Source organism: Rhinoderma darwinii, chromosome 12 (genome assembly GCF_050947455.1).
Source record: "Rhinoderma darwinii isolate aRhiDar2 chromosome 12, aRhiDar2.hap1, whole genome shotgun sequence".
Taxonomy (NCBI): domain Eukaryota; kingdom Metazoa; phylum Chordata; class Amphibia; order Anura; family Rhinodermatidae; genus Rhinoderma; species Rhinoderma darwinii.
The window spans coordinates 9017844-9089932 of NC_134698.1; the positions used below are offsets into that span (position 1 = coordinate 9017844).

At 46.6% G+C, this 72089-nt stretch overlaps 1 protein-coding gene across 2 annotated transcripts; it reads right to left on the reverse strand.

The window, feature by feature from the left end:
- Positions 1 to 5747: 5747 nt before the first annotated feature.
- Positions 5748 to 44819, reverse strand: LOC142665240 (uncharacterized). Of its 2 annotated transcripts, none has more exons than XM_075844869.1 (6): positions 44643 to 44815; positions 21880 to 22206; positions 14257 to 14499; positions 13088 to 13234; positions 8503 to 8591; positions 5748 to 6822 (listed from the first exon to the last, which is right to left on the reverse strand). In XM_075844869.1, exons 1-6 carry the CDS (start codon positions 44671 to 44673, stop codon positions 6745 to 6747), a joined length of 915 nt encoding a protein of 304 aa, XP_075700984.1. In that variant the 5' UTR covers positions 44674 to 44815; the 3' UTR covers positions 5748 to 6744. The 2 variants fall into 2 exon arrangements, with proteins under 2 accessions (XP_075700984.1, XP_075700985.1); XM_075844870.1 differs by lacking the exon at positions 5748 to 6822 and adding an exon at positions 9466 to 9487 and having other exon boundaries at positions 8506 to 8591; positions 44643 to 44819.
- Between the last annotated feature and the right edge of the window lie 27270 nt (positions 44820 to 72089).

The following is a 72089-nucleotide window of genomic DNA, read 5'->3' on the forward strand; positions in this document are numbered from 1 at the left end:
GCATTGTGCATCTTTGATGTGTTTGATAGAAAGTATAACCATAGAGCTCCCTCAGAAATCAGTTGGTGAGTTGGGTCGTGCTTGCTCTCAGCAGAGGACGTGTTTCTAGGGTTACACCTTCCAGGAGGCGCTAGGCCTCGGCCCTGTTGGCGGAGCCGTCCACAGCCTTAATGCAGACAAGAGACTGAGAATTATCCCCCGGCACCCCGGCCCTCACCACAACTCCACAGTAATATTCCCTCATCTCCTCAGAAGCCGCGTGTCCTGCCTCTGAGGAGAAGTGTAACCGTTACCGGGCGCCAGAGCACGGCCGGCGTCGTCTGGGGTTCTGCCCCGCGCCCCAACACCATCTAAGTGTCTGTCAGGTCACGCCATTTACCCAAAATCACTGCAAAACTGAATTCATGTAACTATACGACTGCGGCTGGAAATTGTGGCATCTCTGCCCGGGTATTGCTGGATAAGAGAAACCGTAACCAACTAGTCCCCGTCACTTCCCTATTGGCTGCAGTCGGCTGGGCCTCCATCTTGGACGTTTTGGACATGTTTGGATACTTCAGTAAACATGAGTTGTACCATCCGTGTCCTCTGGTCCCTGCACTACATCATCACAGGCGCCCACAGCATCGGCCAGAGACACTATATAGCATCGGGTGTTGCCCCGGGGAAAGACCACTACCACCATCATCATCAGTGCAGCGCCCCTATCACTGTACCAGCCCAAGAGGAGTGGGGGAGGAGATGTTAGAGTTTCTAGGAACCACCGGCTACACCGTAGACTACAGCTAGCCGTATACTACGACTCCCATCCTCTCAACACACGCTCCTCTGGGTTGCTGCGAATTCATTCTGTAGATGATGCCACACAGACTCCCTGTAGATACTGCCTCCCCAGATAGAGCCATTGTGGCTCCCTCTATGAGCAGAATCGCCAGCCAGGCCTCGGCAATGTTTTGGCCGGTGATTCCGACGCTCCAGGAGGAGCCCCTGACTTCATTGTCCATATATGGACAGTGACATCGTCAGGGGCTCCCTCTATGTGCGGAATCCACAGCCAGACGTCGGCAATGCTCTGGCCGGTGATTCCGTGCAGGAGGTGCCCCTGACTTCACTGCCCTTATATGGACACTGAATTCATGGGCTATTCCCGCAGCCCCGGAATCCCCGGCCAAAGCGTTGCTGACGCCCTGGCTGGGAATTCCATTCATAGAGGCAGCCCTCACTTTACTGTCCATATAAGGGCAGTGACGTCAATGGCACCGCCTGCATCAGAATCCCCGGCAAGGTGTCGGCAATACCCTGGCTGGTGGTTCCGCTGCAGGAGATGCCCCTGACGTCACTGCCCTTATATGGACAGGGAAGTCATGGGCTACTCCTGGAGCCCCAGCCAAAGCGTTGCTAACGCCCTGGCCAGGAATGCCGCTCATAGAGAGAGCCGGTGATTTCTCTCCAGGAGGAGTGAATGGCAGAGCAGGAAGCGGATAGTTTCCTGCTCTGCCATAGTATTCAATTGTATCTGTGTCCTGAGGGCACAGATACAATTAAATGTAGAAGTTGCCGGGACAAGTAATTTGCCTGGACTGTCTCTGTAAATTCGGGACAGTCCCGGCAAATTTGGGACAGTTGGCAAGTCTGCAGAAATGGTATGGGCTTTAGCTGGTCATGTGATGCTGTGCTGAAGCATCATGGGATTGATAGCAAAGCAGAGAGGAAGAGAAAGCTGGGGAAATCTAAGAATTAAGATGGAGCAAGGCAGCAGTTCATGAAGTGAGTACAGGATACATAAAAGTGTAGCGTGTGGTATATAGTCAGGTGGGGGGTGTAGACATGGAAAGTTGGGTTTCCATATTTACAATGTCACAGAGGGCTCCAAATAAAATAGCAGGTAAAGAAAACTAATGTCCCCTTTAAGCTTAGGGATTTATCCTCCACACTTTGCAAATGACTCTTACAAGAAATGGGCCATGGAGCTGATCAGATGATCCCTGTGGTCCAAACATCAAGAGGGACGTGCTTCAGTAAGGCCCCGAGTTTGGGGGCGTTTGCACCCTCGTGCTTTATGTTATTCTAGTAAGTCTGTCGATATGGCTAAGGTCATTACTTCCTATGGATTGCTTTCTGCTGCGAAAACCAACGGAAAACGGCAACTCTCATACAAACACTACCTGCGGCTGCCACTAGGGGGACTTAGCTGCATATGTATTCTTTATTGGCTCCCGTTTCTTCATAAAGATCTTTTTAGAAGCTGGATAAACAGTCTGGTTTCCAGGCTGATTTTGGATGCAAAGTTATCGCTGTTTTTGGTGCCTGTTATACGCAAGGAGTCCCTGCCTCTCCGTGGAACTACTGTCCCGTACTGAAAACATGATTACAGTACGGGACAGTTGTCCGGCAGCGAGGCAGGGACTCCTAGCGTCGTACATAACTATGATGCTAGGAGCCCGGCTCCCTGCACTGTGCTCAGTCCGGGACTTGCGGCCGAAATACGTTCCGTCCATTATGGACGTAACATGCTCGTGTGAATCCAGCCTAACTAATATACTATCATTAGCAAAGATGCCCAGGAGCTGTATTCTGAACTGCCGTCACGTGATGCATCGGCCCTTGTGTTCCGAAAATCGTGGCACAATGCAATTTTACAGCGACATGTGAAACCAGCCTCAGCGATTCTGTTGCTAGACCGGATGTGTTCAAAAGCGGCTGAGTGATAGTGACTGTAGGAGGGAGGGCTGGACTTGGAAGCAGGGATTCATGGGAAATGTAGTTTCTCCGATCCGGAGTCAGCTGATCGGTGTGGGGTCAGGATATTGTACCTCCACCCATCATATACTGATGACCTATCCTGTGAATAGTTCATTGGTTGTCCAATTGTGGAGAACCCCTTGGTGACATTCCACGTACTATTACATAGTTGTCGCCAAGGGGTAGTATGGAGCGCGCTCACAGGCTGAGAGCGCTCCATACTCGGCGGTGGACGGCTGTGTTACAGAGCCGACAACTCACTCCAGTGGGCGGAGTCAAAGTTCACTTTGATTCGCCCGTTTAACACCTTAAATGCCACGGTCAATCATGACCACGGCATTTAAAGTGAAAAAAAACCTGAAATTGGCCGTGTCTCTAAGGGGTTATGGACACGGCCAATTTTGGCCTTGGGGACAGAACGATTTTTTTATATTTCCCTTTTTGCATCCCGGCGCTCATAACTTTTTGTCCGACGTAGCTGTATGAGACAGTTTTTCAGTTAGGGATTCCCTGTGACGCGATCAAGGGGGGGCTCCCCTGCTCATTTTCCTTTTGAATGCCACAGTCCTGATCGCGCCAGAACTCTGTGTCGCACAGGACGATAATGCTTGTCCTAATGCAGCAAGCACCCACCGCTCAGGACGAATATTCTCGTCCTTTGTCAGCACCCAGTTAAGCCCATCATTCGGCAGTGGCACATGTAAATACCAGCGTCTCTGCCAACAATCAAAACACAGGAAACAAAAAAAATAAAATAAAAAAAGTGAAATTTAGGTGCATACAGATTTTAACCCCTTTATGAGTAAACCATTGGAGCGGTTGTCCGGTTCCCTCAAATTAATGTTATTTTTTGTAAAATGAAAAATAAAATTTTCCAACATACTTTCTGTATTAATTCCTCACAGTTTCTAAGATCTCTGCTTGTTGTCATTCAGTAGGAGCCTTTATGGTTTACTCCCAGTAAATAAAATTCTGTCCATGGTCATGTGGTGGGCACACAGGTGCCGGGATTGTTGCATGGTCATGTGATGGGCACACAGGTGCCGGGATTGTTACATGGTCATGTGATTTACACACAGGTGCCGGGATCGTTACATGGTCATGTGATGGACACACAGGTGCCTGATAGTACACAGGCATATATCTATATCCCAGTACATTAGCCCGAGTACTGATAGTACACAGGCAGTTGTTAGGACATACCTAGGTATGCCCTAACAGGAAATATGGTCAGACAGCCCTGGGGTCCTTCAATGGACCCTGGGCTGTCTGCCCATATATGGTATGTCCCTCAATCGCGTCAGAGGAATTCCCTGTGACGCAATCCAAGGGGCATCCCCTCTTCTCACTTTCCTCTTGAATGCTGCAGTCCGCTTTGATCGCAGCATTCACGGGAATAGCGGCGGAGATGAAAGGTTTCTCTGATCTCCGCCATTATAGAGCGGGGCTGCGGCTGTGTAATACAGTCATTGCCCCGCTCCTGACAGGAAGTGCGCGCGTGGTCAACATGAGGGGATGCGGCCGCGCGGCATTAATGAGCGGCGGTTCGGGCACTGAGGACAGAACATGGGGGTGTTTTGCAGTGCGCCCGCCATGTTGTCTTCAGTGTCGCCGCTCATTAGTGTAGCGCTGGCCGCATCACCTCATGCTGACGGCGCGCGCACTTGTTGTCTGGAGCGGGGCAATGACTGTATTACACAGCCGCAGCCCCGCTCCCATACATTCATGTGTTACTATACTGAGCTGTGCGGCCGCGCAGCGAAGTATCGAAATACAGGAAATAACAGTATCGAACCGTTTGGGGATGAACAGTATCGAAACAGTATCGCAGTTTTGATGCATCCCTACATCTAAATGGATTCTTAGTGTTGCCGACCTTTTAAATGTCATTTTAGTTTCGTTTTTTTTCTCAGAAATCAAGGAGAGGATGGATCTTTTTTTTTTGGCGGCACTTCTTTCTGAAGACTTCCGGGAGGTCAAAATATTTTATTTGATACAAGTAGATATACGCATGAGTGGCGCTAACTGTCTCGCCATAAGTATAGTAACACATCGAAGTAACAGGCAAATATTAACACTTAAATGGCACCAAAAGCCATGGAGTTAGTGGATCAACGAGGAAGCGGCTGTCACATTAAAAACTCAATCTAAATAAATACAAATACATTGCTGTATATAGATATATATAGAAGCAGCAGCAACTTGGAGGAGATTATACAGCAGTAATGATTAGTGTAGCTGAGAATCCAGCACTGGGGTGAGATAGTTGCAGGTTTGCAGCAGAATTCGCTGTGGACAGACCATAGTGGAAATCCGTAGCAGACATTATTTTCTATAGCTTTTTAGTTAACTTACTGCAGGCGTTGTGGGAAAACAACCGTGTGCAAACTGCATTCCACAGTCTGTAGCAAAGAAGAAGCAGCAGGTTTACACGGCAAGTCCGCTGCTAAATCTGCCTCATCTGGACAAACCCTTAGGCTATGTTCACACGGTTAACAAAAAACAGCTGAAAACACTGAGCTGTTGTCAAAGGAAAACCGCTCCTGATTTTCAGCCGTTTTTTTAATCAAACAAGCGTTTTTCACTGCGTTTTTTAGGGCCGTTTTTCTATTGAGTAGATTAAAAACGTCTCAAGAAGTGACATGCACTTCTTTTTACGTGCCATGTTTTGAAAATGTGGCGTAAAAAAACACCCCGTTGGAACAGAACGCCGTATTTCCCATTGAAATCAATGGTCAGATGTTTGTAGGCTTTCTGCTTCCGATTTTCCAGCCGTTTTTCGCGACGTTTACGGCCACGAAAAGACAGCTGAAACTAGCCCGTGTGAACATACCCTCAAATGTGCAAATTTTGCTACAGATTTGTTGCATGATTGAAGCAAATTAAACTACATAAAACATCCACATATTTGACATCATCATACATTACATTTTGAACATAATGGGGCAGATTTCCCTTTAAATTAAAGAAAAAAAAATTCATATAATTTAAATTCAATAGTTTATTTGAGTTTTCCATAAAAACAACATGATTGTAAAGATCTGACAGATCGACATGTTTAAAGTTACATGTAAATACAAACAGAGAATTAAAAACATTGCCTATGAATAAAGAGAACCCCTAAAGAGAATGATCGTGCTACATCACTTGAAATATTTAGACTGTAACCAAAATTCAGATAATTTAATTCACAGGAATAGTGTATAGAGATATTACATGCTAGCTTCCTGATGCCACCACCAGAGGGAGCTGACTGTATACAGCGTTAAAGGGGTTTTCCAGTAAGAAGAAATTGATGCAAATTCGGCAAAGAAACACAAAAGTCCATTCACTGAATATCTATGGAAGCCTTAGTCAAACAAGTCATACAAATACATAAAGTGCAAAGATACAAATAGTGTATAAGAAGCAATTGGACTAATTTGGAAAGGAACGGAGGCCAATAAAAAAAAAAATATACACACACACACACACTTGTTATCGCTTGCTCTAAAATATTGTTCTAAGATACTATTTGGAATGAAAAATAAAAATATTTAAATCAAAAAATTCAAGTGTTCCTGGAGTGCTTTAGGTTTATTTTATAAATCTATTTTAAAGTAAAACGATATTATCATAAAGAAAAAATGAGCTGAAAAAAAAAAAGTAAAGACTTGGACACATTTATTAAGAGGCAAAAGCTTCTTAATAAATGTGTTGCATCTTTTGACCTCAGCCGTGCGCCATTCATTCCCCCCACATCACCTATAAAATAATTATCTAACTGTCCAATGGCGGGAGGGGGACGGGGACTAGGTGTTAGGGCTTATTCACACAAACGTATAATACGGCTGTAATCCATCCGTTTTCAGAGCAATGAATTTCTATGGGTGTATTCATGCGGCCGTTTTTCTAGTGGCCGGTGCATACGGATATGGAGTTGCCTTTTTGGAAAAATCGGAGGCTTTTCACACGCTTTAAACCAAGTGTCCATTATTGCATATCAGGTCAAACCAGTCACTGCTATGAAGGTCTCCTTGTAGCCACAGATTCTCGGATGTTCTGCCTCTTCATCCGCTTTTGTCTGTACGTTATGACCATCTAATAATAAAAAAATAAAAAAAGAGACAATCATGATAACGTAAAACTAGTTTACGATGATATCCGGCAGCATCTTCAAGTGATAAAATAATATAAAGAGACGTAGCAAAGGAGCAATTACACAGAATGAGCTCCCATATCACCTTATACACAAGGACTAGGGGACAATATCAGATTTAGCCTATAATTATAAAATAAACGTTGTGTTTTAATTTCTCATTTCTTTAAAATCTCTGATTGCTGTCAATGAATGGAAACAATCCTGTCTGAAAAAGGATAAAACCCCATACAGATTGAATACTAAGGGGTCTGCAACAATGGAATCTAGTCTGGACGATCCTCTATAAGTGAAATATGACTGCGCAAATCTGATATTTTGTTACAACGTATCAGTGTAGGAAATACATTCTAGCCCAGTGTGCAGTGGATTGTCTAGACTTGATATAATTGTAACAAACCCTCGGATGTAAGTAGTATGAAGGTGGCCGGTAATGGCCGATCATCTAATGGGTATTTTTTTAGTCCCACTATTGGACTTTACAATGAGATTATTTTTTTTTATTATGGCTTATATAATGCTTTGGTACACTGGCCTAATAGGAATACAGTCATGGCAGGCCTGGGGGCTTTGTTAGGGCCCCAGGTGCCATGGCAACCCGTCAATGAGCCCCCTCCCTTTGTCAAACCACTTCAATGCCGCAGTCGCTATTGATCGCAGTATTTAAAGGGTTAAACGGCTGTTGCGGCGAGCGGCCTGCTATCAGTCACAGCCAGGCTCCCGCAGCGATCGCGCAGGCCCAGCTCGTCTGTGCCCACGCAATCAAATGCAAGGCGGTTTCTGACCTTTTTTGACGCGGATTCCAACACGGTTTCCTAGTGTGAACAGGGCCGAATTATTATACTGCAAAGGACAGATGTATTACGTCATGACTTGAAACGCTTGCCGATGCTACAATGTTAAAGGGGTTAAATGGAGACTTAAAAATGATTAGCGGTGTAGTCCCTGCAGTATGTGGTTCACTCGCTAATATGCAGTCCGGTCCCCCGTCGCACTGATTCTGAGATTTTCATAGGTTTATATAGCACTGCCGGGGGACCGGAAGTCTAGTGGCACAGCCTTCATTGAGGGCGATACGACCCTTCGTCATGTGACTGGCCCCGCTGTAGCCGTGTATAAGCAGTAATACAGGGAGTACATAAGAGTACAGCGGGGCCAGTCACATGACGAAGAGCCGTATCTTTATCAAAGAAGGCTGTGCCACTAGACTTCCGGTCCCCCGGCAGCGCTATAAAAATCCCAAATCAGCGCGACGGGGGACCGGGCTGCATATTAGCGACAGTCCTCACATACTGCAGGGACTACACTGAATTTTTAGTTTACACATAAATAACCCTAGAGCCTAAATCTTTGCAGTGCATTAAATTTTCCAAATAAAGTCTCTTTATCCTAGGTGCAATTTTGGGGCGCAGCACTCGTTTGGGGAGGGAAACGGTAACCAACATCAGGAAAAAGATGACTGCCGGTTACTGTACAGCCTCCAGTGACCTGAGGGGCTGACACAGTGTGACGGAATACTAGATTGGAATAAATTAATTCTATTTCATTGCAATTGTGGGTACTTTACAGAAGCCGAAACCATTACAAGACTAGAACCTAAAAGTTGTAGCAGATCAACTTACCACAAGTGCCACAATCATACAAAGAACCAATATGCCCCCGAGAACGCCAAAGTATATACGACTTCCAAACGGAGGTTCATCTGTTATTTCTGTAAAACAAAGATAAGTTCATTCACATCCCATCGTACGGATAAAATAACCAGCGTGACCGGAGAAGAGCACAAACCAATAAACATAAAATACACCAACCCGCTTCATGCATCTACTACTCATTTAAAAAGACAGCGCATAATAGACTCCGATATGTGGCACAATTAAAGGGGTATTCCGGTTGCAACAAGTTACCCCCTATCCGTAGGTTAAGTGGTAAATTGGGTGTCAGAGGGCTCGTTTACTAGAATGGGGACCCCAAACACCTCGTTTGAACCGAGCGGCAGGTCGTTCATCCGCAGTCATTCTCTATGGCAGCGCCGGAAAAAGCAGAACACTGCACTCGGCCATCTCCGGCGCTCCCATAGAGAATGAATGCGGATGAGCGACCTGCCGCTCGGTTCAAACGAGTGGTTCGGGGTCCCCGTTCTCAAATGGTGGGGAACCGAGCTGTCAGAAAGTTACCCTTTACCCTACAGATAGGGGGCAACTTGTAACCGGAATACCCCTTTAAGAGTGAATGTTAGCGAATGTATTGGGGATCGGTCACCAGGCATCTTCAAGGTCACAATTTCTGAACAGCAGCAATAATACGGAGCTAGATATCACGAGATTGTTATATATCATGACATAAGAAAAATACAGACAAGGTGCAAAACCTAGACCTGCTCCCAAAGTGATATGTTCTGCAGACAGGTGGCACATGTCAGGTAAACCACAGAATATTGTAATAGGAGAGAGGTATATGTGCAGATTTAGGCCAAAGAAGTGCATTTTACATACATATATTTTAGTGACAAAAGAAACAAAGACAAAAAAAAACACACACCAAGTGCACAAAACAGCACAAAATGTAATGTAAAAATATCTTACGTGATCATCAGTGAAGGAACAGCTGCGGCAGAGAGAAAACTACTATTATTGACAGCAGCAAAGCAAGTAATAGACGATACAATCATGACGTCATATCAATGTAATATCATAATATATCCTGCGTCTCACATCCGTCCTCCGCACACACAGATAATACAACAAAATGTCACAATTATGTCTGTCTATTATTGGTTGTTTGGAGAGGATTTCTCCCCATATTTAGAGTGTACTGATCGCATTGATCTAAAATTCTGTATAAATGAATTTTGGAATATACATTATATGGAGAAAAGTATTTGCCCCCTCCTCATCATTGAGTTCAGGTGTTTCCTTCAGTCCCATCCCCCCAGGTGTATAACATCTGGCACTCGCCCTGCAGTCACTTTACAGACATTAGTGATAGGACGGGTCGTTGTAAAGAGATCACTGGATTCCAGCGCAGTCCTGTAATAGGACGCCACCGTTGTAACAAGTCCGTCCCGGAAATGTCTTCCCACCTAGATTTTCCACCATCACCTGTGAGTGATATTATTGTAAGTGGAAGGAACCGCCGCAACTCAGCCACGAAGTGCAGACCACGTAAAGTTACAGAGCGGGGGGGCCGAGTGCTGAGGAGCAAGTGCAGAAAAGTCGCCAACGCTCTGCTGACTCCATAACTGCAGAGTACAGACCTCCACTGGTATGAACAACCGCACAAAACTGTGATATGTGACTGCAGCTGGTGACACAGGCCCTGCACCTCTGATAATGTGTGACTGCAGCTGGTGACATAGACCTGCACCTCTGATAATATGTGACTGCAGCTGGTGACACATACCCTGCACCTCTGATAATGTATGACTGCAGCTGGTGATATAGACCCTGCACCACTGATAATATGTGACTGCAGCTGGTGACACAGGCCCTGCACCTCTGATAATGTATGACTGCAGCTGGTGACACAGACCCTGCACCTCTAATAATATGTGACTGCAGCTGGTGATATAGACCTGCACCTCTGATAATATGTGACTGCAGCTGGTGACATAGACCTGCACCTCTGATAATGTATGACTGCAGCTGGTGACATAGACCTGCACCTCTGATAATATGTGACTGCAGCTGGTGACATAGACCTGCACCTCTGATAATATGTGACTGCAGCTGGTGACATAGACCTGCACCTCTGATAATATGTGACTGCAGCTGGTGACAGACCTGCACCTCTGATAATATGTGACTGCAGCTGGTGACATAGACCCTGCACCTCTGATAATATGTGACTGCAGCTGGTGATATAGACCTGCACCACTGATAATGTGTGACTGCAGCTGGTGACACATACCCTGCACCTCTGATAATGTATGACTGCAGCTGGTGACATAGACCCTGCACCTCTGATAATGTATGACTGCAGCTGGTGACATAGACCCTGCACCTCTGATAATATGTGACTGCAGCTGGTGATATAGACCTGCACCACTGATAATGTGTGACTGCAGCTGGTGACACATACCCTGCACCTCTGATAATGTATGACTGCAGCTGGTGACATAGACCCTGCACCTCTGATAATGTGTGACTGCAGCTGGTGATATAGACCTGCACCACTGATAATGTGTGACTGCAGCTGGTGATATAGACCTGCACCTCTGATAATATGTGACTGCAGCTGGTGATATAGACCTGCACCTCTGATAATATGTGACTGCAGCTGGTGACATAGACCCTGCACCTCTGATAATGTGTGACTGCAGCTGGTGACATAGACCCTGCACCTCTAATAATATGTGACTGCAGCTGGTGACATAGACCTGCACCTCTGATAATATGTGACTGCAGCTGGTGACATAGACCCTGCACCTCTGATAATGTGTGACTGCAGCTGGTGATATAGACCTGCACTACTGATAATGTGTGACTGCAGCTGGTGACAGACCATAGCTGGTAATCTGCATTTTCATACCCAAGTGTGAAGGAGGCCTAAGGCTGCATTCTTTGAACAAGAAACCCCTCAGAAGCTCGATTGAGTCAAGTCAACTCTGAGGCACAGACAGCCACTGTTTCCTCACAAGGCACCTTCACAAATACGTATGAAAAGACAAATCAAAATATGGATATGCAATACGGGTCTGTTTTATTTTCCAATTTGTTCCTGTATTGTATCTTTTTTTGGTTCCATATTTTCTGAGTCGTCCATTTTTCATCCTTATTTGTTACTTTTTTTGTTGAGGGATTAACCATTTTTTTGGAAAGCAGGAACAAATAAGAACACGTAAACTATGCAAAAAGGAACATGCATTTTAAAAAAATAAACCCATTGACCTCTATTGGCTAAAACCAGTATCAATACATTCAATCCATTTTAACATGCTGGGTATTGAAAAAATAAATAAATCTGCATTCGCAGAAAAAAAAAATGGAAGACTAACAACTTTTTGACCCCCAACACCACTAGATAGGTGTAATTAAAACAGAAAGATAAAGGATGGATCCAGCGCTGAGACCAATGTGTCTGTTAAAATCGGGAACTTCTTCCAAGTTTTATTCCAAAAGAAAAGGTAGTTTAAAATTGACAATAGGCGTTTTCCAAAGTACAATGGCTAATTGAAGATATAGGCGGTGCCTACGCGTTTCAGACGCGAACTGCGTCCTTAGTTATGGCTTTTAGTTTCACAAGTGGTGAGACAAGAAAATTGGCGCAAATTTTAGCGCAACTATAGTTTACGCCAAAATCTGCGACTTTCCTTTGCCAGAAAACCGTCACAAATCGATTGATGAAATCCCCCCACTGTAGGTTGCTAAAAAGAAAAAGGGGCCCAATGGAGTGTAACACACTGCAGGATCAGACTACACGCAGGATTTGTTTGTAGTCTGTAACCATGGAGACACATAGGTTTGCATAAGAGCTGTATACACAAAATGGTAAGATATTTAAAGAGTCTCTGTCACCAGATTATAAGCGCCCTATCTCCTACATAATCTGATCGGCGCTGTAATATAGATAACAGCAGTGGTTTTTATTTTGAAAAACGATCAATTTTGAGCAAGTTATGAGCTAGTTTAGATTTATGCTAATGAGTTTCTCAATGGACAACTGGGCGTGTTTTACTTTTTACCAACTGGGTGTTGTACAGAGGAGTGTATGATGCTGACCAATCATTGACCAATCAGCGTCATACACTTCTCATTGTTCCAGCCCAGCATCTTTCACTGCACAATCACACTGTGAATGAAGAGAAGTGCAGGACACTGATTGGTCACTGATTGGTCAGCGTCATACACGCCTCTGTACAACACCCAGTTGGTAAAAAGTAAAACACGCCCAGTTGTCCATTGAGAAACTCATTAGCATAAATCTAAAATTGCTCATAACTTGCTAAAAAAATTATCGTTTTTGAAAATAAAAACCACTGCTGTTATCTACATTCCAGCGCCGATCAGACTATGTAGGTGATAGAGCACTTATAATCTGGTGACAGAGCCTCTTTAAAGGCTCAATTAAAAAAACAAAAAAATGGTTGCAAAAGTAGCGTAATTCTTACAGCCCACCATTAGTCAGGCGTCATGCTCCCAGTAATACCTTGAACTAAAAAAAGTCTGACACCGATGACCAGGAATATCACATACATCACATTGTTACCTGAGAAGTTCATGAGAAATATGCTAGTGATGTTTCTCGGGAGACTGAGCGTCTGATTACCGGGCCGTCCTCCACCTGGGCCCCATATCACTCTGGTCATATTCCGAAACATTGTGCGACCCAAATGACCAGATTTTCCATTGAGATCTAGGGAGGAAACCGAAACGGACATGTCAGAAAGACCTTTAAAGGGAACCACTCATAGACTTTCTATTGAGCCCATACACCGATACATTGATTTCCGGAAAAAACAGAACAGACCCGAAACAGCTGAGCGCTCACACGTATGCTTCTGTCGCTTCATTTTAGCGATCAGTGGGGTCTCAGTGCTCGGACCCCCACCAATCAAAACGTCTGACGTGTCACTAGTTTGTCAAGCGTTTAGTTACCCTTTAATAATAAGATGCATAGCCAAAAATCTTAATGCCATTTTTATATTTCAGGGCCATGGATACTTTTAACATTCAGAAAAGTTTTTATGTCAACATAGAGGGGTTTTCATAAATGTGTGATAGGTGGGGATTCCATGTCCACAGCGCTCTCCATTCTAGTCTATGGGAGCTGGCTCGCTATGATGAAGGCCAGTTGACTAAAAGATCCTGGCTGGAGAAGTAGAAAAGACCATACACAACCTCCAGGCCGCGGCAGGGTCCGAAAGGAAGAAGCGGAGGAAGCCTGAAATGTCAGCTGGCCAATAAAAAGTGTTACAGGCAATTGTGATCAGTTAACAATTGTTAGTTGCTGATAATTGCCCCATGTAAACACATCAGATGAAGGAGAACTCGTTCAATCACAATTTGTCGTCGGCTCACAATAATTGCACCATATAAATGTGGTAATCTGATCGACGTGCTATATCGTCGATCGGCAAGTGTTCAGGTCCTTTTAGATTGCCCGTTAGTCGCTAAACAGAGAGACAGACATTGAGTCACAACAGCACACACAAATCAGGGGTCATTGAGATTTTTGGGTTCAACATTCGATACAATGGATAGGCTGGGACAGGGGTGATCGTTGCTGATCATTATTTTTTTGTATTTTGGCCTTGCTGAAAGGTCTTACGTTGGATAATCCAAAACATCTGCAAATTCAGCATTACGTTACATTTATGACCGAGGATTTTTATGGCACCGTTGTTTACACTGTATTGATTTAATCCGGGGCCTTACCTTTTATTAGGGTAATATTCTTACTGTCCGTACTGACTCGATTAGAGACGTGAACCGTGATCATCCCGGTGACATCATCAGGGACTGTGATTGACCGATTATCACCACTCAGCCAATTCCAGTCAGGCAGGTCTCCTCCACCCCATCTCCAGATGATGGTGTCCGGTTCTCCAGGACAGACCACAGTGAGGGATATAGTCCTATTAGTGACGTTACGGAATAGTTCATGGATCCAGACTTGTTCTAGAGGGAGGAGAACGTTTTTTTAGTTTTATTTCATTGATGGATCGACATCTGAAATCATTCATGGACAAACCTGAGACAAGGTTAAGAGGCAGCAACAACCCGCTGTAGAGTCCAAACCACCCAGTTAAAGGAAATGTATCACCTATAATGTTTTTACTAATTAAAACCAGATAGTGAAACACTTTTTCTACCAGTTTTTTTTATTGTGATTTTTTTAAATTATATTTTCTGTACATGAATATGGGGGCACCCATCTTACATGAACAGCTGTTAACAGCATTTAGAAATGTGCTTTACAGCAGTCAAATGGACCATAGGATCCGGTGAACAGGAGGTGACCCATTGACTTCTAAGGAAGACTGTTATGGGCATGCTCTGTGCAGAGGTCATTGCGCACGGAGGGGAGCGGTGTCCATCGCCTATTGACAATAGTGGATCCTGTGTTCTCTATATAGAGGTATTACCGGATGTTGTAATCCTGCCTAGTAGATACTACTAGGCAACTCTTTTAGGAGATTACGTAAGGGATGGGTGCCAGACCCCGAGGTAAAACCCCTTACCGCATAAAAATTGTAGATAAAGAGATAAGTCAGAACTCCATATAGAAGGTGTAAAAAAAATATTATTTTTGTTACTTTTTATCCATATCAAACACAAAACTGTGTGATAAGTAATCGTGCCTGTAAAGGATCTGCCAGGCACAGCTTCGGGGTTAACTCCCAGAACTAATCAGTCAGCACCTGAGAATACATCCCTGAGACTGACTCCTGCTTCCACCATTCAGGCTGGCAGGCTTAGGAGTGGGAGAGCCTATCGTAACCTGGCCAGACTCAGCTAGCTCCCGCCCTCGGTCTATTTAAGCCTGCACTTCCTGTCCCTCGGTGCTTGTTATTGCTTGTGTTTCTTTCCTTGTGGTTTCCTGGCCCAGCTACAGCTCCTGCTATTTTTGATCCTGCTCCATACAGACCCTGGCTTACCGACTACTCTTCTGCTTTTCGTTTTGTACCTCGCACACTCCTGGCTTGACTCGGCTCGTTCACCACTCTGGTTGCTCACGGTGTTGCCGTGGGCAACGGTCCCTTTTCCTTGCTTGTGTTCCTTTGTATGTTTGTCGTGTTTGTCGTGCACTTACTGAGCGCAGGGACCGCCGCCCAGTTGTACCCCGTCGCCTAGGGCGGGTCGTTGCAAGTAGGCAGGGACAGAGTGGCGGGTAGATTAGGGCTCACTTGTCCGTCTCCCTACCCCCTGCCATTACATAATAACAAGCCCATACCTAGTCTACCCCTGGTCCCCGTCACCACTATGGATCCCCGTGAGACCCTGGCTCAGCAAATGCAGGGTCTCTCCCTACAGGTCCAGGCCCTGGCTCAGAGGGTCAACCAGCCTGATGCTACCCTGGTAGTTCCCCTCACCGCACCTCTTGAACCCCACCTCAAGTTGCCCGACCGGTTCTCAGGGGACCGGAGGGCTTTTCTCTCCTTTCGGGAGAGTTGTAGGCTTTACTTTCGTTTAAAGCCTCATTCCTCAGGTTCTGAGAGCCAGCGGGTGGGTATAATTATGTCCCGGCTCCAGGAAGGGCCCCAAGAGTGGGCCTTCTCCTTGGCTCCTGACGCCCCTGAACTTTCCTCCGTTGATGGTTTCTTTTCTGCTCTCGGACTTATTTATGACGAGACTGACAGGACTGCCTTTGCCGAGAGTCAGCTGGTGACCTTAGGTCAGGGTAAGAGACCTGTTGAGGAGTATTGCTCTGACTTTCGGAAGTGGTGCGTAGCTTCTCGGTGGAATGACCCTGCCTTAAGGTGCCAGTTTAGGTTGGGTCTGTCGAATGCCCTGAAAGACCTGCTAGTTAGCTATCCCTCTTCTGACTCCCTAGACCAGGTTATGGCTTTAGCGATACGACTTGACCGACGTCTCAGGGAACGACAACGTGAACGTTTGTGTTTTCTCCTCCGACTCCCCCATGATGCCTCCCGAAGCTCCGTTGCTTCGTTCCTCCCCGAAAGATTCAGAGATACCTATGCAACTCGGGGCCTCCGTGTCCCCCCAACAACGTAGAGAATTCCGCAGGAAGAATGGTCTCTGCTTCTACTGTGGGGATGACAAGCATCAAGTGAACAACTGTCCTAAGCGTAAGATTGCAGCCAGAGAACTTCCGCGTCTAAGTGATCATCGGGGAGGTCACTTGGGCGCACAGGTATTTCCCGTAAATATGAAACGTACTAAGATCTTGCTTCCCTTTCAGGTCTCTTTTGGTGGTAGGTCTGCTACCGGCAGTGCCTTCGTGGATTCAGGGTCCTCTACTAATATCATGTCTGTGGAATTTGCTTTGTCCCTTGCTATGCCTCTGATTGATTTGCCTAAACCTGTCCCGGTAGTGGGTATCGACTCCACTCCTCTTGCTAATGGTTATTTTACACAGCATACCCCTGTTTTTGAACTCCTTGTTGGCTCCATGCATTTGGAGCAATGCTCTGTACCGTTGATGCAGGGATTATCGTACGATTTTGTTCTAGGTCTTCCCTGGTTGCAGTTGCATAATCCTACGTTTGACTGGAATACTGGGGAGCTAACCAAATGGGGTAATGAATGTTGTACGTCATGTTTTTCTGTTAATTCTATTTCTCCCCCTAAGGAGGCGAATACGCTACCCGAGTTTGTTCAGGACTTCGCTGATGTTTTCTCTAGGGAGGCCTCCGAAGTGTTACCTCCTCATAGAGAATACGATTGCGCTATCGAATTGGTACCAGGAGCTAAGCTTCCTAAGGGTAGGATATTTAATCTTTCTTGTCCCGAACGTGAAGCTATGAGAGTGTATATCCAGGAATCCCTGGCCAAGGGTTACATTCGTCCCTCTTCTTCTCCGGTAGGTGCTGGCTTCTTCTTCGTAGGGAAGAAGGATGGTGGTCTTAGGCCATGCATTGACTACCGTAGCCTGAATAAGGTCACGGTAAGGAACCAGTATCCCCTTCCTTTGATTCCTGATCTCTTTAATCAGGTTGAGGGGGCCCAATGGTTTTCTAACTTGGATCTACGGGGGGCGTATAACCTTATTCGCATCAAAGAGGGGGATGAGTGGAAGACTGCGTTTAACACGCCCGAAGGCCATTTCGAATACCTCGTCATGCCCTTTGGGTTGTGTAATGCCCCTGCGGTCTTCCAGAATTTCATAAATGAGATTTTGAGAAATTACCTGGGGATTTTTCTGGTAGTGTACCTTGATGACATACTGGTGTTTTCCAAGGACTGGTCCTCCCACATTGAGCATGTCAGGAAGGTGCTCCAGGTCCTTTGGGAAAATAAACTGTTTGCCAAAACCGAAAAATGTGTGTTTGGGGTACAGGAGATTCCATTTTTGGGTCAAATCCTCACTCCTCATGAATTTCGCATGGACCCCGCCAAGGTTCAGGCTGTGGCGGAATGGGTCCAACCTGCCACCCTGAAGGCGTTAGTGTTTTTTGGGGTTCGCTAATTATTACAGGAGATTTATTGCTAACTTCTCGGTCATCGCTAAGCCCCTTACGGACCTCACTCGCAAAGGTGCTGATCTCCTCCACTGGCCTCCTGAGGCTGTCCAGGCTTTTGAGGTCCTTAAGAAGTGCTTTGTCTCGGCCCCGGTGCTGGTTCAGCCCAACCAAATGGAGCCATTTATAGTGGAAGTTGATGCATCTGAGGTGGGAGTGGGGGCTGTCTTGTCCCAGGGTACCAGGTCCCTCACCCATCTCCGCCCCTGTGCCTACTTCTCCAGGAAGTGTTCGCCAACTGAAAGTAACTATGATATTGGCAACCGCGAACTCTTAGCCATTAAATGGGCATTTGAAGAGTGGCGCCACTTCCTGGAGGGGGCTAGGCACCAGGTAACGGTCCTTACCGACCACAAGAATCTGGTTTTCCTAGAATCTGCCCGGAGGCTAAACCCGAGACAAGCTCGATGGGCGTTATTTTTTACCAGATTCAATTTTTTGGTTACCTATAGGGCTGGGTCTAAAAATATTAAGGCTGATGCACTGTCGCGTAGCTTCATGGCCAGCCCTCCTTCGGAGGAAGATCCTGCTTGTATTTTGCCTCCAGGTATAATCATTTCCTCGATCGATTCTGATTTAGTCTCTGATATTGCTGCTGATCAAGGTGCAGCTCCCGGGAACCTTCCTGAGAACAAGCTGTTTGTTCCCCTGCAATTCCGGCTAAGGGTACTTAGGGAAAATCATGACTCCGCACTATCTGGCCATCCAGGCACCCTGGGTACCAAACACCTCATTACCAGAAATTATTGGTGGCCTGGGTTGCCTAAAGACGTTAAGGCCTACGTCGCCGCTTGTGAGGTTTGTGCTAGGTCCAAGACTCCCAGGTCCCGACCAGCGGGCTTACTGCGTTCGTTGCCCATTCCCCAGAGACCTTGGACACATATCTCCAAGGATTTTATCACCGATTTGCCTCCATCCCAAGGCAAGTCGGTGGTGTGGGTGGTGGTGGACCGCTTCAGTAAGATGTGCCACTTTGTGCCCCTCAAGAAACTACCCAACGCCAAAACGTTGGCTACCTTGTTTGTCAAACACATCCTGCGTCTCCATGGGGTCCCTGTCAATATTGTTTCGGACAGAGGGGTACAATTTGTTTCATTGTTTTGGAGAGCCTTCTGTATGAAGTTGGGGACTGATCTGTCCTTCTCCTCTGCCTTCCATCCTGAAACCAATGGCCAAACGGAGAGGACTAATCAATCTCTAGAACAATACTTAAGGTGTTTTGTCTCTGACTGTCAATTTGATTGGGTCTCTTTCATTCCCCTCGCCGAATTTTCCCTTAATAACCGGGTCAGTAACTCGTCAGGGGTCTCTCCTTTTTTTTGTAATTTTGGGTTTAATCCACGGTTCTCCTCCGTTTCACCTGGTAGTTCCAACAATCCCGAGGTAGAGGTCGTTCATCGGGAACTGTGCACAGTCTGGGCCCAGGTTCAGAAAAACCTAGAGGTGTCCCAGAGCGTACAAAAAACTCAGGCTGATAAAAAACGTTAGGCTAACCCCCTGTTTATGGTCAGGGATCTAGTGTGGTTGTCGTCTAGGAACTTGCGTCTCAAGGTTCCGTCCAAGAAGTTTGCTCCCCGGTTTATTGGGCCGTATAAGGTCATTGAGGTCCTCAATCCTGTCTCCTTCCGGCTGGAGTTACCCGTCTTTTCGGATACACGACGTGTTTCATGCCTCCCTCCTCAAACGCTGCTCCCCGTCCTTGGCTCCCTCGAGGAGACCTCCTGTTCCCATCCTCACCCCGGAGGGGGTGGAATTCGAAGTGGCCAGGATTGTGGACAGCAAGATGGTCCAAGGCTCCCTCCAGTACCTGGTCCATTGGAGAGGATACGGGCCCGAGGAGAGGACTTGGGTACCCGCCCGGGATGTTCACGCTGGGGTATTGGTCAGGAGGTTCCACCTGCGTTTCCCCAGTAAGCCAGGTCCACTTAGAAAGGGTCCGGTGGCCCCTCATAAAAGGGGGGGTACTGTAAAGGATCTGCCAGGCACAGCTTCGGGGTTAACTCCCAGAACTAATCAGTCAGCACCTGAGAATACATCCCTGAGACTGACTCCTGCTTCCACCATTCAGGCTGGCAGGCTTAGGAGTGGGAGAGCCTATCGTAACCTGGCCAGACTCAGCTAGCTCCCGCCCTCGGTCTATTTAAGCCTGCACTTCCTGTCCCTCGGTGCTTGTTCTTGCTTGTGTTTCTTTCCTTGTGGTTTCCTGGCCAAGCTACAGCTCCTGCTATTTTTGATCCTGCTCCATACAGACCCTGGCTTACCGACTACTCTTCTGCTTTTCGTTTTGTACCTCGCACACTCCTGGCTTGACTCGGCTCGTTCACCACTCTGGTTGCTCACGGTGTTGCCGTGGGCAACGGTCCCTTTTCCTTGCTTGTGTTCCTTTGTATGTTTGTCGTGTTTGTCGTGCACTTACTGAGCGCAGGGACCGCCGCCCAGTTGTACCCCGTCGCCTAGGGCGGGTCGTTGCAAGTAGGCAGGGACAGAGTGGCGGGTAGATTAGGGCTCACTTGTCCGTCTCCCTACCCCCTGCCATTACAGTGCCTGTGATTGTAAAGAGATGACTACTGAGAAGTGATCTCTACAGAACAGGAAGGGTCAGTTTATTGTGAATAGTGAACCCTGCATTATCTATATATAGAGGTGTTAGCGGTCAGTGTAATCCTGGCCGTGATGATAATGAGATGACTGCTGAGAGGTGATCTCTATGGATCAGGAAAGGTCAGTCTATTATAAATGGTGGTTCATGTGTAATCTATATAGAGGTGTTACCGGTCAGTGTAATCCTGCTTGTGATAATGAGATGACTGCTAAGAAGTGATCGCTGCAGAACAGGAAGGGTCAGTCTATTATGAATGGTAGATCCTGTGTTATCTGTATATAGGTGTTACCGGTCAGTGTAATCCTGCCTGTGATGATAATGGGATGAGTGAAAACTGCAAGATTTTAGTACTATTTATTTTTTTTTTCTAATTCCAATAATAACCTAGAAGGTTTTAAAAAACAATCTTGAATATACAAGAAAATCATTTTGTAATGACATATTCCCTTTAAGAAGCAAAAATGTGAGAGCTTTTCTTTACATATCCCTGGAGGCAGTGCCCCCTCTTCCCATATAATAAAAAATAATACGTGTTGCCTCCTCGTTTCTCATTTAGTCACAGCAGGCCTCCCTTCCATTAGTGACCATGTCATTGTACTCAACCAATTCCTCTAAGTAAGTAGTCACAGCAAGGCCTACCACCACCCTCCTGCAAAGCTACATACAGCATAAACGTAGCCTCCTACATCAGTCTCTGCTAGATTTAGGCCATGTTCACACGTTCAGGATATTATGAGCATTTAGTTGCAAATTCCAGGCCTAAATCCTCATCAAATCTACTAACATTCCACATCCAAGGCAAGTAAATAGGGTGTTTCATATCCCATTTACACGCTTCTGAGGAAAAAGAAAAAAACTGCAGCTTTGTCTGCGCGGGTAGAAAAAAAAAAAAAGAATAATCAACAGGAGTAATGAGCACGAACCCTCTTGTAAAATACACATCAGATTTGCCATAGGCAAATCTTCAATGTGTGAACTTAGCCTAATATTAATTTGATTCGGTCCTAGACAAATACTAAAAAGGGATAGAAGTCAGCTCTATAAGTCAGGGTTCTGCAGCAACAGGCTGTAGAGCTTGATCCAAACAACGTAGTTGAGGAGCAATCTCTGCACAATTGAGATGCTGACTTAGCTGTGTAGACTTTGACAGAGTATGCAGAGTGTGACGTGAATTACAGCAGGCATGGAAGAAGAGTTTATCTACACCAAGCAAAGCGAGAAAAGGTTTTGATTTAGGGATATATTCAGTCTTACCATGAAGAATGTACATGATCTCGCGATACGTTTCTTTTTTCCCATTGCCGTTCTTGTGTTCCAGAGTATAAAGGCCGCCATCTTTCTCGGTTACATTGCTTAGAGTGATACATCCGGTGGTTTCCTTCACGCTGATCCTGCCCTCAAATTTATCTGGTATTTGGTATGTAGCATGACAGGGGATGTAGATCGTCACAATTCCATGATAAATCTTATATAGATTATTGGGTTTACATGGCTTAAAACAAAACGTTATATCCGAAGACAAAGCTGCGTGTTTCACTTCTCGGCTTTTGGTCAAATCGAGTTGGATAAATAGTAGAAACACTGAAAAATAAAAATAAAATATCATTATATACACACACGTTCCCAAAATAATCAATCATAACTCAGACTCATGGGACCGCACAGCGCATAACAGTCCCATGAACGTGTACATCAGTTATTCACCGTTCTGCATCAGACAGAGGAGAAGTGCGCTCAGATGTTCCCATATACTATAATGGAGACCGCCAGAACTCCCCGTTTGCAAACGCTGCGGTTCGCATTATAAGTCGGTAACGTGGGATCCCGACACTGTACAAATCAAAAAAAGGGTATTCTGATTATTAGATATTAATGGCAAATTCTACGGATCTGCCATAAAGGTCTATAGTTGGAACACCCCTTTAAAGCGGTAATCCGATCGGATGAAAGACATTTATGGAAGAGCCATAGGCCAGTCAAAATGTACTGATGTGTAGCGCCCATGGCCGCGGGACGTCGGATTCACTCAACTCCCGACGCCCGCAGCCATGGATCTGTGAGCGCTGGCCTCCGTCTCCCTCCTAGGAGATGCCAGCGCTCACTTCCGCTCCGTCCGGGTCCCGTAGGGTGCGCGCGCACGCTCACGCCCGCTCTTAAAGGGCCAGCGCGCGCACATGAAAACAATGTTCATTAACCCACATGATTTCCTGCCCTATAAGAATGCCCCAGCCCTTCTGATCCTTGACTGAGCGTTGTTAGTCTTTCCCTGTCTGTCTCGCAAATGGTCCCTTAGTGTCTCCCGTTCCAGCTGTTACCCGTGCCCTGTTACCGTTCCTGTATTCCGCATTGTTCCTGTGCCTACCCGTGTTAAAGTGTCATCTGCCACGTCAAGTGTCATCTGCCACGTCAAGTGCCATCTGCCACGTCAAGTGCCATCTGCTCATCGGATACTGCCCGCCACGTCTGGCGCCACTTTCCGCACCTGCCTCCATCCGTGCTGAAGCTACAGTCACCGTCCGGACTATTTCAGGTACCTAAGCATTACTGTCTGCTATCTTACTTTCACATAGACTGTGACCTGGTCAGCTGCCTCCCCGCTACGGCGGAGCGGCCTAGTGGGTCCACAAACCCAGTGTCCGTGACATGATGGCCGGCCTTAGCTATGTTCGACCAGTGCGGTCGCACAGGGCGCCAGCCGCCACACGGCAAGAGGGGCGCCAGCGGGTGTGTGTATCCCCGCGCCGTTGCAACTACCAGCGGGGATACACACACTAACTGTAGTCGCACCCGGGCGCTTCTTCACTTAGTGGCTACCGCTGTAGCAGCCATGGCGGCTGCTAGCGGTGACACCGGGCATGAGGGCGGTGGCGCCGCTAGCAGCTGCTGTGGCTACTATAGCGGTAGAGACGGCACTATAGTAGAGCAGGGAGATATCTCCCTGCTCTGCTGTCTACTAGCGCCACTGTAGCTCCCTTCAGCTACAGCGGCGCTAGTAGACAGCAGAGGAGGGAGATACCTCCCTTGCTCTGCTATAGTGCCCCCCTGTAGATATCAAACCCCCCCCCTTCCAGGATAGCGCCACCGTAGCTCCCTGAAGGAGCGGAATCCCCGTGTGGCCGGGGATTCCGGTCCTGGAGCGCTGCTTGATGCCTCTGTCCATATATGGACAGTGACATCAGGGAAAACTCCTGAAGCGGAATCCCCGGTCACAGCGTTGCAGACGCTATGATCGGGGATTCGACTCCAGGAGAAGCCAATGACGTCATGGACACAGACGTCAGGAGCTTTTCCTGGAGTGGAATCGACGGTCATAGCGTCTGCAATGCTGTGACCGGGGATTCCGCTTCAGGAGTTTTCCCTGATGTCACTGTCCATATATGGACAGAGGCATCAAGCAGCGCTCCAGGACCGGAATCCCCGGCCACACGGGGATTCCGCTCCTTCAGGGAGCTACAGTGGCGCTATCTATACTGGAAGGGGGGGGGGTTGCTATCTACAGGGGGGGCACTATAGCAGAGCAGGGAGGTATCTCCCTGCTCTGCTGTCTACTAGCGCCACAGTAGCTCCCTGAAGGAGCGGAATCCCCGTGTGGCCGGGGATTCCGCTCCTGTAGCGCTGCTTGATGTTTCTGTCCATATATGGACAGTGACATCAGGGGAAACTCCTGAAGCGGAATCCCCGGTCACAGCATTGCAGACTCTATGATCGGGGATTCCACTCCAGGAGAAGCCAATGACGTCATGGACATAGACGACAGGAGCTTCTCCTGGAGTGGAATCGACGGTCATAGCGTCTGCAACGCCGTGGACGGGGATTCCAACTCAGGAGTTTTCCCTGATGTCACTGTCCATATATGGACAGAGGCATCAAGCAGCGCTCCAGGACCGGAATCCCCGGCCACACGGGGATTCCGCTCCTTCAGGGAGCTACAGTGGCGTTATCTTTACTGGAAGGAGGGGTGGTTGCTATCTACAGGGGGGCTGTGGGCTTTGTGGCACTACCTACAAAGGACAACTGTGCAGGAGCACACAAAATACCCAGCTTTCCCGGGTATAAAAAAAAAAAGTGTGGAAATAAACTTAGATATAACTTTTATTTAATCTAGCTAAAAGTATTAATCCTTTACTCAGACTAAATAAAAGTTATAACTTCGTTTATTTCCACACATTTATTTGATAGCTGGGAAAGCTGGGTATTTTGTGTGCTCCTGCACAGTTGTCCTTTTTTAATCCTTTTTTTCACTCCCTACCACTTCCTATTAGTGGCCTGTGCGGCACTCCCTACAGGGGGCTGGGCGGCACTCCCTACAGGGGGCTGTGCGGCACACTCTACAGGGGGCTGTGTGGCGCCACCTACAAGGGGGCTGTGTGGCGCCACCTACAAGGGGGCTGTGTGGCGCCACCTACAAGGGGGCTGTGTGGCGCCACCTACAAGGGGGCTGTGTGGCGCTACCTACAAGGGGGCTGTGTGGCGCTACCTACAAGGGGGCTGTGTGGCGCTACCTTTCAAGGGGGCTGTGTGGCGCTACCTACAAGGGGGCTGTGTGGCGCTACCTACAAGGGGGCTGTGTGGCGCTACCCACAAGGGGGCTGTCTGGCGCTACCCACAAGGGGGCTGTGTGGTGCTACCTACAAGGGGCTACGTGGTGCTACCCACAAGGGGGCTGTGTGGTGCTACCCACAAGGAGCTGTGTGGCGCTACCTACAAGTAAGCTGTCTGGTGCTACCCACAAGGGGGCTGTGTGGCGCTACCTACAAGGGGCTGTGTGGCGCTACCTACAGGGGGAATCTGTGAGTGGGGGTCTGATGGTCATTTTACTGAGTGGTGGGCTGATGGTCATTTTTCTGTGAGTGGTGGGCTGATGGTCATTTTACTGTGAGTGGGGGGTTGATGGTAATTTTTCTGTGAGTGGGGGCTGATGGTCTTCAAGTGGTTTCCACCTCTGACCTCCAATTGAAATTAAAAGAAGGCAGAAGATACCTGCGGCGCTCGTTTTGAGCTTTTTTTTCCTGCGTCTTTTGCATTCGCTTCAACAGCTTAAGAAAAAACACAAAAAAAAGGTCACACACACACTGTCAGTTGCTGAAGGAATTTTGAGGCAGATTTTTTTTGCCTTACAAAAAACGTGTGAACATACCCTATGAGTGTAGTGCTTGTTCTTAGCCGTTTTCTGTCTTTCTCAAAACAATTTTTGGTAGGGGGGCCCTGAGGAAATTTTGTTTTTCCAGTGCTGCCTCGAGTCCGAAAAGGTTGGTAAACTCTGTACTAGGGTCCCGTCATGGAGCAGCTCAGTTCGTCATGGGAACGGGGCCTAGATGAGGGATTATGGCACTGTCTACAGGGAGGCTATATGGCAAAATCTACAGGGGGGCATTATACTGTATGGGGGCCACTAAGCGGACATTATACTGTGTAGGGGTACAGGGGGCATAATACTGTGGGCACAATTAGAGGACAAAATACTGTGTCCTTGAAGGGGTTGTAATATTATATTATTAAATATTATTATTATACTGTATGGGGGCACTAAAGGGGCATTATAATTTTTTTATGGGGCATTTTTTTTTTAATGATGGGGTGGGGCGCCGGAAGATCATTTCGCACAGGGCGCCATCTATCCTAGGGCCGGCCCTGCTCGTACACTCCTGGTTTGACTCGGCTCGTTCACCACTCTTGTTGCTCGCGGTGTTGCCGTGGGCAACTGCCCCTTTTCCCTTGCTTCTGTGTACCCTTGTCTGTTGGGCACTTATTGAGCGTAGGGACCGTCGCCCAGTTGTACCCCGTCGCCTAGGGCGGGTCGTTGCAAGTAAGCAGGGACTGAGTGGCGGGTAGATTAGGGCTCACTTGTCTGTTTCCTTACCCCTGTCATTACAGATGGAGAGAGAGATGGTGGCTCACGGTCTCCATCAGCTCAGAAAGCCCCCAGACCATTTACATTTTCCTGCTGCATACGGTTCACCTCTGGTCCTCGTGCCGGGCAGTCTAGCTTCTTAGAGAATACCAGGAGGAGAATGATGTATAGGCGGTGGAGGAATCTGGTCAACCACGCTCTAATACAAAACACCAGTGATTTTCTATCAGTTGTCTCTAACATCATGTCCTCCTTCTATCTGAAACTTCACATCTACGTCAGGGTTCCATTCGGACGTTCCGTCTGAGCTTTCCGCCGGAACGGAGCCCTGACTGAAACAAACGATAACCATAGGTTTCCATTTCTATTGATTTCAATGGTGACGGATCCGGTGCAAATGGTTTCCGTTTGTCTCCGTTGTGCAAGGGTTCCGGAATCAAACAACCTATGGTTATCATTTGTTTCAGTCAGGGCTCCGTTCTGCCGGAAAGCTCCGAAGGAACAGAGCCATGACGCAGATGTAAACAAAGCCTTACTCTTCTTTCGGACCAACCGCTACACCAATGGCTCTACCCGTCACTGCACCACTACACCAATGGCTCTACCCTGTGCCAGTCACTGCACCGCTACACCAATGCCTCCACACACTGTGCCAGTCACTACACTGGACTGCTACACCGTTGCCTCTGCGTTGTACCAGTCACTGCACTGCTACCCCAATGCTGCTACCTGGTGCCAGTCACTACACTGATGCCTCTACCCTGTGCCAGTCACAGACCTGTTGCCCATCTATTCTGCTCGCCCACAAAGCTCTCCACAGTGCTGCACCTTCTTAAACCCCCCCACCTCATCTCTGACCACCGCCCTACCCGCGCTCTACGTTCTGCTAATGATCTAAGATTAACATCCTCCATAACCCAACCTCCCACTCAGGGCCGTCTATAGCCTTTTTGGGTCCAGGACAATGGTTAGTGGTAAGGGCCTCCATGCCCAAAAATCACCAATTCTACAGTACAGCATAGGCAAATAAAAAATATATATGAATGGCATAAAACACTCTTTCCTCCTCTGGGGCCCTTGTGAGTTTCGGGTGCCGCCAGCTGCCCGGCAATGGCGGCACAGTACAATAGAGGTACATACGTAGAGAGGTTCTCCATATGTATCCACTTTTATTACGTGTAGTACAGTGCCGCCAGCGCCGTCCTCCCGCTCAAAGTGAATTGATCCTCGTGTGTAAGAATACGCGTGAGACTCAAAGCGTTTAGGAGCCTGTGATGCAGATCTAGGGTGGGACTCCTTCCATTTCGTATGCGATTCTCCATGTTACAGAGCGTTATTTTGCACGCAGCGGAAACCCGCAAACTTCTTAACACCAACACAAGAGGATCTTCGGTTTGTTGAGGATTTGGAACAACGTGTGAAGAGTACTATTGTCTCGCTGTTATCAGATCTCATTTCTGTTTGGACTAGAAGCCTTTTATCCAATTCCTCGTGTTGATTTAGAAGTGAAACAAATGACGGGGGTTAACCTCATAAGCGGAGTTGAAATTTGCAAAACAAACACCCACGCGCCAACAAGCAAACGGCAAAGATCTTATTGTATTGGGCGTTAAAAAGAAAACTGAAACTATTTGGGGAATAAAAGCTTCTCCCGTGCTGCAGCCATTTTTGGTTTCGCTACAACCTGCATGGTTTGTACATCAGTTTTATCCTCGCTGTTTTTTTGGCTGGTACGGTCTCCCCGGAAAGAGATCGGAGGATCGCAATCTCAGCTAAGTCAATTCTGTACGTTACGCTACGTTTAGTTGTATCCATCGAATGTTTATATTGTTGAGTTATTAACCCCCTTAAAGACCAGGCCAATCTTCCTTTTTCGGTTTTTTTCCTCCCCGCCTTCCCAAAGCCATCACTTTTTTTATTTTTCCGTCTATATCGCCATATGAGGGCTTGTTTTTGCGTGACAATTTGTACTATTTCCTCAAATAAAAGTGGTTTTCTGTCGCCATAAGTTTTTTTTTTATTTTTCCATTGATTGAGCGGTGTGAGGGTTTATTTTTTGCGGGCCGAGCTGTAGTTTTTATTGATACCATTTTGGGGTACATGAAACTTTTTGATTATTTTTTATTCCATTTTCTGGATAGCTAAGGTGAATAAAATAACATCAATTTGGGTGTTTTGTATATTTTTTTACGGTGTTCAGAGTGGGTTAAATAGTGTTATATTGTAGTAGTTCAGACTTTTACATACAGGGAGATACCAGTTGTGTTTTTATTTTTTTACATTGCTTTAGGGAAAAAAAAGAAAACGTTTTTTTTTTTTAACTTTTAGTACTTTTTTTGTTTTGTTTGGAACATAAAAAAATGTAACGGTTCTTGGCTTTTTAAAAAAAAATAATTGTAATAGTCCCCGTAGGGGACTTGAACTAGCGATCATTGGATCGCTTGCATGATATCATGATACTGACTATCTCCTTTGAAGCCCTCAATGGAGTACAAAGATGGCAGATCATTTGGCTGCCATGACGATCATCGGCAACCTATGATCGGGGGGGGGGAAAATCGGATCGCACTTGGGAGGTGGCCGCCCCCCTTGATTCTAACTATTTAAATGCCGTTGTCGCTATTGACCGCAGCATTTAAAGGGTTAAACGAGTGGAATCAAAGTCATCTCTGATTGCAGTAAGGTGTCGGCTGCTAAGCATGGAGTGCGCGCAGCCCGTGGGCCGCTCCACAAGTCCCTTAACAGCTGCCGCGTACATGTATGTGGTTAAGGGGTTAAACTTGTGTTATGGCTACCTAAGTCAACAGTGTGTGTGCGCGCGCATCCTCATGATCCAAAAAGAGTCACGATACAACCTTTTGGTGGCAGCATTGGGATTGTATGGAATAAAATAAGGCATTTTCTTGAAATGAGGGACAGCACAGAGACCAAATGTTCACGGCTGCTCTTTTCTCATCCCTTTTTCATGCCAGTTAAATAAAATCCATCCGTTTTTTTGTCAGGTTTTTTTTTTTGTCCCAACCCCCTGAAAACACAATGCCCATGTAGATAGTGCCCACATACAAAGTGCCAGAGCCCATATATAAAGTGCCACAGTGCCCACTGTAGATAGTGCCAGAGTGGCCACTGTAGATAGTGCGAATGTAAGGGGGTGATACTGCCCTTTTAAATTGAATGGTCTTTCCTGTGCATCTCCCATGTTAGTGGCACTTTCATTCTGTGTTCCCTCTTGTCTTGAGTGATGACTGCTTCAGTTTCATCTGTGTATGCCTGCCATGTTATTAGCAGCCACTAGGTGTCACTGCAGGACCAGGGACAGAGCTGTCTGACAGGAAGTGTAGTACAGGGGTTGCCATGTGAGATGTAGAGATGAGAGGACACCAGAGGAGGTGCCAGGGGGAGCAGCTGTACTGGAAGAGAGATAATCCTTGGAGCTGGCCCGCACCTGAGATAAGTGCCCTGTGTAACCGGTGCCCACACTGGTAATGGCATCTGTGTGGGACATTATACTGCGGAGAATTACTTCAGAGGACTGTGTAAGCTGATGAATCTGGAATAGTGTATCGTTCTCTCCTCTTCTTTGCCTGTTGAAACCAGTTTCCCTGAGATGAAGGAAAAGATTATTGGGAGCAGACCGTAATAAAAGGGACAGGGTGACGAACAACCCAGGACGTGTTAATGGACAAATAACAGACTGTCGCACCTGTACCCAAAATCTTGGTTGCGTCCCTAAGAGTGTCCGATCCCTATTGGCCACAGGCTGAAGGCGGGAGAGCATATACCGTGAAAGTTAGCAGTTAGTGCCGCAAGGGACAAACGGTGGTGTAATGATGGGGGTAAGGAAACAGACAAGTGAGCCATAATCTACCCGCCACTCAGTCCCTGCCTACTTGCAACGACCCGCCCTAGGCGACGGGGTACAACTGGGCGACGGTCCCTACGCTCAATAAGTGCCCGACAGACAAACAGACAAGGGTACACAGAAGCAAGGGAAAAGGGGCAGTTGCCCACGGCAACACCGCGAGCAACAAGAGTGGTGAACGAGCCGAGTCAAACCAGGAGTGTACGAGGTACCAAACGCAGAGCAGGAGAGTAGTCAGTAAGCCAGGGTCGATATGAAGCAGGGTCAAAAGGTTAAAGAAGCTGCAGCAGGGCCAGGAAACAAAACAAGAATCACAAGCAAGGAGGAACAGGAAAGGCAGGTATAAATAGAGGGCGGGAGCTAGCTCCGTCTGGCCAGGCTGCGATAGGCTCTCCCACTCCTAAGCCTGCCATCCTGAGTGGTGGAAGATGGAGTCAGTCTCACAGACATAGAAGCAGGTGCAGGCTGATTACCTATGGGTGTGGATACAGACGCTGTGCCTGGCAGATCCTTAACAGTACCCCCCCTTTTATGAGGGGCCACCGGACCCTTTCTAAATGGACCTGGTTTATTGGGGAAACGAAGGTGGAACCTCCTGACCAATACCCCAGCGTGAACATCCCGGGCGGGTACCCAAGTCCTCTCCTCAGGCCCGTATCCTCTCCAATGGACCAGGTACTGGAGGGAGCCTTGGACCATCTTGCTGTCCACAATCTTGGCCACCTCGAATTCTACCCCCTCGGGGGTGAGAACGGGGACAGGAGGTTTCCTCGAGGGAGCCAAGGACGGGGAGCAGCGTTTAAGGAGGGAGGCATGAAACACGTCGTGTACTCGAAAAGATGGCGGCAACTCCAGTCGGAAGGAGACAGGATTGAGGACTTCAATGACCTTGTACGGCTCTATAAACCGGGGAGCAAACTTCTTGGATGGGACTTTAAGGTGCAAGTTCTTTGACGATAGCCACACCAGATCCCCGACCATAAACAAGGGGTTAGCAGAACGTCTTCTATCTGCCGGAGTCTTTTGTATGCTATGGGACGCCTCTAGGTTCTTCTGAACCTGGGCCCAGACTGTGCACAGTTCCCGATGAACGACATCTACCTCGGGATTGTTGGAACCACCAGGTGAAATGGAGGAGAACCGTGGATTAAACCCAAAATTACAGAAAACGGAGGAGACCCCTGACGAGTTACTGACCCGGTTATTAAGGGAAAATTCGGCGAGGGGAATGAAAGAGACCCAATCAAATTGACAGTCAGAGATGAAACACCTTAAATATTGTTCTAGAGACTGATTAGTCCTCTCGGTTTGGCCATTAGTTTCAGGATGGAAGGCAGAGGAGAAGGACAGATCAATCTCCAACTTTTTACAGAAGGCTCTCCAAAACAAAGAAACAAATTGTACCCCTCTGTCAGAAACAATATTGACAGGGACCCCATGGAGACGCAGGATGTGTTTGACAAACAAGGTAGCTAACGTCTTAGCATTGGGTCGTTTTTTGAGGGGCACAAAGTGGCACATCTTACTGAAGCGGTCTACTACAACCCACACCACCGACTTGCCTTGAGATGGAGGCAAATCGGTGATAAAATCCATGGAGATATGGGTCCAAGGTCTCTGGGGAATGGGCAAAGAACGTAGTAAGCCCGCTGGTCGGGACCTGGGAGTCTTGGACCTAGCACAAACCTCACAAGCGGCGACGTAGGCCTTAACGTCTTTAGGCAACCCAGGCCACCAATAGTTTCTGGCAATGAGGTGCTTGGTACCCAGGATGCCTGGATGACCAGATAGTGCGGAGTCATAATTTTCCCTAAGTACCCTTAGCCGGAATTGCAGGGGAACAAACAGCTTGGTCTCAGGAAGGTTCCTGGGAGCTGAACCTTGATCAGCAGCAATTTCAGAGACTAAATCAGAATCAATAGAGGAAATGATTATACCTGGAGGCAAAATACAAGCAGGATCTTCCTCCGAAGGAGGGCTGGCCTTGAAGCTACGCGACAGTGCATCAGCCTTAATATTTTTAGACCCAGCCCTATAGGTAACCAAAAAATTTAATCTGGTAAAAAATAACGCCCATCGAGCTTGTCTCGGGTTTAGCCTCCGGGCAGATTCTAGGAAAACCAGATTCTTGTGGTCAGTAAGGACCGTTACCTGGTGCCTAGCCCCCTCCAGGAAGTGGCGCCACTCTTCAAATGCCCATTTAATGGCTAAGAGTTTGCGGTTGCCAATATCATAGTTACTCTCAGTGGGCGAAAACTTCCTGGAGAAGTAGGCACAGGGACGGAGATGGGTGAGGGACCTGGCACCCTGGGACAAGACAGCCCCCACTCCCACCTCGGACGAGTCAACCTCCACGATAAATGGCTCCATTTGGTTGGGCTGAACCAACACCGGGGCCGAGATAAAGCACTTCTTAAGGACCTCAAAAGCCTGGACAGCCTCAGTAGGCCAGCGGAGGAGATCAGCACCCTTGCGAGTGAGGTCCGTAAGAGGCTTAGGGATGACCGAGAAGTTAACAATAAATCTCCTGTAATAATTAGCGAACCCCAAGAAGCACTGTAACGCCTTCAGGGAGGCAGGTTGGACCCATTCCGCCACAGCCTGAACCTTGGCAGGGTCCATGCGGAATTCATGAGGAGTTGACCAAAAATTGTATCTCCTGCACCCCAAACACACATTTTTCGGTCTTCGCAAACAGTTTGTTTTCCCGAAGGACTTGGAGCACCTTCCTGACATGCTCAATGTGGGAGGACCAGTCCTTGGAAAACACAAGTATGTCATCAAGTTACACTACAAGAAATACCCCCAGGTAATCTCTTAAAATCTCATTTATGAAATTCTGGAAGACCGCGGGAGCATTACACAACCCAAAGGGCATGACGAGGTATTCGAAATGACCTTCGGGCGTGTTAAACGCAGTCTTCCACTCATCCCCCTCTTTGATGCGGATAAGGTTATACGCCCCCCGTAGATCAAACTTAGAGAACCATTGGGCCCCCGAACCCGATTAAAGAGATCAGGAATCAAAGGAAGGGGATACTGGTTCCTTACAGTGACCTTATTCAAGTTACGGTAGTCAATGCATGGCCTAAGACCACCATCCTTCTTCCCTACGAAGAAGAAGCCAGCACCTACCGGAGACGTAGAGGGGCGAATGTAACCCTTGGCCAGGCATTCCTGGATATACTCTCTCATGGCTTCACGTTCGGGACAAGAGAGATTAAATATCCTACCCTTAGGGAGCTTAGCTCCTGGTACCAAATCGATAGCGCAATTGTATTCTCTATGAGGAGGTAACACTTCGGAGGCCTCATTGGAGAAAACATCAGCGAAGTCCTGAACAAACTCAGGTAGAGTGTTCACCTCCTCAGGGGGAGAAATAGAATTAACAGAAAAACATGACGTCAAGCATTAAGATCGCCAGTATTCCAGTTAAACGTGGGATTATGCAACTGCAACCAGGGAAGGCCTAAAACCAAATCGGACGATAATCCCTGCATCAACAGTACAGAGCACTGCTCCAAATGCATGGAGCCAACAAGGAGTTCAAAAACAGGGGTGTGCTGTGTAAAATAACCATTAGCAAGAGGAGTGGAGTCGATACCTACTACCGGGACAGGTTTAGGCAAATCAATCAAAGGCATAGCAAATTCCACAGACATGATATTAGCAGACGACCCTGAATCCACAAAGGCGCTGCCGGTAGCAGACCTACCACCAAAAGAGACCTGAAAGGGAAGCAAGATTTTATTACGTTTCATATTTACGGGAAATACCTTTGCGCCCAAGTGACCTCCCCAATGGTCACTTAGGCGCGGAAGTTTTCCGGCTGCTTATTCTTACGCCTAGGACAGGTGTTCACTTGATGCTTGTCATCCCCACAATAGAAGCAGAGACCATTCTTCCTGCGGAACTCTCTACGTTGTTGGGGGGACACGGAGGCCCCGAGTTGCATAGGTACCTCCAAGTCTTCCGTGGAAGAACGAAGCAACGGAACCTCGGGAGGCATCATGGGGGAGTCAGAGGAGAAACCACAAAAACGTTCACGTTGTCGTTCCCTGAGACGTCGGTCAAGTCGTACCGCTAAAGCCATAACCTGGTCTAGGGAGTCAGAAGAGGGATAGCTAACTAGCAGGTCTTTCAGGGCGTTCGACAGACCCAACCTAAACTGGCACCTTAAGGCAGGGTCATTCCACCGAGAAGCTACGCACCACTTCCTAAAGTCAGAAAAATACTCCTCAACAGGTCTCTTACCCTGACGTAAGGTCACCAGCTGACTCTCGGCAAAGGCAGTCCTGTCAGTCTCGTCATAAGTGAGTCCGAGAGCAGAAAATAAAAGATCAACGGAGGAAAGTTCAGGGGCGTCAGGAGCCAAGGAGAAGGCCCATTCTTGGGGCCCTTGCTGGAGCCGGGACATAATTATACCCACCCGCTGGCTCTCAGAACCTGAGGAGTGGGGCTTTAAACGAAAATAGAGCCTACAACTCTCCTGAAAGGAGAGAAAAGTCTTCTGGTCCCCTGAGAACCGGTCAGGCAACTTGAGGTGGGGTTCAAGAGGTGAGGGGCACTACCATGGTAGCATCAGGCTGGTTGACCCTCTGAGCCAGGGCCTGGACCTGTAGGGAGAGACCCTGCATTTGCTGAACCAGGGTCTCAAGGGGGTCCATAATAGTGTGAGGGACCAGGGTAGAGTAGGTATATGGACTTGTGATTATGTAATGATGGGGGTAAGGAAACAGACAAGTGAGCCCTAATCTACCCGCCACTCAGTCCCTGCCTACTTGCAACGACCCGCCCTAGGCGACGGGGTACAACTGGGCGATGGTCCCTACACTCAATAAGTGCCCGACAGACAAACAGACAAGGGTACACAGAAGCAAGGGAAAAGCGGCAGTTGCCCACGGCAACACCGCAAGCAACAAGAGTGGTGAACGAGCAGAGTCAAACCAGGGGTGTATGAGGTACCAAACGCAGAGCAGGAGAGTAGTGAACAAGCCGAGTCAAACCAGGAGTGTACGAGGTACCAAACGCAGAGCAGGAGAGTAGTCAGTAAGCCAGGGTCGATATGAAGCAGGGTCAAATGGTTAAAGAAGCTGCAGCAGGGCCATGAAACAAAACAAGAATCACAAGCAAGGAGGAACAGGAAAGGCAGGTATAAATAGACAGAGGGCGGGAGCTAACTCCGTCTGGCCAGGCTGCGATAGGCTCTCCCACTCCTAAGCCTGCCATCCTGAGTGGTGGAAGATGGAGTCAGTCTCACAGACATAGAAGCAGGTGCAGGCTGATTACCTATGGGCGTGGATACAGACGCTGTGCCTGGCAGATCCTTGACAGGTGGTGCCGGAAGGTTCGGATAGATCTCTTGATACCTACGGCGCAGCTAGGACGACGGAAATGTTTCTCCTGACCTCTAGTATTCTGGCAATAGCGGGTGTTGTCCCGCTGTAACTGTCAGAGGCGCACAGACGGCTGAGCGGAGTAACGTGGGTTCAGGCACAACCTCTCCCAGGGGGACTCCAGCGGGATCGACGTCCCCAACTCCAGTCCGTCCGCTTGCTCCCATAAAGAAGGAGCACTGTTGCATTGTTGTGATCCAAGTAAAGTATTATTTGAGGAAAAGTTGTCGCATCCGTTATTCTTCACTAAGAAACCTGCCTACACGACCCCCCCCATATAGTGCCACAGTGCCCATGTAGATAGCACCACTCCCCCTGTAGATAGCGCTACTATAGCGCCCTCTAGGAGGCAGAGCAGTTACAGAACAGGGAGCAGATGAGGCGCCAGGGTGCAGCTTCTTAGATGGGGCGGACCAGGAAGGTGGCAAGACGGAGCTTCCTAACGCAGCACGGCACGACGTCGCCACTAGGGAATAGATTCAACAATTCTGTCAAGAAACAGAATCGTAAGAGACCTTGAGGAAAAATTACTCGCCAGCCCTAATAACTGGCATCGCGACGTCCATAAAAGTCCGGATTACAATATACAATTATTTAATCCGCACGGAAAACGCAGCCACTTTGGACCTTCCTGACAGAGCTTCATTCTTCACATCCGTCACTTTATGTGGTAATAACTTTGGAATAGCAAAGGGACAAACTACATGAAGCGTCCATCCCTCCCGACGCGTTTCTAGCTCTCAAGAGTCATTACTCATACGGGAGAAAATGGAAGCGTGCAGCTGAAAGAGGGGCCAGGAAAAGTACCGCACGCTACAATCCGGTGCATACAATCATAGAAAGGTAAAAAACATATTTGTTAGATCTCAAAATAGTTACATTTATACAAAAACTTTAACTAATTCATAAGATCATTTCTTACTTTAAAGGGGTTGTCCGAGATAAATTTTTATTTAAAAGTTAAACACACAATACACACATTAAATATTCCCTAATATACTTACCTGTGCAATCTTGCTTCTGTTCTCCGTTCTGGCAGCTCTTTTCTTCCGATCACCTGTCTTCTGACGTCACGTTTTCTTCCTCCTCCACTGTCGTGTCGTGTCCCGATCACATGGTCTCGCCCCAGCGAGACCTCGGATGGGACACGACACGTCACTGGAGACGTGTCGTTTCTGCGGGTGCCCGCCCAGCCTATGCAGTTTTTTTTCACTGTGAGCGCGCCTATGCGTGTTCACAGTGAAAAAAGTGAAGAGGGACGGCACCTGCGGGAATGTCGGGTCTCCGGCTGTCAGTGACTGCCGGGGACCCGGAGGAGAAGATAGAAGCAGCTTTCGCTGCTTCTGTCTTCTCCGATGTCTTCTTACACAGCGCTCAATGAACGCTGTGTATAGGAATAGAGACAGCAGCAGCGGCGCTGTCTCTATTCCTCCCGGTGATCATGTGACTGGTCACATGATCACCGGGTGCCGTTAGTGGCAGACTGTTGCTGGGTCTTACTAGACCCAGCACAGCCCTATTAGTGACAATCGTCACTATGAGAGGGCTGATTTCCCCTGTAACTGGGGCTGCTGTGCAGCTCCAGTTACAGGGGAAAAACATGTAAAAGAAAGAAAAAAAATATATAAAGTTCCCCAAAGGTCTTTTTTGACCTTTGAGGGACAGACAATAATAATAAAAAAATAGTAAAGTACAAAAAAAAATTAAATAATAAATACACATAAAATACCCACCCCAAAAAAATACCGTTCCCCCTGTCAATCATTGTTGTAACGCTAGCGCTGACCCAATTACCCTAATATAGACATGTAATATATAAAAATTTACGGTAGACAATGACGATCACAAATAAAATGTCTATTTTAGGGTAAAACTATGTTATTACCAAAAAAAATAGCTGAAACGTAAAAAAGCTTATTTTTTTACTATTATTTTCAAACTTTATGAATGAAAATTCTAAAATGGCAAAAAAGGTGTGTATAAAAACGCTAAAAAAAAAAACCTGCATTGTCTACGGAAAAAACGCCGCAAAAATAACGTCGTTAGCGCAACAAATAAAAATGTTATAGCCATTTAACTAACACGTGCTAAAAATGGCTAAACGGTGCCCCGTCCTGAACTAGATAAGATCTTCTGGGGTCCTGTATCTAAGCCTACATTGTTAGGGCAGATTCACACGAACGTTGCGTTTTTGCGCGCGCAAACAACGCAGCGTTTTGCGAGCGCAAAAACCATTTGACAGCTGCGTGTGTCATGCGTGTCTGATGCGCGGCTGCGTGATTTTCGCGCAGCCGGCATCATAGAGATGAGGCTTGTCAACGCCCGTCACTGTCCAAGGTGCTGAAAGAGCTAAATCTTTCAGCACCCTCGACAGTGAATGCCGAACACAACAGCGAAAAACCTGTAAAAAAAAAAGATAAAGTTCCTACTTACCGAGAACTTCCCGGCCGTTGCCTTGGTGACGCGTCCTTGGTGACGCGCCTCTCTTGACATCAGGCCCCACCTCCCTGGATGACGCGGCAGTCCAAGTGACCGCTGCAGCCTGTGATTGGCTGCAGCCTGTGCTTGGCCTGTGATTGGCTGGAGCTGTCACTTGAACTGAAGTGTCATCCCGGGAGGTCGGACTGCAGGAAGGAGACAGGAGTAATCGGTAAGTTAGAACTTCGTTTTTTTTTTACAGGTTAATGTATTTTGGGATCGCAAGTCACTGTCCATGGTGCTGAAACAGTTTAACTCTTTCAGCACCATGGACAGTGACTATCTCCTGACGTCGCGTACCGATAATTTTTTTGCCGGGATCGGCCAAAACGAGTTTGGCCGAACCCGGTGAAGTTCGGTTCGCTTGTCCGGCTTCGCTCATCGCAAAGACACTCCGTTTGGATGTTCGGAAACAGAAAAGCACGTGGTGCTTTTCTGTTTTCATTCATCCTTTTCACTGCTGTTGCGCGAATCACGCTCGTCCCACGGAAGTGCTTCCGTGTGGTGCGCGTGATTTTCACGCACCCATTGACTTCAATGGGTGCGTGATGCGCGAAATACGCAGAGTTTTTGAACCTGTCGCGCTTTTTGCGCAGCAGACAAACGCTGCGCAAAAAGCACGGACTGTCTGTACTGCCCCATAGACTTGTATTGGTCCATGCGTGCCGCGTGAAAACCACGCGGCCCGCACGGACCGAATACACGCTCGTGTGAATCCCCCCTTAGGCTTAGATACAGGGTCTAACAAACAGTGTCACACATGGAGCCTGTATCTAAGCCTAACACAATGTAGGCTTAGATACAGGACCCCAGATGACATTCTTTTTATTCCTGTATTAGGGTATGTTCACACGGCCTATTTACGGACGTAATTCGGGCGTATTAATCCCCGAATTACGTCCGAAATTACGGCTTGAAATCGTTGGCAAACATCTGCCCATTGAAAGCAATGGGCTGATGTTTGTCTGTTCACACGAGGCGTATATTTACGCGTCGCTGTCAAAAGACGGCGCGTAAATAGACGCCCGCGTCAAAGAAGTGTCATGTCACTTCTTCAGACGTAAATGGAGCCGTTTTCCATGGACTCCATGGAAAACCAGCTACAGTTACGTCCGTAATGGACGCGGCGTTCAAGCGCCTGCACATGCCGTTACGGCTGAAACGACAGGGCTGTTTTCTCCTGAAAACAGCCCCTTAATTTCGGCCGTTATGGACGCTGCCGTGTGAACATACCCTAAGATTAGTGTTTTGGGGCCCTGTATCTAAGCCTAACATGTGGTATTCTTAGATACATGGCCCATGTGTGACACTGTCTGCTTGGGTAATGTTACTAAGGCTACCTTGTGGTAGGCTTAGATACATGATCTAACAGTATCACACATGAGCAGTGTATCTAAGCATCCCTCTTTTTTTTTTTCTTAGTTATTATGTGTTTTTTACAGGTTGGGTCCTTGGTACTACATCAAGTTCAAGGACTACTTCAATGACACCTTTTTTATTTGTAATAAAATCGTTAACCAGTGTTGTGTGTGTTATTTTATTACAATATTTTTTCTATGTCCTTCTCATTTATTTAAAAATGTATTATTAGTTCATTATTAATGGCCACTGTCTAACCGCGTCCATTAGTAAGGCTTCATGCACACTAGCGTGTGTATTTTCCGCGCGTGAAAAACTTGCGTCAATCCCATCCGTGTGTTTGCGTTACGGCGGATTTACACGAACGTGCTATACGTCCGTGTAACCCACGTGGTATTCATGCGGGTCGCACGGACCTATGCAAGTCTATGGGGCAGTGCAGACAGTCCGTGAATTTTACGCAGCGAGTCCGCTGCGTAAACTCGCGACATGTTCTATATTTCTGCGTTTTTCGAGCATCACGCACCCATTGAAGTCAATAGGTGCGTGAAAATCAGGCGCATCCCATGGAAGCACTTCCGTGGGACGAGCGTGATTCGCGCAACAGCAGTAAAATAATGAATGTAAACAGAAAAGCACCACGTGCTACAAACATCCAGAGTGTCATAACGATGGCGGCTGCGCGAAAACCGCAGCCGCGCATCCGTATGAACGTGACACGGAGCTAAGTGCATTTTGCGCACGCAAAACGCCACCTTATTTGTGTGCGCAAAACGCACACGCTCGTTTAAATCCGCCCTTATGCATCAGTGTGCTTTTCGATTGTCATGTGTTATTCACGCACTCACAAAGCCAGCACATTTTTACCTTTTTTTTTACAACAAATTGCTGTGTAAATCACGCACCAAACACGTGTGTGCTGTTTGTGGTTTTCACGCATGCATTGACTTCAATGTGAGTGTAGGTGCATGATAACGCACCAATAGAGGACATGCAGTATGTTTCACGCAGCGGACTCTCGCTGCGTGAAAAGTCACACATGTGTCAACGGCCCCATTGAAATAAATGGGTTGCGTGTGTTGTGCGTTTTTTCAAAGCACAGCACACAGACTTGATTCACGCTAGTGTAAATCGCGCATAAGGCCCCATTCACACCACGTCGAAACCACGCACAGCACACGCGACCCATTTATTTCAATGGGGCCGTTTTCACGCAGCGAGAGTCCGCTGCGTGAAACATACTGCATGTCCTCTATTGGTGCGTTATCATGCACCTACACTCAAGTAGATGCATGCGTGAAAACCATGCACCAAACAAGCGTGTTTGGTGCGTGATTTATGCTGCAATTTGTTGTAACAAGCATTAAAATCGAGCATTAAAACTGCCTTGCGGGAAAAAGAAGCGACATGCTCCATCTTTGGGCGTTTACGCCTCTGACCTCCCATTGACTTCAATGGGAGGCAGAGAAAGCGTATTTCCGTTGTTTTATGCCTGCGGCGCTCAATTGCCGCGGGCGAAAAACGCCACGGAAAACGACGCAAAAAACGCAGCAAAAAAAGCCACAAACAATGCCGCAAAAAACAGACGCAAAAAAAAAAAACCCCGAAAAGGCTACGATAAATGCCGCGAAAAACATCAAATAAAGCCGCGAACAAAGAGGCAAAGAACGCCACGAAAAACGACAGGGAAAACGTCACGAAAGACGCAATGAAAAACGCAGAAAAAAAACGCAAAAAAAGACGCGAAAAACGACGCAAAAAAGGCTACGATAAACGCCACGGAAAAAGCTGCGAAAAACATAGCGGAAAAAGACGCGAGAAACGCCGCAAACAGAGGCAAAGAACGCAGCAAAAATCAACTGGGAAAACGCCACGAAAGACGCAACGAAAAACGAAGCAAAAATAGGCGCAAACAACGACGCAAAAAAAGAAATGATAAACGACGTGAAAAAGGCTACGATAAACGCAATGGAAAACACAGCAAAAAACATCGCAAAAAAAGATGCAAACAAACAAGCAAAAAACGCCAAGATAAACGAAGCGAAAAACGCCCCGAACAAAGCGGCAAACAAATACGCAAACAGCGCACAAAAAACGGGTAAAAACGACGCAAAAATCAACGTACAGGGAGAGGTAAATCTGCCGCAAACTTCAAGACGGAATTTTGAGGCAGATATTCTTCCTGCAAAAAAACTGTGTGAACATGGCCTTAGTGGAGAGAGACATGAGATAGAAGAGGGTGGACGAGGGTGAGGGTGGACGAGGGTGAGGGAGACACGAAGAGGTTTATAGACCTGAAAAGAGAAAGAAAACATAAATGTGAAAAACATAATGGGGGGGGGAACATTTGCTCACCATCCTTCAAGAATGTCAGCAGGGAGACAAGTGCAGTGAAGGAGGTCAGCGGGGAGGAGCAAGGACAGCTCACGTGAACTCTTGGAAGGTACGTGCACGCTCATTGCAGCCTGTAATGAGCGTGCACGGGAAAAAAGTTTCATAACAAGGAAAGATCAACAAACCAGAGCTGAACTGCATGTAAACAAACCGTGCTAAATTCAAAGAAGAAATGTGCTAAGTAGAATTTTTTTTAAAAATAATGCTTTATTTAGGTTGTCTGTATAAGGGGTAATGTATGACACAGTTTTTGAAAAAATGTTGGTATCTCGGACAACCCCTTTAAGGCCTCATGCGCACGACCATAAGGTTTTTTACTGTGTGCAAATAACGGATCCACAATTGCGGAAGCACCTCTAGATTTCTATGGGCGAGCCTTTGCCGCAATTGCGAACAAGAATTGGACATGTTCTATATTTTGCGGATCATTTCTACGGCACGGAAAGGTGTCCGTGGTCCATAGAAATTAGTGGGTCCGCAATTCCATCCGTAATTACGGTTGAAACTACGGTTATCTACATGTGGATGTGTTGTGATGTCTACATGGGGGTCTGTGTGGCGCCATCTATAGGGGCAGTGGTGTAATAGTGATTCTTTCATGGATGTCTATAATTGGTGTATATAAATGTCTATATTACTGCTGGACTTGTAATATTTTACTATTTAAAAAAGTAATTTAAAACTAATTTAAAACACGTTTTCTAATTTAGTCGCTATATTAGCATTTACCGGGGGGCGTAATATGTAATATTTGGTGATCAGATCGCCCATTATCGATGGAAACTTGCCCTGCTCCCTAACTGCCCCGCTCAGGAGCTGCCAAGACTTAGAGGAAACATTGCCTGTCACCAGCATTTCACCTACTGAACTCCCTCACCGGCCGCTGCGGTCAACAGCTCATCGCCGCTATCCCGTCCGACCGGAAATAACGGTCAACCCCTTAATAGTAACAATAAGGAAGTCTCGTTCGTTCCTCTTCTTATGCCCGCCCTGAATGCTGTAATGCACGGGTAAGGAGGCAGGGTTACGTCGGAAAGGCTTGAGTGCTGCATAGATGACACTTTTCCACTCAAGATATGACTCTTATTCTCATCAGCACACGGCTGTTAGGCTGGATTCACACGACCATGTTACGTCCGTAATGTACGGAACGTATTTCGGCCGGAAGACCCGGACCGAACACAGTGCAGGGAGCCGGGCTCCTAGCATCATAGTTATGTACGACGCTAGGAGCCCCTGCCTCTCCGTGGAACTACTGTCCCCTACTGAAAACATGATTACAGTACGGGACAGTTGTCCTGCAGCGAGGCAGGGACTCCTAGCATCGTACATCACTATGATGCTAGGAGCCCGGCTCCCTGCTCTGTGTTCGGTCCGGGTCTTCCGGCCGAAATACGTTCCGTACATTACGGACGTAACATGGTTGTGTGAACCCAGCCTTATACTAAAAAGCTGAATACTTAAAGGGAATGTGTCGCTAGAATTTTTTTTTTTTGTTAAACAGTTAGTGTATAAGTGATTAAACAATGTTCTTTTTTTAATTTTTTCACGAAAAAATATTATAATTTAGATTCTAATTTATAACATTTCCCAGTGCTGGTCACTAGAGGGAGCAATTCCCAAAATTGCAGCATTGGCATGTGGTAAAGCAATCTCATTGCTTTATGCTGCAAAATTAGAGAAGACACACTCGCTCTAGTGTCCTCACACAATCCCCCCTCCCTTATTCTGGCTAGTGTCGGGAGAAAGGAGGGGATTGAATGTTCAAACCTCCTACACTGTGTGTCGCCATTTTTTGAGCGAATACACAGTGTAGAAGGTACAGAGATCCCTAGAAGATAATTATAGGTTGCAGAAAATAGATTTTTCTCCCACTACCACCAGGTATTGCTGGATTAATAGATGAAATGCTGGTGATGGGTTCCCTTTAAGGATATGTTCACATGACCCATTTTCAACCGTTTTTTGGGGCATAAATGGCCGGAAAAATCGGCAGCCGAACGCCTACAAACATCTGCCTATTGTTTTCAATGGGAAAGACGGCCTTTTTGTTCCGACAGGGCGTTATTTTACGCCTCATTTTAAAATAACGGCGCGTAAAAAGAATCACATGTCACTTCTTGAGCTGTTTTTCATTGACTCCATAGAAAACCAGCGCCAAAAACAGCCATAAAAAACGCAAGTGGCTTAAAAAAAAAAAAAAACAGCTGAAAACCAGGATCGGGTTTCGCTTGAAAACAGCTCCATATTTTCTGCCGTTTTTTGTTAAGCGTGTGAACATAGCCTAAGAAGACAACGTATTTCTTCCTCCACTTACGATCCCCACAGTAGATGCTATGAATCGGCCGGTCACAGGACCGGCCGGGATATTTCTAAAACAAAGTGCCCGGTAAGGGAACGACCTGCCAATCCTTTCACCAGGCGGACTGTACAAATAGTGTCAATAATAATTTTAGAAAAAAAAAAAGACTGTTGGAGTGTCTCTTTAACGCCCTGTTAGATGAAGCGATTGTTGGAATAGTTCTCGTTTTGCAGCGAGATCACGGGAAAACCCGCATTACGACCGCAACGTGTGAACCCAGTTATTTAAGGTCTGCTGGTATAGCAGCGGTATTCGCCCTTTGCAGTCGCGCGATCCTAAGGCCGGACGTGCATATAAAAGACCCGAGGCTCTTACCTTGTGTGATAATGTAACCGGTGAGATCCATCTTACGTCCGATCCTCCGCGACGTTCAGGGTCTATGATCAGACTGACACTAGAAATCATCTCCGCGGCCCCCCCTCCAATCATCTCGGCGGTCCCTCCAATCATCTCGGCGGTCCCTCCAATCATCTCGGCGGTCCCTCCAATCATCTAGGCGGCCCCGCCCATCATCTCGGCCCCTTCCACCATCACCGTCTGTTATACGCTGTTATAAATACAAATGAAACCGCCCCAGTGTAGGGAATATAAAAGACGCAGACTATGTAGAACATGCGGCAATTCACACTGTGGAGTTGTAATAAATGCAGCACATTAGTCAGGCGGAGAGTAGAAGCAGCCACGATAAAAGTATTTAGCGGAGTAGCGACAATGTGTGCGATGTCCTATAATAACCCTGGCGGCACATATTCTCTGTACCTTTCTGCTGAGACTCTTCTCTACTGCATATATCCCCAAACTGCTGCTCCCAGACTCCTCCACAGGACGAAATTAAAGAGAAAGTGCACCTTTCTGTATCATGGGAGCATACACCCCTCATCAGACAGTATCACACATACTAGGATTAGATACACCTGCTCAGCAGACAGTATCACACATACTAGGATTAGATACACCTGCTCAGCAGACAGTATCACACATACTAGGATTAGATACACCTGCTCAGCAGACAGTATCAACATACTAGGATTAGATACACCTGCTCAGCAGACAGTATCACACATACTAGGATTAGATACACCTGCTCAGCAGACAGTATCAACATACTAGGATTAGATACACCTGCTCAGCAGACAGTATCACACATACTAGGATTAGATACACCTGCTCAGCAGACAGTATCACACATACTAGGATTAGATACACCTGCTCAGCAGACACTATCACACATACTAGGATTAGATACACCTGCTCAGCAGACAGTATCACACATACTAGGATTAGATACACCTGCTCAGCAGACAGTAACACACATACTAGGATTAGATACACCTGCTCAGCAGACAGTATCACACATACTAGGATTAGATACACCTGCTCAGCAGACAGTATCACACATACTAGGATTAGATACACCTGCTCAGCAGACAGTAACACACATACTAGGATTAGATACACCTGCTCAGCAGACAGTATCACACATACTAGGATTAGATACACCTGCTCAGCAGACAGTATCACACATACTAGGATTAGATACACCTGCTCAGCAGACAGTATCACACATACTAGGATTAGATACACCTGCTCAGCAGACAGTATCACACATACTAGGATTAGATACACCTGCTCAGCAGACAGTATCACACATACTAGGATTAGATACACCTGCTCAGCAGACAGTATCACACATACTAGGATTAGATACACCCCTCATCAGACAGTATCACACATACTAGGATTAGATACACCTGCTCAGCAGACAGTATCACACATACTAGGATTAGATACACCTGCTCAGCAGACAGTATCACACATACTAGGATTAGATACACCTGCTCAGCAGACAGTAACACACATACTAGGATTAGATACACCTGCTCAGCAGACAGTATCACACATACTAGGATTAGATACACCTGCTCAGCAGACAGTATCACACATACTAGGATTAGATACACCTGCTCAGCAGACAGTAACACACATACTAGGATTAGATACACCTGCTCAGCAGACAGTATCACACATACTAGGATTAGATACACCTGCTCAGCAGACAGTATCACACATACTAGGATTAGATACACCTGCTCAGCAGACAGTATCACACATACTAGGATTAGATACACCTGCTCAGCAGACAGTAACACACATACTAGGATTAGATACACCTGCTCAGCAGACAGTATCACACATACTAGGATTAGATACACCTGCTCAGCAGACAGTATCACACATACTAGGATTAGATACACCTGCTCAGCAGACAGTAATCACACATACTAGGATTAGATACACCTGCTCAGCAGACAGTATCACACATACTAGGATTAGATACACCTGCTCAGCAGACAGTATAACACTTCTAGGATTAGATACACCTGCTCAGCAGACAGTATCACACATACTAGGATTAGATACACCCGCTCAGCAGACAGTATCACACATACTAGGATTAGATACACCTGCTCAGCAGACAGTATCACACATACTAGGATTAGATACACCTGCTCAGCCAGCAGACAGTATCACACATTCTAGGATTAAATACACCTGCTCAGCAGACAGTATCACACATACTAGGATTAGATACACCCCTCAGCAGACTATCACACATACTAGGATTAGATACACCTGCTCAGCAGACAGTATCACACATCCTAGGATTAGATACACCTGCTCAGCAGACAGGATCACACATACTAGGATTAGATACACCTGCTCAGCAGACAGTATCACACATACTAGGATTAGATACACCTGCTCACCAGACCGTATCACACATACTAGGATTAGATACACCTGCTCATCCAGCAGACAGTATCACACATACTAGGATTAGATACACCTGCTCAGCAGACAGTATCACACATACTAGGATTAGATACACCTGCTCAGCCAGCAGACAGTATCACACATTCTAGGATTAGATACACCTGCTCAGCAGACAGTATCACACATACTAGGATTAGATACACCTGCTCAGCAGACAGTATCACACCTACTAGGATTAGATACACCCGCTCAGCAGACAGTATCACACATACTAGGATTAGATACACCTGCTCAGCAGACAGTATCACACATACTAGGATTAGATACACCTGCTCAGCAGACAGTATCACACATACTAGGATTAGATACACCTGCTCAGCAGACAGTATCACACATACTAGGATTAGATACACCTGCTCAGCAGACAGTATCACACATACTAGGATTAATACACCTGCTCAGCAGACAGTATCACACATACTAGGATTAGATACACCTGCTCAGCCAGCAGACAGTATCACACATACTAGGATTAGATACACCTGCTCAGCCAGCAGACAGTATCACACATACTAGGATTAGATACACCTGCTCAGCAGACAGTATCACACATACTAGGATTAGATACACCTGCTCAGTAGACAGTATCACACATACTAGGATTAGATACACCTGCTCAGCAGACAGTATCACACATACTAGGATTAGATACACCTGCTCAGCAGACAGTATCACACATACTAGGATTAGATACACCTGCTCAGCAGACAGTATCACACATACTAGGATTAGATACACCCCTCAGCAGACTATCACACATACTAGGATTAGATACACCTGCTCAGCAGACAGTATCACACATCCTAGGATTAGATACACCTGCTCAGCAGACAGTATCACACATACTAGGATTAGATACACCTGCTCAGCAGACAGTATCACACATACTAGGATTAGATACACCTGCTCAGCAGACAGTATCACACATACTAGGATTAGATACACCTGCTCAGCAGACAGTATCTCACATACTAGGATTAATACACCTGCTCACCAGACCGTATCACACATACTAGGATTAGATACACCTGCTCAGCCAGCAGACAGTATCACACATTCTAGGATTAGATACACCTGCTCAGCAGACCGTATCACACATACTAGGATTAGATACACCTGCTCAGCCAGCAGACAGTATCACACATTCTAGGATTAGATACACCTGCTCAGCAGACAGTATCACACATACTAGGATTAGATACACCCGCTCAGCAGACAGTATCACACCTACTAGGATTAGATACACCCGCTCAGCAGACAGTATCACACATACTAGGATTAGATACACCTGCTCAGCAGACAGTATCACACATACTAGGATTAGATACACCTGCTCAGCAGACAGTATCACACATACTAGGATTAGATACACCTGCTCAGCAGACAGTATCACACATACTAGGATTAGATACACCTGCTCAGCCAGCAGACAGTATCACACATACTAGGATTAGATACACCTGCTCAGCCAGCAGACAGTATCACACATTCTAGGATTAGATACACCTGCTCAGCAGACAGTATCACACATACTAGGATTAGATACACCCGCTCAGCAGACAGTATCACACCTACTAGGATTAGATACACCCGCTCAGCAGACAGTATCACACATACTAGGATTAGATACACCTGCTCAGCAGACAGTATCACACATACTAGGATTAGATACACCTGCTCAGCAGACAGTATCACACATACTAGGATTAGATACACCTGCTCAGCAGACAGTATCACACATACTAGGATTAATACACCTGCTCAGCAGACAGTATCACACATACTAGGATTAGATACACCTGCTCAGCCAGCAGACAGTATCACACATACTAGGATTAGATACACCTGCTCAGCCAGCAGACAGTATCACACATTCTAGGATTAGATACACCTGCTCAGCAGACAGTATCACACATACTAGGATTAGATACACCTGCTCAGCCAGCAGACAGTATCACACATACTAGGATTAGATACACCTGCTCAGCCAGCAGACAGTATCACACATTCTAGGATTAGATACACCTGCTCAGCAGACAGTATCACACATACTAGGATTAGATACACCCGCTCAGCAGACAGTATCACACCTACTAGGATTAGATACACCCGCTCAGCAGACAGTATCACACATACTAGGATTAGATACACCTGCTCAGCAGACAGTATCACACATACTAGGATTAGATACACCTGCTCAGCAGACAGTATCACACATACTAGGATTAGATACACCTGCTCAGCAGACAGTATCACACATACTAGGATTAATACACCTGCTCAGCAGACAGTATCACACATACTAGGATTAGATACACCTGCTCAGCCAGCAGACAGTATCACACATACTAGGATTAGATACACCTGCTCAGCCAGCAGACAGTATCACACATTCTAGGATTAGATACACCTGCTCAGCAGACAGTATCACACATACTAGGATTAGATACACCTGCTCAGCCAGACAGTATCACACATTCTAGGATTAGATACACCTGCTCAGCCAGCAGACAGTATCACACATTCTAGGATTAGATACACCTGCTCAGCAGACAGTATCACACATACTAGGATTAGATACACCCGCTCAGCAGACAGTATCACACCTACTAGGATTAGATACACCCGCTCAGCAGACAGTATCACACATACTAGGATTAGCTACACCTGCTCAGCAGACCGTATCACACATACTAGGATTAGATACACCCGCTCAGTAGACAGTATCACACATACTAGGATTAGATACACCCGCTCAGCACACATATCGGCCCTTTCAAAACAGCTGATCAGTGGGGGGGGTGCTGGGAGTTGGACCCCCACCGATCAGATATTTATGACCTGTCCTGAGGATCCTGCGCGAAAAACGGCCAAGTATAGGACATGTCGTGAGTTTTACGCAGCGGACATACGCTGCGTGAAAATCACGGACTGTCTGAACAGCCCCATAGACTAACATAGGTCCGTGCGTCCGTTCGTGTGAATAAGGCCTAAGGCTGTGTTCACACAGCGTTTTTTGCAGGAGGAAAATTCTGCCTCAAAATTCCATTTGGGCTTTTGAGGCAGATTTTGACCTTCCTACACGCCGTTTGCCGAGATTTTCGCCGCGTTTTTTACTCGCGCCCATTGAGTGCTACGGACAAAAAACTCTGCGAAATACGCTTTCTCTGCCTCCCATAGATGTCAATGGGAGGTCAGAGGCGTAACCGCGCGAAGATAGGGCGTGTCCCTTCTTTCTCCCGCGAGGCGGTCTTACCGTTCGCGGGAGAAAACCGCCTCCGCCTCCCATCGAAATCAATGGTAGGCATTTTCGGCCGGTTTTTGACGAGCTTTGCGGAGCGGTTTCCACGCCAAAAAACTCGTCAAAATACTCTGTGTGAACAGGGCCTTACTAATCTAAATAATTGTATATATATTTTATAAACTGGGGTTTAACCCCTTAATGACCAGGCCTTTTTGCCTGTTGATGACCACGGATTATTTTTTGTTTTCTCACGGTCGCATTCTTAAAGTCGTAACTTTTTTTTATTCCGTCGCCATGTTTTTGGTGGGACGAGTTGTATTTTTCAATTGCACCATTTTTGGATGCATATAATGCAGCGATTAACTTTTATTAACTTTATTTTAGGAGAGAATTGAAAATAAGCAGCTATTCCAGCATTGATTTTCACGTTATAAATTTACGCCGTTCACTTTGTGTTAAATGTCGTTCTTTCCTACTTATCAAATACTTAATATTGACCGCGTTTCCTTCAATATTCTTTTTTTTTTTTTCAATAACTTTTTATTGAGGTTTTACAGAGAGGCAATATTGTAATTACAGTTTGTGTAAGAGCGACAGTATACACAATATACAATTCATTGTTCGAATTCACAATTAGAAGACTCGTGTGTCTATAATAGACAAAACAAACCATAAAAACGGAACAATACTGTAGTATGAACGTTACGGTGTATGGTCTTTGTAGGCCGGGTTCACACTGAGTTTTTTGCAGGAGGAAAATCTGCTTCAAAATTCCGTTTGGAATTTTGAAGCAGATTTTCCTCTGCCTGCACGCCGATTTTCGCAGCGTATTTCGCCCACGGCCATTGAGCGCGGCGGGCATAAAACGCAGCGAAATACGCTTTCTCTGCCTCCCATGTCAATGGGAGGTCAGAGGCGTCACCGCGTGAAGATAGGGCGTGTCCCTTCTTTTTCCCGCGGGCTGGTTTTACTACCACCATCATCTAAGTGCAACCCTCTCATCACTGTGCCAGCCCTAGAAGTGTGGGAGGTGTAGTGGAGGCGGACCCTGCCACCGTGAACAGACCATGATAGAGGACTACCACTCCCTACGTCCTGCATGCCAGCTGTCCCTCTGGGTCAAACCGCACCCCCCCGGGTTGCTGCACTTGCAAATGTATACTCTTGTAGGTGTGACTGTCTGTATATGGGACCATAGGTTGACAGACTAGCGTAGACTGCAACTTTTCCCGAAAATGTTCTTGGGTAAGTCCGATGTGTGTCTCGTTCATCAAATGACTTGATACTCATCACACTTCTTGCCTAGCGATGGCACTTGCAGACGGCTCTGTGCAGTACTTTCTATCGCTGTTCCCCATTATAGTATACCCTATAGTGCCCAAAAAATACAATCATACACTGCTCAAATAACCGTACCACAGACAGTTGCCTAAAGAACAGTGTCCAATAAGTTAAGATTTTACACAAATATAATTAGTACATGAGGTTAAACATCATTAAGATAAGCCGGGGCAATAAAACGGAGGGGTAAGGATTTAGGAGATAAGGGATCTGTGGTCAGTCTGATGATAAAATTCATTTAATTTTTTGTCTGACAACCACTATGGTGGGCAGTATCTCTCTTGTTATCTGGTTGTTTACAGGCAGATGATGCCACATGAACCCCCTGTAGATGATACCACACACACCCCCTGTATATGATGCCACACGCCCACCCTGTAGAGGATGCCACACACAGCCCCCAGGTAGACAGTGCCACATACTACCCCTGTAGATAGAGCCATTGTGGCTCCCACTATGAGCGGAATCCCCGGCCAGGCGTCGGCAATAAGTTGGCTGGTGATTCCGCTGCAGGAGGTGCCCCTGACATCACTGCCCTTATGTGAACAGTGAAGTTATGGGCAACTCCTGGAGCGCTGGATTCCCCAGCCAAAGCGCTGCTGACGACCTGGCCAGAAATTCTGCTCATAGAGAGAGCCCTGGCTTCACTGTCCATATAAGGGCAGTGACATCAGGGGCACCTCCTGCAGTGGAATCACTGGCCAGATCATTGCTGACGCGTGGCCGGGGATTTCGCTGCAGGAGGAGTGAATGGCAGAACAGGAAGCGGATAGTTTCCTGCTTTGCCAGAGTATTCAATTGTATTTGCGTCCTGAGGACGCAGATACAATTGAATGTAGCAGTTGCCGGGACAAGTCCCGGGACAGTAATTTTACAGGACTGCCTCTGTAAATTTGGGACAGTCCCGGCAAATTCGGGACGGTTGGCAAGTATGTGTATTATACAGTTCCGAATCTGTGCTGCTGTGAATAAAATAATACACCCCTCAGGCTCAGCTGCTGCATTCAGACCAAAAGACAGAGGTCTTTCATTGTAATCAATGGTGGACAGGAATCTCCAATTTACTCTTCACGAATGAGGTTTTGCAGCAGCTGAGGTGTATATTATAAGGAAGTGTACCACTACTGTACATTATAAGAATATTTGGAGTTTCGTGACCATTCTAATCATTTACAGTAGTGGGGCATTATATCATATATAATATACATGAATGGAAATTTCCCAAATTGATGTATTCTGGTGTCCTCCTATATAGCCTCTGGTGTTACTTGAATTTCCTGGGCCCCAATCCAAAATATGTGACCGGGCCCCACAACTACCATGTGTCATCTATAATACAGTTGTCTTCTTATGTGGTCGAATAGCTTATGGACCCCTCAGGCACCAGGTGTGCAGGGTCAGACTGGTCCACCAGGGAGCCAGAGCATTCTCCAGTGAGCCCAGGCTCCGACCCAATGATGGGCCTTAAAGCCAATCCCTTGTCACGAGGGTCTATTTCTTGCGGAATGATTCACAAATAACCTATTAGACCTTATTGATGATACATCCTGTGTGTACAATGATAGCAACAAGGACTATTGTGTAATTAAAAATGGAAAAATGGATATGTACATGTTCTATAGAGGTGGAGGGTGGGCCATCTTCTCTGGTGGGCCCAAGGAACCCCAGTGCGATGCTGCAGGTGTGACCACTACCTCTGCACCCCTTATAGCTACGGCCCTGCCTATACCCCACCTGCAGCCAATAGGGTAATCCGTTTTAAGCTTAGTGCAGATAGGAGAAAGCGACAGTCCTGATTCCCTATAGATGGGGACAGGTGCCATCATGATGGCACAAACCACAATTCCAAAATATCATATTAACTATAATACAATAAATGCACACAAGACAGAAGGTGAAAAGGTGAGTAAAATTTTAAACAGGGAGGGAGGGTGGGGCGCTGGTCCTCAGGAAAAGCTGCTACTGGCCCCGGACCCACAGAAACAGGCCTTTTTTAAATCCAAATTTTCCCGCCTCTGAGGCCTGGTGGCCAATCAGGAAACAATTCCAGGTGCTGGGCAGAATATAAGAAAATTCCAGAAGCAGATCTTTCCCGCCTCAGAGAGTAACTGACAGTGGCGTAACTACCGCGGTAGCAGCAGTAGCGGCTGCTACGGGGCCCGGGGCTTGAGGGGGCCCGGTGGCGCCGCTAGCAGCCGTTATGGCTACTACAGCGGTAGCGTCGCTACTGTGGGGCCCGCGACGCCGAGCCTTACACAGGCCATCTCATGCCTGTAGGTGTCGCTAGCACCGGAGGGGGCCCCAGTGCTAGCGGCAGCCAAATACATGAATGGCCGGGCATGTTCCGTGCCTGACCATCCAGTGCCTTACAATGACACTGATTGGCTAGCGGCGCGATGACATCATCGCGCCGCTTCCATGCTTGGAAGGTGCTGATTGGCGGGGCAAGTCATTCTGCCCCGCCAATCAGCGTCATTGGAGGACGCTCGTTCAACTCCTGCAGACATGCTCAGAAGAGAGCATGTCTGCATCGCCAGTGAACAGCGTGGGAACCGGAGAATGTGAGTATGTCAAGTTTTTGTTTTTTTTCCCCTCATAAAAATGTGAATGGCATTATCTATGGGGGGGGGGGGGTCATCTTTATGTGGGCTATTATATATAGGGGGTCTATATGTGGGGCAGTAGCTACAGGGGGGGGTCTATATGTGGGGGTGTGGGCCATTATATACAGGGGGCTCTATATGTGGGCCATTATATACAGGGGGGTCTATATGTGGGGGTGTGGGCCACTATATACAGGGGGCTCTATATGTGGGCCATTATATACAGGGGGCTCTATATGTGGGCCACTATATACAGGGGGGGTCCATATGTGGGCCACTATATACAGGGGGGTCTATATGTGGGCCACTATATACAGGGGGGTCTATATGTGGGCCACTATATACAGGGGGGTCTATATGTGGGACACTATATACAGGGGTGGGTTACCTGTGGGGCACTAGCAACAGGGTGGCTATATGTAGTGCACAGTCTACAGGGGTGGGCTATATGTGGGACACTATATACAGGGGGAGCTATATGTGAGACACTATATACAGAGGTGGGCTATACGTGGAGCACTAACTATAGGGGAAGCTATATGTAGGGCAGCACGGTGGCTCAGTGGTTAGCACTATTGCCTTGCAGCTCTGGAGTCCATATGTGGGCACTATCTACAGGGGCTTCTATGTAGGTCACTATCTACAGGGGACATGTTGTGTGTTTGTGACAGTTATATTTAGATGTGTTGAGAATTTTAACTTCGTTTTATAGGTGCAGAAATGTTTTAAAAGTGAGAAGCTGAAGACATCTAAACGGAAAACTGCAGAAATGGGTCATGGCCGGGAGAAATCCATCATAGATGTCTGAACCGGAGGGAGAAGAAAAGAACTAGAATCTGAGACGTCACCGGTGAGTCACTTAATGTAAATGTTTATTCTGCCTCTAATCAGTAATGTAGTCACTGTATGATCTGCAGCGAGATGATGGTGATAGGATTTTTTTTGTGAAACCGCATCTCCCAGCATATCCTTACCATTGTTCCGGCCATGCTGGGAGCTGTAGTTTTACGCCGTACAAACTTATACGCAGTGGCGTAACTACCGCTATAGCAGCCGTAGCGACTTCTACAGGGCCTGCAGCATGAGGGGGCCCGTGCCACCCGCCGGCACGGCCCCCTCCCATGGCCGCAGGCTCCGCTAGCAGCCGCTATGGCTGCTACAGCGTGACGCCACTGAAGGGGTTGTTCCTACATAAGACATGTATCCCCTATCCACAGGATAGGGGATACATGTGTGATCGCTGGCAGCGATGAGGAGAACGGGGGACCGAAAGTCCCCCCTAAGTTCTCCATGACAAACCTCGGACTTCCGGGGTCTGTGTCGGCAGCTCCGTAGAAATGAATGGAGCGCCGGTCGCGCTTGTGCGCATGCGTGACCAGCGCTCCTTTCATTTTTATTGAACTGCGCAGACGCCGGAAGTCCGAGGTTAGTCATGGAGAACTTCGGGGGACTTTCGGTCCCCCGTTCTCCTTATCGCTGCCAGTGATCACACATGTATCCCCTATCCTGTGGATAGGGGATGCATGTCTTTTGTAGGACAAACTATAGGACGTTTTTTTTTGGGGGGGGGGCTATATAGCGTTATCTACAGGGGGGGCTGTATGGCGTTATCTACAGGGGGGCTGTATGGCGTTATCTACAGGGGGGCTGTATGGCGTTATCTACAGAGGGAGTCTGTATGGCGTTATCTACAGGGGGCTGTGTATGGTGCTATCTATAGGGGGGCGCTGTGTGGTGGAATCTATAGGGAGGCACTATCTACAAGGGGGGGGGGGTTGTGTGATACCCAGCAGAGGGGGGGCCCCAGTCAAAAGTTTGCTATGGGGCCCAGTCTTTCCTAGTTACGCCCCTGGTAACTGACCAATACCAAGATGAATTCAGGTGCTGGGCAGAATAGCAGAAACATCTGGAATCCAAGGTAAGTACCACTGCAGCAGAAAAAGGAGGGGGAGGAGAACATACCAAAAAACATATCCAGAAATAACATAGAAAAATTAGACAAAAAGTTTACTTTTTTTCCTGTGTCCGTGCCATCATGTGTCCCCCAAGCAATACTGCTCTGGGGGGCCCCAGTTCCCCAGTGTGAGGAAAGGCAGCAATGTTGAGTCACACGGTCCCGTCCAGCCTTACTGACCGACTACAAGGGATGCGGGAGGATGGAAACCAACGTCACACATTCCCCTGCCCACATCACTGGGACGGACTGCTTCATATTTGGCAGATAACAATGATCAGAGTACATCATCCATTAATCCCTCTTCTCCTCAGCTTCCAGACAGACAGCTCTTCAGAAACAACACTAATTTAGCCCCAGGTATATAGGCCTGACTAGAAATTTACTCCCAGGCTTTTACACCGACTAGGCCACACCATGTGCTTTGGCTCAAATATTTTTCTCAGCATGAGGAAAATGGTCGCCGACCTCTTAGCGGACCTATCTAGGGCGCTGCTCCCCGCACCAAAATTACTGCCACTATGAACACCACTTAAATTGTGCACTGGGCTCTGCCCTCATTGTGCATTACTGTAGTTGCACCCAGAACGGATGGTGCCTGAAACTGCATGTAAAGAGGAGACATGCCTGAAAACCGAGCCCTATATGAACACTGCCGGGCCACCGCCCGAACACTATTTTCCCTCAACAGAAGAAATATCGCCAACCGCAGGTAGCCTTAACCGGTGAGTTTTTTGGACATGTGTTTTGTATAGTTAAAACGTGCAAAAACCGCATAGAAAAACTGGTAATTTATGGTAAAACCGTGCGCATCAAACTGCCGCCGGCTACCCAGAATGCAAGCGAGGCGGAGGTCGGTTTCACACAAGCTAAATATATATATTTGCTAGCCTAGTACATGTTTACTAACTTTTGTAAATGAGATACCGGAGTCTTTGACAATCACAGACACGGGCAGGACGGTTTCCGCTGCCTTGGCTAACTGCGCTTCCGTCTGAACGTGCGCTGGGACGCCCAGTCTGATGAGGCCGCAGCCCGTAGCCGCTGCGCCTGGGATTGCAGTTCCGGGCCCATTCACGTGTGCCTGGTAAACACTAAAGAGGCCGCAGAATTCGTCGCCGCTGTCCCTTCAGGCGGGAGTCAGACCCCCAACCGATCTTCTATTGATGACCTATCCTAAGGCGTCATGCACATGACCGCCGTATACTATAAATTACGGATAGAATATTACAATTGCGGATAGAATAGAACACAAGCTTTCCTATGGGCCAACGCACATGATCGTGGTTTCCACGGTCCGGGCTCCATAAAATGAATGCACATCTTCTGTGTGCACGGTCTGATTATGGACAGCCCGCGGATGACACTCCACGGCCCATCCGCACCATAATCACAGACCGTACGCACAGTATTCGCCATGTGCAGGTGACCCAACAGGTCCTAATATACAACGTGTGCATGTGACGTAAGGGTGACACGCAGGGTTTGTACCCGTAATAAGCCATAAGGGGGACCACGTGCCCTCCCCCCAGTACAAGGAGGAGTGGGGTAGAGTGAGTTGTACAGGGAAGGGTAAGTAAACTGGCACTGGTCACATGGCTGGCGTAACAGATTGTACAAATTCGCAAGACATACAAGCCCTTCTATCACCTACATTTTATGGGTATTCAGAGCCCATCAGCTGTCCCCTTAGGCCAACTTTACGTACAGCGTTTTGACGGGTTTTTGTTGGTGTTTTTCCACATTTTTTTTTTAATGCAAAAATAGTGCGGTGAAATATGGAGGCGGCGTACAAACACAGCGTTTTTGGGGTCACTGGCATTTTTTTTCTCCATTAAAACACAGCACAGCATTTAAATAGACTATTAGAATGTGGACATCATATTTATTATTAATATTAATTTCTCCATATTATGTATAGGAAGAAAGCTTTTCTCGTGTTTTATACAGTTACTTTATTTACAGTAGATCACATATCAAGTATCTGAAGAATATAACATGTATAAACACACACAATAAATAGGGACTATAATGCATCTCATCTATCTACAGTATTTTTCAGAACTATTAGATGCAGTTTTTGTAATTAAAACTGTGCTGTAAACTTCGGGTGCATCCAATAGTCTGAATGCAGGCGGCTGCCCGTGTATAAAGAAGCAGGAGGCTGAGCTGGTGATTCAAAGGTCCTTGCAGTGCAGTATAACAGCAGCATGTCCTGTGCGGTGGGTAAAGAATGGGAATAGAGTCCATGTGACTGACGGCTGTTGACACAACGGCCGTCACACGGACCCATGCATTTCAAAGGGGCCGTTCACACGACAGTTGTTTCAACGGGGCATGTGAACACTCCGGTGAAAAATAGGACGTCTGAAATCTGCCAATGCAGAGCAAACCTATAAGAGGGAATAAGCTTTAGACCATAGATATAATTAATAAGAACAGGGTGGGGGGCAGCCAACCAGCCCACCCGTGCGCCTGCTCATATGGCATTTGCCAGAACTGCCAGTTTTGGCCCTGCAGCATAGTAAGTCTGTACAGATGTAGCCATCTTTATCTTGACTTAACGCATTAAATAGAGTGTCAAGAAACGTTAAATTATTTTTTTTCAATGACTATCAGCAAGTTATCAGAGTCAAGATAAACATGGCTACATCTGTACTCACCTGCAAGGACTTTAGTCAACTATGAAGCAGCCGCAAGAGCAGATTCATCACCATTAACCCCTGCCTCTCCACCCCTCTGCTGTGTTCAGGGAAGGGTGAGGGCACTATCGCTGCCAATATCTTGTATCTGTTACTGGCATTGTATTGAGGCACGGTGGCAAAATGCTAGACGCTAAGATATAAAGGTGTAAATAAGCAAGGTTTTGAGTTCGATCGTCAGCTATCCATGGGGTTCGCACCATTTGGAAGGTGATCCTGTGTGTCCAAAAAAAAATGAGACTCTTTTCAACTATTGATCTTCTCTGATACATAGAGATCAGTAGTACGCCTTTTATCGGCAACGCATATTCTAGTGGCCATAAGTATGTATTTCAGGAGTTTATAGAATGCATGTAAAAAGTCAGGTGGTTTGTCGCCAGTCGCAGACATAGGGAGTTATGCATTAAATATCTGATTCAGGAGACGTCTTACAGATTGCCCAAAAGCGTTTAACCTTTGGGCAGGACCACCATACATGGAAAGAGGTTCGAGGTACCTGCCTCCCCTTTGAAAGAAAAGGGTGAGACTTCTGGGTAGAATTGCTGAGTTTTAGATGAAACCATATAGGTTCTATGGAATATTTTTTAGTGAACACTACATTAGAGTTACCTATAATCTGGGAATACATGCAGACTAGGATTATAGAAGCAAGTGGAGGGTGGGACCCTCATAAAGTGCATGTGATCTGACATCTCTAATTCTAAGTGTCATATTTAAATAAAAAAAATAAAAATCAGTCGTTGATCATAATAATGCCTTAGACCATATAGTCCTAATTCTGTGCCCTATGAGTGATCAACATAGTTCCCTGTAGCAGTATCCCCAAAAGTCCAGTGATCACATCATAGGTTACAATGTCCCTGATTTAAAGGAAGCGCTGTCCAGGTAGACAGATTAAATTATAATTGTGGATGTTGGGAATTAGGCCTCATTTACACGAGCGTAATATACGCGCGTGCTTTTCACGCGTGACGTACGCACCTATATTAATCTATGGGGCAGTGTAGACGATGCATGAATTTTGCTCAGCGTGAGTGTGTTGCGTAAAACTCACGACGTTCTATAATCGTGCGTTTTTCGCGCATCACGCACCCATTGAAGTCAATGGGTGCGTGAAAACCACGCATGCCGCACGGAAGCGCTTCCGTGCGAACTGCGTGATTCGCACAAGAGCTGTCAAAAGGATGAATGTAAACAGAAAAGCACCACGTGCTTTTCTGTTTACAAACATCCAAACGGAGTGTCAAATTAGAGATGAGCGCACCGAACTTCACCGGGTTCGGCCGAACTCGTTTTGACCGAACCCGGCAAAAAAATGTTCGGGTACGCGACGGCAGGAGACAGTCACTGTCCACGGTGCTGAAAGAGTTAAACTGGTTCAGCACCATGGACAGTGACTTCCGATCACAATATACATATACGTGTAAAAAAAACACCAAGAGGTTCTGACTTACCGATAACTCCCGGCTTCTTCCTCCAGTCCGACCTCCCGGGATGACAATTCAGTCCAAGTGACAGCGGCAGCCAATCACAGGCCAAGCACAGCCTGCAGCCAATCACAGGCTGCAGCGGTCTCATGGACTGCTGCGTCATCCTGGGAGGTGGGGCCGGATGACGAGAGGGACGCGTCACCAAGGCAACGGCCGGGAAACCGGACTGGAGGAAGCAGGAAGTTCATGGTAAGTATGAATGTCTTTTTTTGATTCACAGGTTGGTGTATATTGTGATCGGAACTCACTGTCGAGGGTGCTGAAAGAGTTACTGCCGATCAGTTAGCTCTTTCAGCACCTTGGACAGTGACTGGCGTCGACTAGCCTCATCTCTATGATGGCGGCTGCGCGAAAACCACGCAGCCGCGCATCATACACGGAGCTGTCAAATGCCTTTTGCGCGCGCAAAACGCACACGCTCGTGTAAATCAGGCCTTAACCTGAGTGTCCGGGATAGCTTATTAATAATAATACTTTATTTATATAGCTCCAACATATTACGCAGCACTTTACAATTTAAAGGGAATATGAAAACAAACAATATCAGACATTACATAGTGACAAAGTTAATTTACAATTCAAACATGAGGAGTGAGGACCCTGCTCGCAAGAGCTTACAATCTATGAGGAAATAAGGGAGACACAAAGTGTAATAGTGTTTGTTCTGGACAATGGTCCGGCCATTTTTCTTACACATGGGGTGGTAACATTAAGCTGCATGAGCCGGTCACCAGCCAGTATCCGTGTATGACGGACATGAAGAGAAGGAGTGTGAGGGAATCTTATTCTGATGACTAATCTAGAAGGAGGGCCATGGAAAGGAGTCGGATTAGGGAATGTTATAGGCCTGTCTAAATAGATGTGTTTTCAGGGCACGTTTAAAACTGTGGATATTGGGAATTAATCTGATTGTCTGGGGTGGCGCATTCCAGAGGACGGGTGCAGCACGAGAAAGATCTTGGAGACGGCAGTGGGAGGTTCGGATTATGGAGGATTTTAATCTAAAGTCATTGGCAGAACGTAGTGCCCGAGTAGGGTGGTGGACAGAGATGAGGGAGGTGCAGCACTGGGGAGAGCTTATTCCAGAGGACTGGTGCAGCACGAGAGAAATCTTGGAGACGAGAGTGGGAGGTTCAGATTATGGCAGATGTTGGTCTCAGTTTGCTTTAAAACGGTCAACCTATTCTCTCTGCGGTCGGTTTATTCTTGCACTGCAAAGAGATTACAAAAACAAAATGAATGTCAGACAGGAATAATTCCTTAACATTATCATATCTTATAAAATGATTGCTAGGATAAGCCATCACCTTATGATCTATAGGGATCTGACCTCTGGGACCCCCATGATCATAAAGTGATGGCTTATCCTAGCAATATAAGATCACTTTTTAAGATGACTAGAATTGTGAAAATTGCAATTAGTTTTTTTAAACCACTTTTATTAACCCCTTAGAAATCACCAATACCCCTTTTCACGGCAGCCAAGTCTAAGTCCCGCACAGGTGTCCCGTGCAGGCTGGAGCCAGGGCTCGGCTGTCTAATGACAGCCGGGCTCCTGCTCCAATGGCCGCGATCGAAGTTTACTTCGATGGTGGCTGTTTAATCCGATAAATGCTGTGGTCAATAGCGACCGCGGCATTTAAATCTTTTACAGAAGGAGAGAGCTCCCTCTCTCACCCATCGGCGGCCCGCAAATGCAATCACGGGCCTCCGATGGGATGTCATGACAGCCGGAGACCTAATAAAGGCCCGCAGGTCTACCCTGGGTATATACCGATTAGGGCGTGCCTGAGGTCGCAGTGACCGTAATGAAACAAACAACGTTAACATGCAATTTAAACTGCGAATTGAATGCCGTAAAAAAAAAAAAAAAAGCAACGGTGAAGTTGCTATTTTTTTTCCATTGCCCCCCCAAAAAAGTAAACACATTTAATCAGTAAGTCCCATGTACCCCACAACAGTACCAATCAAATCTTATGTCTCGTCCCGCAAAAAAAACAAGCCCTCGTATCACTACATTGATGGAAAAATAAAAAAATTACGGCTCTTGGAATGAGACGATGCAAAAACAAATAATTTTAGTTCAAAAGAGTTTTTATTGTGCAAAAGTCTTAAAACATAAAGAAACTACATATGTGGTATAGTTGTAATCGTACCGACCCACAGAATAAAGATATTGTTATTTACGCCGCACAGTGAACGGCGTCAATTTAAAACGCATAGAACAATGGCGGAATTTCAGTTTGTTTTTTTTATATTCCCCCCCCCCCAAAAAAAGTTAATCAAAAAAAGGATATGTACCCCAAAATGGTGCCCTTAAAAAGTACAACTAATCCTGCAAAAAAAAAAAGTTCTCATACAGCGATGTCGACGGAAAAATAACAAAAAGTTATAGCATTTTGAAGGAGACTATAGAAAAATGAAAAAATTGCTCGGTCATTAGGCCCTACAATAGGCTGGTCACGAAGGGGTTAAACTCCATGTAATACAATAGGTTCATCAATAAACAAAGTAAGCATAGCGTTGCATTAGTAGGTTTTCGGACTGTAATGCGAGGGACTCTGCACCCGTTTTTTTTTAACTACATACCTCCCCGTATTCCTTGCTCCCTTTTAAATTCCAGCTGTAATTTTTTTTTCTGGCCCTCCAATTGTCCCGCTACGGCCCCTGCTCCGGTTCGGCGCCTAATAAGCTCATTTTGAGTACATGTAGAGAGAGGAGACCTCACCTCTCCTAAGAAGGCGTTGCCTCCTGCATCACTGTGAGGCTGTCCAATCAGAGCGGACAGCCTCACAGTGATGCAGAAGACCCGCTCTGATTGGACAATAAAAAATATCCCAGGAACATACACACTGGGGACTTCCAAGACCAGATACGAGTCCCGCTCTCAATAAAACTAGGTGAAGAAAGGGCTAACGGGGACTCACACCATGCACCCCACAGCTTTAAGAATTTTTAGGGACAACCTCTATGTCGGTATCCTACTTTTTAATAAGGAAGCGTTGGGTTAGCCAATTTCCTCCATTGTCCTGAAGGTCGGAGGTTTATCACTCGTCCATCTAATTGCTATGGCTTTTCTAGAAAAGAATAGGTTTCCCTAAGAAAGATCTGGGTATGGTGTGGCCATGGCGACTCGAGACCCGAAAGGCAGATCCCCGGAGTAGTTAGTACTGGGATCCTGAGAAGAGATGTCAACATAGAAGTCACCTCAGCCCAGAATGAGTGAATATAGGGACATTCCCAGGCCATGTGCCAGAAATCAGTCTGGTCTGGAGCATCTAGTATTCTCCCCATTTTATGTCGGTTTATCAGAGATTGGTGAAGAGAACACAGAAGAGTCATACAGTTGTTTACAGCAGGGGAGACAAATTATGGGGATTCGAGGGCTTCTTCCCAATCCTCCAAATACAGACTAGGAAGAAGTGACCTCCGCTTATCTTCAGAAATTAGGCCCCACGCACACGACCGTAAAATCGCCGGTAATACTCACGGGAAGGTGTCCATGATGTAGAAACTTTCCGAAGAAAAAAATAAAATAGGAAGTGTCCTATTTTTTTATTTTACCGACTGTGCTCCCATACTTTATAATGGGAGCACGGCCTGTAAATGTGGACGGCAATCCGCGGCCGGCCGGCCATGCCAGTAACTATGGTGCCTTAGTTATGATCATTTCAATTGACCTAAAATCACTAAAAGACTAGAATCTAAAGTAACAGTAGAGTAGTAACTCACCGCAAGTACCACACAATTATGAAAAACATTATGACCACCAAAAAACCAAGCAAACCAAAGCGCGTACGATATCCAAACTGGGGTTCATCTGTTGTGGATTCTGTAAAACAGAGATAAATTCATTAACATCCCATTGTATGGATAAAATAACCAGCATGACAGAAGAACACCGCACAAACCAATAAACATAAAATACACCAACCGGCGTCATGCATTTACTAAAACCAGCTAGAGGGCCATCTACAGAGACAACACAAACGCCGATATGTGGCAGAATAAATAGTAAATGCTAAAAACACAAAGTTATAACCCAACAATAAGATGTAAATGGCTTCCTGCCTGGTGACCGATCCTCAATAGATATTCGGGTACTAATACGGTATCTTCGGCAGCCCCATAGAAATGAGTGGCGGTTGAGCATGCACACTACTCCTCCATTCCTATGGGGCTCCCAGGAACGGCAAGGTAAGTCCGTTATCAGGATCGGTGATCGGTCGGATCCCCACGATGTGATCTTTATCTGGCCCACTGTTGTGTTAGCTCCTTATAGGCTAATTTAATGTAGATAGACAGTAGGGTGGAGCTAGCTTCCCTGCCTCCGATGCTGACCAATCCGTGCAAGGCAGCTTAAGAGTCAATGGAGAGGTTGCCGAGTGTCTCTCCATTGCAGTCTATGGGAGTAAGCAACCCCATAAAAGGTTTACGATGGAAATCCTCCTTTAAAACATTGACAAGTCGTCCACAGCAAAAACTATCAACGTCATTAGACATGGTTTTCATACAAATTGTGAAACCATATTGTCACAATAAATGCCCAATGCAAAAAAGTCTTGAGGGAATATTGTACTTAAAAGGGAGTAGTTTATGGTGGAGCTGCCCTTTAATCTACCCATTCCTCTCAATTTCAGCCCCCTTAATCCACCAAAAAACACCCACAAACTCCCTGACCAGGCCCAATAATGCAAATTTGCATAAACTCCACCCACTCATCAGACACACTTGCGGTACAATCCTGCCAAAAACTGAACGGTTGGGGTGTATTCCTAAACCTTTGGTGCGTTGGGGGTGAGAGATTTACTTTTTAATAAGCCAAAAACAAAACGAAAAAGCATATGAAACATAGTGTTCTACAAATGGAAGGATAGAAAATATATCCAGCTCTCGATCCAAAGTAAATGCGAAAATTTATTTAATACGTGTAAAACATTCCTAGGAAAGACGCGGTTTTACTTGTTTTAACTGGACGAAATAATTTTTTCGTTGCTTTTACTTTGGATCAAGTACTGGATGATATATTTTCTATCCTTCCATTTGTTGCCTGTAAGGCTCTGTTCAAATCTGCATCAGAGGCTCCATTAGGCGCCTCCGTCGCAGATCTGGCCGGGTTTACCGGAGACAATAGTGTAGCACGCTGCTCTATTGTGTCCGGTAAAATCACGGACACCCCGATGGAACCCATTAAAGTCAATGGGTTCGGTCGGCAACCAGCAGTATCCGTTGTGCAACGGAACCGTTAGTTCTGTTATTCCAGAGTTCTGCTCCTCGGAAAGGAGCAGAACACCTCAAAGCAGGTGCGAACCCAGCCTTAGCGGCACAGAGTTCGTCCAGAGCAGCGATAGGATAACAGGCGTGGTCGTCAGGTGCATGGTGAGCAGACAAAGTTTCTTGCAATTTAGTTATATAAAAATACCTTCTATTCACACTGAGGAAGGTGGCGCAGCAGAGAGAAAAAAAACAAAAAACGAGAGAGCGTTGTAAAGCAAGCAATAACAGAAAATGCATACAGCTTTTGACGGTGATAGGAGGTTAGCGATTTCATTTTCTTTCAACCATCTGCTCTTTAAGGGGTCGTCCAGGCAGGGGGCGGTTTTTCATACGGATGGCCTATCCACAGGATGGACCCCATCAATCATACTGATGTATGGGTCATCAGTATGAAAAAACCACCCCCAGCCTGGACAACCCCTATAACAAATAAAACAAAAACAGCGCCACTTTTGTCTATGGGCTGTGTCAGGCATTGCATCTCAGCCCCATTCAAGTGAATGCTATTTTAGTTAGAACCAATAGTTATGTGTTACTCTAATCCATCTCCTTCAGTCTGTAGGGCGTGTGAGCGCTCAGCTGCTTCGTGTCGGTTCAGCTTTTTCCGGAAGGCCGATGTATCGGAGTACGGGTTCATAGACTTTATTGAGTCTGTACACAGATACATTTCTTTCCGGAAAAAGCCGAACAGACAAAGCGGCTGAGTGCTCACACGAGCGCTTCAGTGGCTTCGTTCTAGCGATGGGTGGGGGTCTCAGTGCTCGGACCCCCACCAATCCACACTTCTGACATGTCACTATGACATGTCAGAAGTTTGTCGAAACGTTTAGCTCCACTTTAAGTTCTGGATAGAAATGCCCTTCTGGTTACATTGATTAGTAAAGAGTCATGCCCCCCAGTAAGTAGACGGGCAAGGGACTGTCACCCATATTTGCGGGCCATGCTTCCATTATAAATTATAGGAGCACGGTCCGTAAATTAAAAATATAGGGTATCTTTTATTTTTTGAGGGTTATTTCTATGGCCCGGACACTTTCCTGTAAATATACGGGAAGGTGTCCGTGGGCCATAAAAATGAATGGATCTGTATTTGCGGATACAAATTACGGTGGTTTGCATGAGGCTTAAAACTTAGAACTCACAGAAAGGCCAACACAGAATGACCAGGAATATCACATACATCACATTATTACCTGAGCGGGTCATGAGAAATATGGTAGGGACTTTTCTCGGGAGAATGAGCGTCTGATTACCGGGCCGTCCTCCACCCGGGCCCCATATCACTCTGGTCATGTTCTGAAACATTGTGCAACCCAAATGACCAGATTTTCCATTGAGATCTAGAGAGGAAACCGAAACGGACATTTCAGAAAGACCCTTAAAACAATAAGATGCATGTAAGGAGGGTGAACTGTTTGAACTGTTTCTTTAATGGACATGCCCAGATGCTCACTGTACATGTGTGTAATTGTTGTTTTACTGTATAGATTTAAAATCAAAGCCAAAGCCTGAAAAATAGGTTGTTACATGGGATGTTACTGCCTCACATGTAAATATATTACTTATCCTGTACTGACCCGGAGTTACATCCTGTATTATACTCCAGAGCTGCACTCACTATTCTGCTGGTGGAGTCACTGTGTACATACATTACATTACTTATCCTGTACTGATCCTGAGTTACATCCTGTATTATACTGCAGAGCTGCACTCACTATTCTGCTGGTGGAGTCACTGTGTACATACATTACATTACTTATCCTGTACTGATCCTGAGTTACATCCTGTATTATACTCCAGAGTTGCACTCACTATTCTGCTGGTGGAGTCACGGTGTACATACATTACATTACTTATCCTGTACTCATCCTGAGTTACATCCTGTATTATACTCCAGAGCTGCACTCACTATTCTGCTGGTGGAGTCACTGTGCACATACATTACTTATCCTGTACTCATCCTGAGTTACATCCTGTATTATACTCCAGAGCTGCACTCACTATTCTGCTGGTGGAGTCACTGTGCACACACATTACATTACTTATCCTGTACTCATCCTGAGTTACATCCTGTATTATACTCCAGAGCTGCACTCACTATTCTGCTGGTGGAGTCACGGTGTACATACATTACATTACTTATCCTGTACTCATCCTGAGTTACATCCTGTATTATACTCCAGAGCTGCACTCACTATTCTGCTGGTGGAGTCACTGTGCACATACATTACTTATCCTGTACTCATCCTGAGTTACATCCTGTATTATACTCCAGAGCTGCACTCACTATTCTGCTGGTGGAGTCACTGTGCACACACATTACATTACTTATCCTGTACTCATCCTGAGTTACATCCTGTATTATACTCCAGAGCTGCACTCACTATTCTGCTGGTGGAGTCACTGTGCACATACATTACTTATCCTGTACTGATCCTGAGTTACATCCTGTATTATACTCCAGAGCTGCACTCACTATTCTGCTGGTGGAGTCACTGTGTACATACATTACATTACTTATCCTGTACTGATCCTGAGTTATATCCTGTATTAGGGCATGACCACACATGGCGGAATTCCTCCGCAACTGTCCGCATCAATGCCGCACCTAATCCGGGTTGCGGATTACGGCTGCGGATCTGCACAGAATGTGCAGAAAATTGATGCGGACTGGCCGCTGCGGACTGCAGGAAAAGTGCTTCCCTTCTCCCTATTCAGTGCAGGATAGAGAGAAGGGACAGCACTTTCCCTAGTGAAAGTCAAAGAAATTCATACTTACCGCCCGTTGTCTTGGTGACGCGTCCCTCTTTCGGCATCCAGCCCGACCTCCCTGGATGACGCTCCAGTCCATGTGACCGCTGCAGCCTGTGCTTGGCCTGTGATTGGCTGCAGCCGTCACTTACACTGAAACGTCATCCTGGGAGGCCGGACTGGAGACAGACGCAGGGAGTTCTCGGTAAGTATGAACTTATATTTTTTTTTTACAGATACATGTATATTGAGATCGGTAGTCACTGTCCCGGGTGCAGAAACAGTTACTGCCGATCGCGTAACTCTTTCAGCACCCTGGACAGTGACTATTTACAGACGTCTCCTAGCAACGCTCCCGTCATTACGGGAGCCCCATTGACTTCCTCAGTCTGGCTGTAGACCTAGAAATACATAGGTCCAGCCAGAATGAAGAAATGTCATGGTAGTAAAAACAATACGCTCCGCAGCACACATAAGATCTGCGGACTTCATTGCGGAATTTTGACTCTCCATTGAAGTCAATGGAGAAATTCCGCCATGAGTCCGCAACCAGTCCGCCACTGCTCCGCAACAGACAGAGCATGCTGCGGACACCAAATTCCGCTCCGCAGCCTATGCTCCGCAGCGGAATTGTACGCATCGTGTAAACGAACACTGCTAAATTAAAGTGAAAGTCAATGGAGAAACGGCTCCGCTGCGGATTAACGCTGCGGAGTGTCCGCAGCGGAATTTAAGTGAAATTCCCCCATGTGTGAACCCGCCCTTATACTCCAGAGCTGTACTCACTATTCTGCTGGTGGTGTCACTGTGTAATTCACTGTATTTTAACAATATATATTGTGCTCCCACAAATATGAACAATTGGAAATTCACTGAAGTGATAAATGAGTAAAATGTATAATTTTTATTTCATAGGTCTGTAAGTCTGGCCAAGATGCCAGCGATATTTCTTCAGCAGCAGGTATTCTACTGCACAACACGGAAGCATGCACGCATAGATGTCAGCGGCATGCTTCACTCTGGGACTGAGTCACTATGAACTGAATACTCCGCCCCCTGGCCTCGGCGGCATACTACGAAACAGCCAATCACACCAGCCCACCGCATCCGTGACGCTCGACAATGTGACTCCCGGCTGTCAGCTGACATACCCGGAAGCAACACTCTAAACACCACAGCACGTGCAGACTAAGGCCCCATGCACACGACAGCAAAAAAGCTCCGTTTTTGCGGACCGCAATTGCGGTCCGCAAAAACGGAGCCATTCACTTTCATTGAACACTGACACCTTTCCGTAGCACTACGGAAGGGTGTCAGTGCCATGGAAATGTTCCGGGAATTATGGAACATGTCCGTTCTTTCGCATTTTGCGGGCCGTGCTCCCATACTTTGTATGGGAGCACGGCCCGAAAATGCGGCTGTCAGCGGCCGGCCGTGCCCGCAATCGCAGGCACGGTCGTGTGCATGGGGACTAAATGGGAGGCTGTAGACGTATCTGCTTGCTGCACAGAGCCTCATACTATTCATGGATGGAGTATAACAATATTAAGTTGGATACATATTGCGGATCAGCTCAAGACCGCAATTGGACTACCACGATAGGAGCACCTACCCTGGAAATACAGATTGTATGAATGGAAAAAAGATGTTAATGTCAGCCACACTAAGAACATTTGAACTCTCCTGGACTGAATTGCTAAGCCAGTAGTTGATAGATGGTATACTACAAATAACTGTGCTTAAACTAGGATTAACTTGCCATACCACTACCCAAAGGACCGACAAAGCCCTGTAACTAGATATGGATTGTATATTAAATAAAACAGGTATAATTTGTTTGCTCGTTTAAACCTTCAGGATGTACGCAGGCCAATCTGTAAATCCATTGGGCCTCTTTACGCAGAATGAGGTTATCCCAATCCCCTCCCCGTTTGGGAGGACGTACCAATTCAATTGCCTGAAATTTCAAACATTCTGCCCTGCCTTGATGTTTTGCATGTACATTTTTTGATATGGAAGTGTCTCTTAGATTTGTAACATCTCCAACATGTTCCCTAATACGGCGCCGAAACTGCCGTATCGTTTTGCCCACATAATTCAGTGGGCACGGACATGTAATTAAATAGACTACACCAGCCGTTTTGCAGTTCACAAAATCACGGATATCGTACTCAACCTTGGTGGTAACACTTTTGAATTTTTTTCCACTTTGGATAAAGTCACACGCTCTACAACTACCACATCTGTGTGTGCCCGGTATCTGCCTGTCCAACCAAGTACCCTTTTGGATTAAAGGATCAAAACAACTCTGCATCACCCTGTCCCTAATGTTTTTACCTCTACGGAACGTGACTGAAGGCCATTTTGTTATCTGATCCTCCAGGTCTGCATCGGCACCTAGGATACGCCAATACCTCTTGAGTATTTCCATGATCTCAGATTGTTTGGAGTCAAAAGTACCTATGAGCCTCGTGACCCTTTCCTCTTGACGTTGTCTAGGGACTAAAAGGCTCTGCCTATCTGCATCCCTGGCTCCCTCATAGGCCTTTCTGATTACCCCCTTAGGGAAGCCTCTCTCCTTCAATCTGTTTGCGAGATCATGTGCCTGCGACTCAAAGTCGTCCATTGAACTACAATTCCGGCGTACTCATAAATTGGCCTCTGGGAATCCCTCGTTTGAGGGGATAAGGGTGACAACTGTTCCATTGTAGGAAACTATTGGTTGCTGTCTCCTTGCGGTGTACTTTGGTACATATTGTGCCTTCCTTAGTTTTAATTATTTTGAGATCTAAAAAGGATAATTCCTGATCACTGATTTCACATGTGAACCTGAGCCCTAGATCGTTTGTATTAAGGGCTGCCACAAAATTGAATTGAATTCCTCCACTGTGGAATTCCAGAGCAACAACACGTCATCAATATATCTAATCCAGATACCTATTGATGAAGTCCATTTGACAAAATTATCCCCAAAGACCACTGTCTCTTCCCACCAACCAAGAAACAAGTTTGCATAAGTGGGAGCAGTGGGACTCCCGATTGCTGTACCACGTTGCTGATGAAAAATACGGTCTTCAAAGATAAAAACATTCCTTTCTAACAAAGTGTAATAGTTGCAAAACAAGCTGATTATGGGCCACATATTGAGGGCCCCTAGATTTTAGAAAGTATTCCACTGCTTCACAGCCAAGTCTATGTGGGATGGAGGAATACAAAGTCTCCACATCCAAACTCGCCAGAAATTTATTTTGTTCCAATGTGATACCCTCAATTTGTTTTAAAACATCCATGGTATCACGTACATATGATGTGAGACCTAGTGCAAACGGACGCAGCACCTGGTCTATATATGTACTCACATTCTGGGTTAGATCATTAATACCTGATACAATGGGTCTACCACGTAGGGGAGGATAGCCCTTGTGGATTTTTGGCAGGCTATAAAAGCATGCCATGATAGGAAATTGTGGAAATAGAAAGTTGAATTCGCTAGCTCTGATCAAAGACCTGCTCTTTGCATCACGTAGGATACCTAAAAGCTCCTTCTTGAACACTGCTGTGGGGT

Bases quoted from the DNA above. Each gene is read 5' to 3' on its own strand.
- LOC142665240 (XM_075844869.1), bottom strand. From the start codon at position 44,673: ATGGATCTCACCGGTTACATTATCACACAAG. The intron at 8,592-13,087 runs GTAACAATGTGA...TTTGTTTTACAG, and splicing joins ATTTCTCATGAACTTCTCAG to AAATAACAGATGAACCTCCG. The intron at 6,823-8,502 runs GTAAGTTGATCT...TTTTATTATTAG, and splicing joins GTATGATTGTGGCACTTGTG to ATGGTCATAACGTACAGACA.